The following is a 71,349-nucleotide window of genomic DNA, read 5'->3' on the forward strand; positions in this document are numbered from 1 at the left end:
TAGAGAGAATAAAAAAAGAAAAAAAAGGGAAAAAAGAAAAGAAAAATCTATTCTTAAATTTAGAAAATAAAATTATATATTTATTTAAAATTTTAAAAATTTAGTATATATATTATAATTAAAAATATATATTGGGTATAGTATATTAATAAGTGTATTTCACATATTATGTATAATAATATTTAATATAAAATATTATATTTAAAAGAGTTGATTTTATTATTTAATAATCCAATTTTTTAAATAAAATAACATTTTACAAAATTTTAAAGCAAACGTATTTTCTAATTTTTTATTTTAAAAAATAATTTTCAGAATAACAAAAAGAATAAATTTTTAAAAATCTCAAAATAGACATTCAAAATACAAAATTAAAATTTCAAAACTAAAAATTAAAATATAAAAAGAACACTACCTTAATTTCTAACTATAGATTTGATAAATAACTATACTTAACATCAAGATTTTCAATGAGTTAGATAATTGACTACTTAATCCACATATATTTAAGTATTTTCTTTCGCAAATTGTGATTAAAAATAAAGAGGTTAGATCTTTTAGAATCCCAAAATTTTATGATACATTATTATAACTTTACTAAATCCAAAGACATTTAAAATATTATACAATTCTTAGCAGAAAGAATGGTATTATTAGAAATTTATTATTTAAAATATTCATACGTGATAAAGTTATATTTCAAAATTTCATTAGGATGAATATTTTGTTTCAAATTTAATTGACACTCATATTTTTTAACTTTTTATTAATTTTTATATTTTGTTTCAAATTTAATTGATACTCATATTTTTTAACTTTTTATTAATTAAACATTAATGTTATCTCACATACTAACATAAATTTAACCTTCCCTGAATGCTTGAGTTCACATTTGGTTGTGACTTAGATCCGTTGGGTTGTGGATAAAGTTATGATAATTATATGGGAAATTCTATTTGTAGCCACCTATTTTGTTCTTGATAGTCACTTTTTAATATACCTTAAATATCATTTTTTAAAAACTCATTTTTATTCTCACGCAGCCACTTTCTCTCTCAATAAATGCCAAAGACAATGTGGGGAACACATACACAGATATATTTATACACACGTGTATGCATATACACACACACACACACGTATACATACAGTCACACATAGAATCTTCTCAACCACTTGCCTCTCACACAATCTCTCCATCTTCTCCACCCACTTGCCTTCCCACATACATAGAAATATATATACACACACGGACACTAAAAGGCGACCATGGTGGCAACCATACCTGCTAATGATTGCCGGTGGTGACCCCCTTAATGGCCCCCCTAAACCTTGGGGCTCGGGGGGCCATGAAGGACAATTATCGTGGCTCGACGACTATCTTTTTTTCTCTTCTCCGCTCACAACCGTGATTGCCTTTTGTCTAAAGATTTGTGTGTATATATATATATGTATGTGTGCGTATATATATGTGTATCTGCGTGTATATATATATATATGTGCATGTGTGTATTTGAGTGTATGTATATATATATATATATGTGTGTATTTACCATGATGGTAGCGGCCGCAATGCTGCCTCTAATTTTATAGAGGCAGCCCACACCCACATAGACTGCCGGTGTTGTCGACCGACAATTTGAGTGTGTGGGGATGGTTGTGGCTCTATAGTTATGTGCAATGGTGATAGAATATGGTGCTTTTGAAAAAAAATAACTGTAACGAGTTATTAATGCAGGTATAAAGAGTAAAAGGATAAAAAAAAAAATTAATGGAAGAGCAAAAAGTTGGCTACAAATAAAATTTTCCGAATTATATGATACTTATTAATTTTGTGAGGTTAAGTGGCAAAGCTAAGGATGTTCTTAATTAAAGATAGTTTATATTAACAAAGCATAGAAATAGAATAGATTCTTAAATGAAGCAGTGGCATGGATGTAAAATTCGCTCCAATAATGCATTTGTTTGTTCCGCTTTTAGAATTGGCTTTTTGACTTCACTTGGGAGTTGGAGATGAACGCTACGCTTTCTGTCCTGTGGAAGGCTATGCCACATTTGCGGTAAAATTATATTTTTGATATTTTGTTATATTTAAAATATTAATACTTTGCTTTTTAAATGTATGAATCTAGAAACTTATACCAACACGTGGGAAAGCTTAATTTATAGTCATTTTATTTATACATTATTTATATATATTTTGAGGCACATAATATATATAAATGATTGTGCCTCAACGTCTTTTAAATATTAAAATATCATTATAACGATGTACTAATAGCATTTTTTATTTACCAAAGACAGCCAGCAGACAGTCAATTTGTTGTAAGGGTTGTTGTTGACTTTTCTTGTACTATTATAATATATAAATATATATATGAAATAATGAATGGAAAAGGAAAGCACTCTCTTGCTGGGCCCCTCTCTCTGCAACTTCACCCTCCTTTCTTAGTTATCCAAAAATACCAACCTTTCTTCCCAGTTTCTCTTCCTCCTCTCATCCTTGCGTGCACCTTTCAGGGTTGATGAATCAGCGAGCTCCGAATGGACACTTGATGATCTGCCAAGATCGGTTCTGCTAATTCTCTGCTCTGGCCATATCCTGCTTTCAGCGCCTGTTCAATGACTAGAACAGGACGAGTCCAAGAGAGCGCCTCCTCTTCCGCTCCTCGGAGCCGCTACCACGTCTTCTTGAGCTTTAGAGGCGAGGACACGCGCCTGACGTTCGTCGACCACCTTTACACGGCTCTCGCCAACGCCGGATTTCGCACCTTCCGAGACGACGATGGGATGGAGAGAGGAGAAAGCATCAAGCTGGAGCTGCACAGGGCAATTGAAGAGTCTAAGGTTTCAATTGTCGTCTTCTCCAGGAACTATGCTTCTTCCAGCTGGTGCCTCGATGAGCTCGTGATGATCGTCGGAAAACGGATGAGGGAGAATTCCGGCCACGTGGTTTTGCCTGTGTTTTATGACGTGGATCCATCCGAGGTTAGGAAACAAAGAGGAGATTATGCAGAGGCATTTGCGAGGCATGAAGAGCGATTCCAGGGTGAGTCAAATGACTGGAAGGAGAAACTGAAGGGGTGGAGGGAAGCACTCGAGGAAGCTGCTAATTTAGCAGGCATGGTTCTACAAAATCAAGCCGATGGGTAAGCTTTTTCCTCCCTCCTCTCTCTTTTATCTTAATTATTAATGGTAGCCGTAGATTCTATAAATAGTAAAACGATTAATAAATAGCATAATTGAGTTACTGTAATCAGGAAGCATTATATATCAAATTTGTCTGACAATTGCATGATATTGTTTTTGCTGCAATGGCTTTGCAAGAGCACATATTTTTTTGGAAGTAAAGTCCGTTAACTAGCAAAAAAATTATAAATTCAAGTACAGAACCTTTGGAAGGGGAGTACAGGAAACGAGAGAAACATCATGTGCAAATAATGCATCTTGTTTATTAAAAATTAGATTCCCAAGAGAGTTCTCATTATTTGAAGGCAGCTCTCATGATTTGATTTTCCAAGACCTCAATAGTATATTTGAAGGTATTTTTTTCTTTTTTTGATCCCAACATAGGCACGAGTCAAAGTTTATCCAAAAAATTGTCAAAGTCGTTGAAGACAAGCTAAGGCGAACAATCTTGAATGTTTCCCCATATCCCATTGGACTTCATTCTCGTGCGGAACGCATTCATTTGTGGTTACAAGATGAAGGGAGTGATATTGGAATTGTCGCCATTTGTGGGATGGGTGGGATTGGGAAGACAACCATTGCTAAATCTGTATACAACTTAAACTTCTCAAATTTTGAAGGCAGTAGCTTCTTGGCAGATATAAGAGAAGTTTCTGGACAACAAAATGGTCTAATACGATTGCAAAGACAACTTTTTTTGGATATCGTAAAGGGAAGAAGGGAAAAAATAAACAACGTTGATGAAGGAATTGTTAAGATCAAAGAAGCTGTAAGTTCTAAAAGAGTTCTTATAATTCTTGATGATGTGGATAAACGGGAGCAATTGCATGCAATCCTTGGGATGTTGGACTGGCTTTCTCCGGGTAGTAAAATAATCATAACCACTAGACATGAACGTTTACTAAAAACTCATGAAGGTTGCAAAGTACACAACGTTGAGTTGTTGGATCACGATGAATCCTTAGAGCTTTTCAGTTGGCATGCCTTTGGACAAAACTATCCTAGTGATGATTATTTGGTAGACTCAAAGAAGGCAGTATCATACTGCGGAGGGCTTCCATTAGCCATTAAAACCTTGGGTTCTTCTCTATCTGGGAAAAGCATAGATGTGTGGAAAAGTCAACTGCAAAAATTAAAAGAAATTCCTGACAATGAAATCCTTGAAAAACTCAAACTAAGTTATGACTCTTTACAAGATGACCATGACAAAAATTTATTTCTTGATCTAGCTTGCTTCTTTGTTGGAAAGGACAAAGACTCCATAATCACAATCTTGGATGGATGTGATTACTACGCATTGGTTGGAATCGAAAATCTCATTGACCGAAATCTTTTGATAGTTGATATGCATAACAAGCTCGTGATGCATCAACTAATTCAAGAAATGGGAAGAGAAATTGTTAGGCAAGAATCACCTAAGGTGTTGGGAGAACGCAGCAGACTTTGGAATCACAAGGATTCATTTCATGTATTGACAGAAAAAACTGTAAGAATTAACTATACTCACGTATTTTTGTACTTATTTATGAAAGGATATTGTGTATTTATCAATGTTTCTCCCTCCTTCCACTTTTTTGTCAGGGCTCCAAAAAAATCATAGGCCTTCTTCTTGATATGCATTTCTTGAAAGAAAATAAATATGGAGGGAACAACTTTGTGCATCTGAAAGAAAGCAGTTCCAAAAAGCGCAAGAGATGTCACTTTGAAATCTTCTCCAGTCTTCTCAAGGGCACTACTAACAAAACTTTGAATGAAGTAGTTTTCGAAGTTGATGCATTTGCAGGGATGTCCAACCTACAACTTCTACAAATTAGTGATGTACAACTCTGTGGAAACTATAAAAATTTCCCGAAAGGATTACGATGGTTTTATTGGTCTCACTGTCCTTTACAATCAACGCCTAATGATTTCCCTTTTGACAAGCTAGTTTCTCTTCAGATGCCTTATAGTTCCTTGAAAACTGTTTTCAATGGAGCCAAGGTTTGTTTCTTAATTCATTTCTTTTCCTTTCTTTCTGCTTTAAAGTTGTAACTCCATAAGATTTTTAATTAACTTATTAACATTGGCCCTGTTTCACTGTTTTGCAGTGCCTTGTAGTATTGAAAATCCTTGATCTAAGTCATTCGCATAACCTTTATGAGATTCCTGATTTCTCAATGTTACCCAATCTCGAGAGACTTGTACTTGAAAATTGTACAAGGTTGGTTAGGCTTAATGAATCAATTGGACTCCTGCAAAGACTTGTTTTCTTAAACTTAAGGAACTGTCAGAAGTTGAAGATGCTTCCGAAGACCATTTGTAGGCTCAAATCTCTGGCAACACTTGATATTTCCGGTTGCATAAATATTAAAGAACTTCCAACAGAGCTGGGGACCATGGATTCTTTGACAGTGCTTCTTGCGGATGGAATTGCAATAAATCAATACTCTATCACTCTGGAGGTCCAAGCATGGAATTTCTCTGTATTGACTTGGCCGTTGAATTTAAGACGTGTTCCAAAAATTTCATGGGTTTCTTTTCCCCAGTCGTTGGTATGTTTAAGTCTTGCAAAATGCAATTTATTTGATGACACTTTCCCCACGGAATTTGGCCACTTATCTTCATTGCAGAATCTAGACTTGAGCGAGAATCCAATTTGTAGCCTCCCCAATTGCGTCAAGGATCTTCCTAATCTCCAGGTTCTGCGATTAGCAGGATGCCCATGGCTTCAGTCACTTAATGGGCTCCAGAAAAATTTAAAAGAATTATGTACCATTTGTAATTTATCATTGGTAAAAATAAGTTTTGAATCACTGGACTCCATTCCAAGCTTACGTTATGGTGGTTGTACGAATCTAGTTGAGATTATGGGCATATTCAAGTTAGAACCCTTAGAAAGTGTTGACACAGAGCTAATAAATAATTTGGGCTTATGTGACTTTGAAGCTATGGATAAACCACCTGTGCAACTTGTTTCATTCTTGTCTTTAACAAAGAGGGAGATGCTTCGACTCCAGGTACTCACATTCTCTCTCTCTCTCTCTCTATATATATATATATTATTTATATGTTTGCTTGTGTTTCCACCTTTAACATTTAAATTATACTTTTTGTGGCTTAGGGATTCCACGAACGTCATACATTTTACGCTTATGTGCGAGGAAGCAATGTTCCTATGAAGTTTATTCTTAAGAATATAGGATCCTCAATATCTTTTACCATACCCTCTGATGTTAATTTCAGAATTCAAGGCTTGTCTATATGTTCTGTTTATGCCTTTTCCAGTCCTTGTGCTCCACGTTTTGAGTTGAACTACCGATTTGCACACATAATTATCAGTAATGCAACTAGGCATTTGAAATGGAGCTATTGTCCATGGTTCTTTGCCATTCCAGGAGCTGATGAGGACTTGTTGTGGTTAAGTTATTGGAAGTTTGAGGATCTGTTAGAAGTTGGTGATGAGTTGAATATTTCGATTATTACAAGTCCAGATTTCCATGTGAAGGAGGTTGGCGTCCGTCTTGTGTACGAGGAGGCACAGGAAAATAAGAGCACCCAATGTGCCAGTTTAGAAGTTGCCCAACAAATCCATCCCTATGAAATGGTAGTTCCTGGTTGTTGTAATGGTAATTGCTTGAAGTGCAAGAATTATCCTGTGCCTGCAAATCCTGCGAGCACTAGAGTCATTCGTCTTGGCTTTCACAATGACAATTGCTGGGGTTGCCCTGAAGGTTATTTGGTACGCCACCATGCGGTGAGAATTTCTTAGTTGTGAGTAAGAAATTAATTCACAGAAAATAAATGGAGTGAAGATGTTATTTTAACCTAGAATTTGTTTTGACTCTGCCTTCAATTCCAAACATCTCACTTATAGAGCCCAATAAGCAATCAGAATGCCATTGGTAACACCATTGCTCGAGTGTTGTTGATAATTGTATTGCAATTATATATTTGTTTAGAGTTCTTCTTTATTAATTGTAGCGGCTTACCCTTGTCTTTATTGATTATGACTGATTTTGGATATCTTCTTTCTCTTCATGATCTAAGACTTCCAATGCTTTTCAACCACAGCTCTGGTGCCTATTGCAAAATTCATATGTTCTTCATTCTTAGATTTATGCTTTAATTCTAGCTAGGACCTTGTAATTTTTTTCATCAATAGCTTTTTGTTTATCAGAACTAGTTTATTTTTGCCCTTTCACTCTTTTGTATCTTTTCATTACCTGGATTAGAGTATCTTTAATATGCTTGATTTATCACTTGGATCCAGCTCCAGGAGTATCTCCTATCATTGAAACATTATCTTCTGTATTGACATATCCTATATTGACACGCAATATTTTTGAATTCTTTGAGAGTTGAGACTATATAGATGGCAAATGATGAATCTTAACTCCAATCACAATCTTAAATGAGTGTTATTATTACACATTGATTGGAATTCAAATCCCATTGATAAAAATCTGTTAATAATTGATATATGGACAAATTGGTGATGATCAATTGATTCGGGAAATGAAAAGAGAAATTATAGGAGTTAAAGAGAATGTGGTAGACTTGAGCTTACAATGATTCATTTTATTTCTTGAGAGAAAAAAGTATAAGAATTAATTATATTTATCTACGTTTGCTCCACCCAATTTTTATTAGGACATAAGAAAAATCAAAGGCCTCAATTTAAAAAGAAAAAAAAAAAACTAATCTAAAAAAACTAATAATATTTATTTATTTTTCATTCATATTTGAATATCATTATAATATAATTTACATATATATATGTGTCTTGGATCTATAATTTATACATTGATGATTTAGGATCAATCATGGAATAATTTGACAAGAGAATCAAATTAAATTTTATATAATCACATTGGCAGGAGCAAAATTTTAAAAATCGATTTACTCAAAGTAACCCAAATTGATTAAAATACCAATGTTAACTAAATTTTGAATAGAATTTAAGAGATTTTTAATAAGTACAGTAGGTGTGATAAAAATTAATTTTGGTGATAATTTCCTGCCTAACTTAAAATTTAGTTTTATTTTTATAAAATAACATATATTTTGGTTAATTTGATTAAAAATTAAAATATTAACATTAAAATCAAACTAAAAGCTAAAAATGATTTTTATATCAAAACTAATTCAAATCAAATTTAGTTAATAAAAATGGAACAAAATTAACTAATTCGATTTGAACTTTAAATCAACTTCATTTTCAACTCATGATGCCACCAGCCTTCAAGATTTCCAAGAGTTTCAATTCGATTTGAACTTTCAATCAACTTCATTTTCAACTCAGTGATGCCACCAGCCTTCGAGATTTTCAAGAGTTTCAAGGGTTGGTGTCATCCATTCAAACTCAATAAATTATAAACAATATCATGAAATTCTTACTGGTTGGGCGTCATCTCTTTTAATCACCAACAAACATAAATGGTAAATAATATTTAGCATAAGGATAACGTAAAATTATAATTTAATAATAATATGTCAAGTAATATTTTTATTATCTCAATACATGATAATAGGAAAAAATAAATGAATTTTTATTTTTTCTATAATCGTCATGTATTGAGATCATAAATCGCATAATATGTCATTATTAAGTTACAATATTACTATTATATAAAATATTATGTCCAAAAATAATAGTTACCTGTGAGAGAAAATATTTTGCATTTGTAATTCACTTTATTAGTTGATAAATTCATTATTAAAGAGTTTTCATTTTGATAATGTTATTTGTACATTGTATTTTGATATTATGTTTCACATCCACAAAATTATAAGTACTTTTTTAAGTAATTAACAATATTTCTATATAAAATTATTAATTACTTTTCAAAAATTATAAATAATATAAAAATTAAAAGTGTTTCTAATTTTTGAGAATTATACACTCTTTAAGCATAGCGAAAGTGCTTATAATTTTTAAGGTGTTTATCATTTCTAAAAAGTAGTTAATAATTAATGAAAAATGTTATTAATTTTTTTAAAAATATTTATAATGATGTAAATATAAAAAATAATATATACAAATAATATTAACCAAAAACTAAGGCTGGTTCTCTTTGTTGCTTTTAAATCATTTTTAGTTTTCGATTTTTTAAAATAACGAAAACGCGTTCTCTTTATTGTTTTTAAAAATGTATTTTTGAAAATAAAAAAAAATGTAAAAAAAACTCAAAACAACAAAAAGTTATTTTGAGTGGTTTCATCCAAAAAAACTCTAAATTCAAAACACATTTATTTATTTATTTATTCCTATTTTATTATTGTAATGGAAAAAATATTACAAAATTTATTAAATTTAAAATATATATTTTTTAATAATAAATTAACATTAAATATTTATAATTTACTGAATAATCAAATTTGTTAAATAAAATATCATTAAAAAAAATTATTTTCAAAATTTTTAAAAAAATGCATTTTCTAATTTTATGTTTTAAAAAATAGTTTTTCAGAATGATAAAGAGAACATGTTTTCAATTTTCTAAAAATAGATTATCAAAATAAAAAACTAAAAATGAATTCAAAACTCAAAACTAAAAATTGAAAAGTAAAGAGAACACATTCTAATGGTTTAGATCCTTTTTAGCACAAGGAGCTCAATGCCATATTGTAAAAGTTAATTTGATTGTTTATACACTTAAGCTTAATGATCATCATGTGGGCTCCACTTTCTATAAAGAAAAGAGTGACCAATGTTGTCCCATGGCATGGCGCAATAATAAAGCATAAAAGAAATATCAAATATTTAAATTATTGTAATGTTTTAAAAGTCAGAATTATTATTAGAAGGCAAGTTGTCCACATGAAAGGAGGGTCATGGTGTGCCCTATTGCCCTTTCAGGAGTTTCATCCGCACAACGTAAAGCCGAGATCCACAAAGAGAGTAATTATTTTTTGAAAGTCTACTCCAAGAATATATAGGTTATGATTATATCTGAATTTACTTGAATAGTGAACCAAGAAGAAAAATTATTTTTCTCAAAATTAGTCGGACTAGATTGGGATACCTAAATCATAAAAAAAGAAAAAAAAAAAGTGACCAATCACAATCATGTTGACAAAGTCCTAAGCCACCCAAAATCACTTAACAATAGTCCTTTAAAATTAATGCAATTAACACATTGTTTGGGAAAGACCATGTAATGAAAATAAATAAAAAAAATTGTCCTCGTTGAGCGAGTTTAATAATGAAATGTAATTAAAACAAACTAAAATTAGGGAAAAGGAAACACATGGATATGCTTGATTGATCTAAAAGATAGCGCGCAATTGACTGTAATTTAGCTTGTCGGGTTTAAATATACCGTCAAGTCTCCTTTTCAAATCTACCTTTACAGGAGGTTGGATCCGAATTTTGAAACAATTTCTCTCTCCAAATAATGTCAATTCCATGTGGGCCAATTGAGGTCCAAATCAAAGCAAGATTGTGATTTGTGGGGGCGCAGAAAGAGATTGCAAACTTGACCAACCATAAACATAATTAAATTTCATCCATTACAAATCCTTTGTTTGGTGCATTGGGCTATACACTAACGCAGACAGAGGTGACTTTGTCTAGGTTAACGTCATGGAGAAGAAGAAGATGACTGGGTTGGGAGTTGGCCCGCCTTAGTTGATTATTGACTCCATTTCCATCCGTTCTAGAAGGCGCCAAATTGGCAAAAATGTTGAAAAATTGAAGCTTGATGCTCACATTTAGGTCTATGACTTTGAATTTTTTACAAATGCAGTACCCACTACAATGTTGCTGCCTAGGATGCTTACGATTTGACACAACTAAATGTTTGTTTAATTTGCAAATGATGTACGTATGATGTCTTAGGAGTTTTTGGGTTTTAGGTTCAATTTTTTTATTTGTAAGATTTTTTAAATTCCTATTGTTGTTTGTCTCATTTGATTTGTATTTTGATTCATTCTATTCAATTGAATAATTGATTGATATTTGGAGTGTATATAATTTTAGGGTCCCTAAAAAAAGTTTATTTAATTTTATTGTCAATTTTCATGTATATCTTTTTTTTCGGATTAAAAAATAAAAACTAAACATTGTGTTTGATAATGGTGTTGTTTTTCAAAATTATGACTATTGATAAAAAAAAATATTATGTTTGAAAGAAATATTACGTATTGGTTTTATACTTTTATTAGATTATATGTTGTGTATGGAAAAATTATTTAATTTTGACAAAAATACCCTTTCCTTCAAAAAAAAAAAAAAAGTTAGCAATTGATGGCCCCAAAACTAGGAAAATGAAAGGGGTGTGTGACAAGAATGAGTATTGGGTTACAATAATAGTAGTGCGGGCAATTCCAATTTCTTAAATATTTTTATTTTATCATATAATTTAGTCAATTTGGTGTATACTAATATTAAAACCAAATCTAAAACTGATTTTTCATTTTTATAAACCCAACCCAACCCAACCCAAGTAATTGAATTGGAATGTTGCTGAAAGGCCATGGGCTTTGGGCGGCGGCCCGATAGGTCGTCACTCTCAGAGAATGGCACCGATTCTAGGGAAGGCTTTAGCCCTGCTCCATTCGAATCATGCTCAGGGTTGCCTCCTGTGTTCCCCGCCTCCCTCTCCGAAGGTTCTCTCTCTCTCTCTCTCTCTCTCTCTCTCTATATATATATATATATATCTGCGTGTGTGTTGGTATGCATACAGTAGATATGGATCGTTTTGTTATACCTACGAATTTCTTCTTGATATGACTTGGAGAAAACCTATTGGTATGCAATTTCTTGGCGATGGAATCCTCTAGGGAGTGAGTCTGCATGTGCATTTTCTTTTCCTATTCGTTCGTTTTCTCGGTTTTAACGGACGGTTAGGCCATTTCTGTGTGAGATTAGGTCTTGGAATGACATTACAGTAATATGTGACAGTGCCAAGCACCCAATTTTATTTTTAAATTGATGGGGAATTTGAGTATTCTCCCAAAAGCTGAGAGTTAGAGAGTTGAGAGTTGAGACTTGAGACTTGAGACTACGTAATATTATAAATTTAATGATGATAATTTATTAGTAATGTTATTACTATATTAATATTGTGAATAAGTTAGATTTAATGGTACAAGATTATTAATATTATAAATTTAGTGACAATGATTTATTAGTAATCTATTATTAAAAGATTAATATAACCAACCAATACAATGTTAATTATATTGTTAATATTATGATATCAATGATGACCATTAGTAATATTGTTTGTAACTTTTAATTCTATAGAAAATTTCTTCAAAAAGCAGAGGCTATTTTCCACACCTGACCAGCCCGTCTTGGCTGGTCTCTTCCTTGTAGTGCTCGTGTTTCTTAGACTAATTGTCAGCTTAGCTAAGTACAGGAGCAATTGGGCAAGGTGTTATTTTTTTTTATTTTTTTTCTGGTTTCTACCTTTTCTTGCTGGCTAAACTGCACAAACGTTATGCAATAAAATCTAATGCATCGCTAAATTCTCTGCCAAATACTTGGCCGACAGAAGAAAAGTTATGTTTTCTGCTAAACTAAAGCAGTTATCTTTTACATATGTTGTTTAATGTTTGTAGTAATTGTCAGTCAGAAAGAGACAAACTACATGATCCACGTAGCAACTTCCAAATATTAAAGCTTGAGTGTCAGGCTGAATGTTGGTTTTTGAGATTTGAGTTTCCCAATGAACTGAAAGCACAAGCTTTATTGTCTCCGGCAGAATCTGTTTGAGCAAAATGAGCACAAAGGCAGCACTCATTTGTCCAAAGTTTATTCCCGTGGAACATCATGAAATTACTTCAACAGGTAAGCTGGATGGTATGTGAGCCATTTTGGTTTTTTGTAGTTTATGTGGAGAAAACTCTTGGCCTTCTGTAGCAAAGTTTTTATTGTCGCAATCATGACAATGGTTTCTTGATATTCATGTTTAGTTCTCTTGCATATTTTAACCTTATATTCCTGCATATCAGTTATCTTGTAGCCTTGCATTTTGGTTTTATGTTGGATAATATTTGCTCGATATATGCTTTTATCAAAAAAGTTGTGGAGATGGAGAACAAAATTGTATGCCTAGTAATGAATCATGCATTCTTCTCTCTATGATTGTGTTTTGCCCTTTCCTTTCCTTCCTTTTGGGTTTATGTCATTGTGGACCTGTTGTGCTCAAGTTCCTTCCCCTTGTTTTCTTTAATAATAGCCACTGTTGAAGTTTGCCTCGAGTTTTGTCCTAGAAGATAGCAAAATCGGAAGGAGCATAAAAGAGTAGTTTTGACTGAAGAAATTAGGCAGCTAGGGGTTAAGTGTAATTAGTACATTTTGTTGGGGTTAATATGTAATTTCCCTAAGTTAGTTAGTTGCCTAAGTGTGTCTGCCTCCTCTATAAATAAGAGGGCAAGGCAGCAGTCTAATAACTCCTCTCTCTTGTCAAGTTCTCTGTTTCTATTGTGAGTATTCTTTGTTCTAGAGAAAGTGAGGCATGTGTATTGTGTTCTTGAGTTTTCTTGGAGTGAACAAGGGTTGTACTTGAGCAATAGGGTTGAGAGAGGGCTTGGGCTTTGTACTGATCAGTTTCATCCTAATAAAAGGCTGCTCTTGGTGGGTGTTTGAAGGCTGGATGTAGGATTGCCAAAGGCATTCCGAACCAGGATAAATCTGCGCCTAATGCTGTTTGGTTTGATCTTTTAAATTCAGTTATTTTCTTTTCTGTTGTTCAGTTTTATGTTCCTACATTTACATTGCATCCGAGAGTGTTTAAGAGGGTTTATGTGAGGGTTTTCTCGCCTAAGGGTGTAATCTAAGAGTCCTAAGGTTAACAGCCACCATTTATTTATCAATTTTTCTTTTAAATTTCTGAAAAGGAACATAGTGGGCTGTTCAGTTGTAGAAAATGATTTCCGGTTTTCTATAAAATCTTTGGTTTTCATTTTTCATACAAAATTTGAAAAATGCCTTATGAATACAGAATTAATTTCCAAACTAGAAAATTGAAACATATGCTCAATAAAAAGAGAGCTGTTTTATTTTATTTTATTTCCAAACTAGAAAAATGGCTTAGAAATATGGAATTAATTTCCAAACTAGAAAATTGAAACATATGCTCAATAAAAATAGAGATGTTTTATTTTATTTTATTTTTTGGTGTAACTTGTGTTGGAGAAGGAAATGGAGATGATTTGGGAAAAATTTTTGGAAAGGCGCATTTCCAAATCTCCAAATTAACAAGGAAAACATAGAAAACTCACTTTAGGTATTTTCCAAGTTTAGCTCAATTTTGGAAAACTGAGTTTTCTAAATCTCCATTTTCTATTTAGAAATTTTTTGCATGTGAACAAGTTTTCTAATTTTCCGTTTTATATGGTGTAATTTTCTGGAAAACTGGGGCAATTTTCCACTAGTAAATAGCCCCCTGTATATTTCCATTATTCTTCCTCATGTTAGAGAATTTGGAAAGGGTGACTGATGCATAATTACCTTTAGTCTATGGATGTTATGGTTTGAGTTATGGCTGGTAAGTTTCATATGAGTTACTGTCATTGTTAGCTGATGCTGAAGTATCTTTTTCTTGACCATATGATTCCCTTTCCCAAATAAGCACCTCTATCTCCCTCATTGTTCCTTTCTTCTTTTTCCTTGGAATTGTTTCCCTGCTTGTTTACAATCAATTGGGGCTCTACAGTCCCTTGTGGTCTATTTTGCTTTATGATATGTAAATAGCTACATTGGAGGGACCTTACTTTAATGAACAACTTTTAAGATTCTCTTACATTGTCTAACCATGCTATTGTCCAACTTATTATTTTAGGCTTCAAATTTCGACTTGTTTCTTACAACATTTTGGCGCAGGTATGTAGACTTAGATGCTTCATTCAGTTGTCTAAGATTGATCCACTTTAGTGGTTTCTATATGCCATTTGTCTTCCATTATACTTACACATCAATATAGGGGCGTTATTTGGAATTATTGGTTTCTCTGTTGGTTGCATATTCTTTTGGCTTTGAAGGGTGACATAAACAGTATTTATTGTGCATATTTTGTTGCATATATGCCCTGGTGTTACAATTTTTTGATGACTCTTGAGCTATTCTTATGCATGGTGATGCTTTTTCTCAAATGTAAACAAGTTTATCAATCATTGGACAAAGATAGTTGATTTGTGGCCTATTTGATGTTAGTATAAAATTTATGTTCTTGCAAGAATCACTTTTGAAATAAATACTCAAAAAAAATCATTTTTAGGAAAAATAAAATCAATAACACCTCTTGCCCAGAAAGCCTGATGAGCTTTTCATAGATCTAGAGCCTAAGAAATGGTGGTCCCTAGATTGGAATTATGTTCGACAAAAGAAAATCTTTCGTATTTTCAAAATTGCATTGCGTGACACTTACTCCAATTCTATATCTTGAATAATTGTTTTCACCAAAAATGTTACTGATGAAACATGTGTTGTATTTTTCTTTCTTTTGAAAAATTATGCTCTTAGTATTTAATGAATTTCCTACAGAAATCTTAGCATGCTAAGCTGTTTATTCAGTATTATAGTGGTCTACATTTGAAGCTCTAGTCTTTTTTTTCATCTAACACTCTGTTGAGGTAAAATGTTTTCTTCAAAATATTTTACTTTTTTATGCTGTTGATTGCATATAATTGGCATTGGCTAACACTTTTTAGAAGGTTTACAGTAAGCTTTTGATTGTTGATAGTGTATGATTGATCTGATCTTACTGCTCATGCTTGCCCTCATAGTATTTATGTGCACTCAAACTGATGTTGCCTGCTTTGGGGCTATTCCCTCCAGCAACTGCATCTCTCTGCCTTCACGGGTTTCTTCCCTTCCCTCTTCTCTCCATCCTTTATCATTTCCTCCTTCCTTTTTGCTTACATCAGTTCTAATTGCAGCATCTCCTACTCTGCTGACGAGAATTTATGATCATTTTCTGCAAGTTCTTACCTTAGTCATAATCCAGCTAGATCAAATACCTAGATAGAAATGTACTTCTGTTTTTTGGTCCTTCGAACACAATAACTGCCTTCCCAGCAACATATTCAGTTATCCAGCTGAATCTTGAGCTTGGAATTGGCAACTGAATCTAATTTGTGTGCTTTAAGTCTGTTTTACTTTTAATTTGTTGAATTTTTAGAAGACATTTCTAATAGTGCAGCAACATACTGGAAATAAGAACATATAATTATTTTTGTGATAAAAAAATAGCATTAAAGGCATTGAATTATGCCTTTTTGTTTTAAGAATTAGCGCATATATAGAAATCAGATTTTCATCGTCTGTTTTGATGCTCAAGTGAATTTCTCAGATATGTTCACAAGAAGAGGGCTTCTTTTATGTTCACTATCACTGATGAACTCGCTAATTGATTATTCTTCTAATGCACATTTAGCGTGTTAGCTTATGGCGAACTACTCTGCCAAATAAGTTCTAACGCTTTTTATTATTTAATATCTAGGCATATGCAAAGAGCGAGCAGTTTCCACACTCTCCATCACCCTGTCGCAAGTAAATCTTGACTTTGTGCTTATGCTTTTGAATTCTTTCTTCTTTTTTACATGATTAGGGCTCTTTTTTTGTTTTGACATAAAATAGTTTACCCATCATTCAGTGCTTGGATGACAAGAATTATGTAAAATATTTTTTGGTAAAAATGTTTTACATCAAAAATGGGAAAATGATTTACCAATTGTATTTCAGTAAATCATTTTTGTTCACACGAAAACTAGTTAGTTTTTTTTTTTCCTTCCATGAAGACACCTTTACCATTTCTGTTTGTCAAACAATAATGACCGAAATGTATCTGAATTCTGAAAACTAAAAAGGAAAGAACTTAAGAATAAATATCGTTTGTGGACATTTTAATTTTTATTGAATAAGTTTTGACTTATTAAATATCTTGTAAAAACTCATAGCCGATTGTTAGAAGATATTTTCTTTATGCTAAACAATAAAAAAACGTTTGCAAAATATTTTTACATGCAAACCAAACATTGGAAAGTAAGATGAAAAAAAATAATTTTGCATAAAATATTTTCATTTGAAAATTATTTTTTAATATAAAATATTATAAAAATTATTAATTACCCCTTGTTCAAAACATTCTCATATGCTTCTGTATCTGTTGCATAACATGCTGTGTAATGTATGAAGCCAGTGTGAGAAACTTGGACAGCCTCGTACAAGCAAAAAAGATGGAAGGGGAGATAAATTGTTCAGAGTTCATGAGTTGTTACCTCAGCAGATACTCATCTGTAGACCCTTGGCTTATTTAGATTTCTTGTGCTTACTAATGCTAAATGCACCTAAATATATGCACGAACATTATTACAAGAATAACTTTAACAACCCCCTGGCAACAGATCCATTGTCTAGATTTAATCTTAGTCCAATGGAATAATCCTAATTTAGTAGTTTGTCCTAATTAAGGAAAGAAAAATATGTCAGGGTCAAACCCTATTGCTCAATTTTAACTTGTGATAAGTGGAGAAAGTTGGGAAATATCAAAGCTAGCCTCTTGTGTGAGAAGCATATCACAAGTAGTCTAATGACTGGTATCTGTACCTTAGGCAGTGCCCTTGAATTAGTGGGAGGCTGGGAGCTACACACCACATTATGTAAAGCCTTTATTTTAAGCACTGGTATGGGTTGATCTGTCTCTAACTTTTAAATTTTGCTTATGGAATATTGTTTGTTCAAGTATATTTCCTGCTTTTGTAGAGTTAAGGACTATTTAAAATTGTTTTTACACAAGTTGGTTGGATCAGGCATCAAATTGTGTATATAGCTGTTACTATTCCCAGCAGTTATACTTTTTACACTGGTAGAGATACTTGTCATAGTTTTCTACTGTGGTGGTTATATCTAAGGTTTTCATTACATGCAATTTATCCTTTATAAAAGAGAATTTATTTTGGGATTTAGATTTAAAAGAATAGGAATCCAGTTGAGAGTAAATGAAATCAAGTGTGCTTCTCACACTTATCATTGTGAAAAATGTGTGTGTGAATATTCTGTAACTCTTAAACTAGTTTTCTTTTTTGGCCACATGTTTATGGCAGGTGGAAAACTCGTTCTCAGGCAATTTTGACTCTTCTCAAGAACCTTGGGGCAGATTTCCTTTGCTTGCAGGTTATTACGTTTCTAGTGTTTATTACAGTTTTAGATTCAGTGCAAATCTTTTATGATAACCTTTATGGTGCTGAGCAGTGTGTACTTGTTACTTTCTTTGAGAAGGCATGGGTTATAATCCTCATTCTAATTAATATACGCATACTTCTTCAGGAAGTGGATGAATATGATACATTTTACAAAGTAAATATGGAGACCCTTGGCTATGCAAGTATCTATGTACAGAGGAGCGGCAAGAAGCTTGATGGGTGTGGGATTTTTTATAAGAAAAACAAGTAACACAAAGTCTTCTCTTTTCAACATTTTTATTCAAATTATGCATTATTACATTGTTCTTGACTTAATATTTTTGGGATCTAATGGACTGCCCTATGATATATTGAGTTAATTTCCTGTCTTCACTAGTGGAAAGTCAGCATCCTAACAATACCTCAAGCACAAGGACCTTTGCTTGAATATTGAAAAATAATTCCCAAAGTTATATAGTTTGTGTTAAATTGAAAGAAGTTGGTTGTTGCAATTTTCTGCAACTTTTCATTTCAGATTCTCATATATTCACGATTAATATTATTAAAAAAAAAACTGATGTTTGTTTTAATCTCTCTGTCTCTGTCTCTTTTTCCTTTTGGTGTTTTATCAGCGCAGAGTTGGTCTTAGATGAAAAAATAGAATACAATGATCTTGCAGAGTGTATTGAAGATGAAACAACTTTACATGTGGACAAATATAATGACACACTAGCCAGTGGGAGTAAAGAGATTGAACCAAAAGAAGGTATTGAAGCCCATAAGCGCTAAGTTACTCTTTTGTCTATATCCTTAAGATTTGATACATTCAATTTCTATGAAGAAGAATAATGCTGAATAAATGCAGTGAAAATTTGGATTTTGATTTAAACCCTATTAACCATGGAGTTTCATGTTGTATAACGTTGTCTTTGATTTTTATCATCATTATTTTGCAATTTGAATTCAAGTTATTTTTCTAAAAGCTTGAGTCTTAACTATATTATACATCAAGCTGAATTCTTGTTAATCATTTTACTTTACTGAGCGGTTGTTATATTCTTAAATTTGGTTTGCTTTAATTTCTAATAGCAACAACAACAATGAAATTATCTTTTATCTAAAATTTATGATAAGATCTAATCATTTTTACGCTGGTTGTTGGCTTTCCAAAACAACCTCTTTTGTCTGGGCCTGGGACTGGCTGTGACAGTTAGGGGAGTTGTTTAAAAAATGGTATTGCTTGTGCAGCAAGTCTAATAAATGAACTAACACAGGAGTTCATATGATCTGAGGACTAAATGAAGTGTGCAGAAAAGCATTCTAGTTGTACTGGAAGTGCAATAATTTTATCTTATATATTGTCATTTAAATTCAACAAGATTTTTTTTTAAAATTATAGAAGAGTCAATTAGAATCATTTCACGTTATGGACCTGAGTTTTTGTTTCCTTTTTGAGCTTTGTTTATCCTCTTTTTACCATGCTTTCACTTTATAATTAAGGTTACTATATGTATTCTAATTGCCTATATTATGCCATTCCTGATACTTATTGTTTTTAGCAATCTGTTTTCAGATTTACAGCAGAAAAATGCCGATGGACTTTGTGGAGATCCCAATGATCCTCGTGTAAGATTAAAACGTGATTGTGTTGGTATCATGGCTGCATTTAAACTCAAGGATGCTTCTAGTCATGTTATTATTTTGGCAAACACACATCTTTACTGGTAAACTAGTCAGACTTCTACCAATTTGTCATATCTCCCACTTGGGTTGGGTTTTTTTTTTTTGGGCGGGGGTGTGTGTTTATACATCTCTAGGTGGATGACCTTGGAGTGATTTATACATAAAGCTGTTGGAAGAGACTATAAACTGATGGTTTTGGAATGCTGCTGCTACTGCAGGGATCCAGATTGGGCTGATGTAAAGCTTGCACAGGCTAAATACCTTCTTTCACGCTTAGCACAATTTAAAACACTAGTAGCTGAAAAATTTCAATGCACGCCTTCTGTAATGGTGGCTGGTGACTTCAATTCAACACCTGGAGATAAGGTTCAGCACTTCTCCTGTTTGTACTCTTGGATTTCTACTTGCCTATTGGCTATCTTAGTAGCAATCGTTTAGATGTTTCCTGCATGTCACATCTAGATAGCAGGTGTGGTGGCTTAGTGAGTTTTGAGCATTCCCTCCAATCAAATAATTTATTCCCATTTTTCTTCAGCCGCTTAATTTCTAAATTCAGCATGTGGACTACTGCTATTTGTGGGATGGTGCAACTGAGGTTTAAAGGACGACCTATGGCTACTAAAGGCTGTTTTTTATTGACAGTTTAAATTATAATTTGGGAGGCCACTAGTTGATATTGCCTGATATCATTAGTTTAAAACTTCTTGTGATAGAGAAGCAAGAAACAAACCAGTGAGGTATATATTTGGCTACAACTCTCTATGGCACCATTCCGAGTCTTCCATGTGTTTTAGCTTTCCATATCAGTTCCCATTCTCCCTGAAGAAAAGAAAGAAAACCGATGCCCAATCCACTCTCCATAGCATCTCACATTTTTACTGTCATCCTGAATTAGGATGATCATAATGAAAATCTAAGGGCTTGTTCAGTCGCAGAAAGTATTTTTATAATTTCTCAACTGGATGTACCCTAAAATTTTATGTTTCAAAATGTTAAATCTGTATTTTTATAATGTTCTTTAGGTATTATGGTGGATGAATTGCTTGTTTAGTCAATCTGTATACTGTTGGGTTATCCTCCTCATAGAGAGCTGGAACAGTAGGTATTGGGATTCAGTTTGTAAAACCTGATAGACAAGTGTGGATGTTGTAAAGTAAATTTGGTCTATTGTTAAAATGAGCATCACAAGAAATTATCCTTGTTAAAAACTCTTGACATTTGATATAAAAAACTGATGATTGATTGATTGTTGTACATACTCTTTGGTTTTGTTTGATACCTACTTGTTTTTGTATTCATTTTTATTTTCATAGAATTGATTTGTGCTAATATATGGAAACGTAGACTTTCTGCCACATTTCTGAAATGGTACTCCCCTTGTTTCAGGTATACGAATACATGATTTCGGGAAGCTCTTCAATGGGATCACCTAACTGCGTTGAAGATGTACCCATGGGTCTATGTAGTGTTTATGCTTTTACAAGGGGAGAGCCAGCCTTCACAAACTGCACTCCGGGCTTCACTGGGACTCTAGATTATATCTTCTTCTCTCCCTTAGGCGACGTCAAACCCGTCAGTTACCTTCAACTTCCAGAGCTAGAATCCCCTGATGTAATTGGAGGGTTGCCAAATTACCATCACCCAAGTGATCATCTCCCAATTGGCGTTGAATTTGAAGTCATCTAAAATTACATTTTATTGAAGGCTCTGTCTTTTTTCTCTGAAAATGAATGTTACATTTTAATGTTATAATGGCACTTTATCTACTAGATAGATAGCCCATTCAATTTATATTTATCCAAAGAGATGTAATATAACATTTTTTCAAAGTCAAGGCTAAAAACAAAATCAAATCCAAAGTCAAGGCCAAAAACAAAATCATAGATTAAGGATTGGGTCATGGAACATAGGAACATTAACAGGTAAAGCTATGGAAGTGGTGGATGTGATGATTAGGAGAAAAATTAATATTATGTGCCTTCAAGAGACGAGATGGATAGGGAAAAAAGCAAAAACTTTATCAGAAGCTGGATATAAAATATGGTACACAGGAACTGATCGAGCGAAAAATGGAGTGGGGATTATTATGGATAAAAGCTTAATAGATGAGGTAGTGGATGTAAAGAGAATAGGGGATAGGATTATTATGGTGAAGATTAGTCTAAGAAAAATGACTATGAATATCTTTAGTACATATGCACCACAAGCGGGGTTAGGTGATGAGATAAAAGCAAAATTCTGGGAGGACCTAGAGGGACTCATACAAATGATACCAAGAAGAGAGAGAGTGATTATAGGAGGTGACTTAAATGGGCATGTGGGTAGAGACGGAAACGGATATAGAGAGGTACATGGAGGGTATGGATTTGGGAAAATTAATAATGAGGGTAAATCTATCCTAGATTTTGCTATGGCATATGGGCTCATTATAACCAATACTAGGTTCAAAAAACGGGACGAACACTTAATTACATATAAAAATATCACCTCAAGCACCCAAATAGATTACTTCCTCATGAGACAAGAGGATCGGTTATGTTGTAGGGATTGTAAGGTGATACCGGGAGAGTGTTTGACTACTCAACATAGACTTCTAGTACTTGACGTCCAAGTAAGAAATTGGAAGAGAAAAAATCACATAAAACAAAATCCAAGAATCAGGTGGTGGAATTTAAAAGGGGAGAAACAACTAATCTTCAAAGAAAAATTAAGGGGTAGAAGGGAATGGAATGGAGAAAGACAGACAAACCAAATGTGGAAAGAAATGGCTAATGCTCTGAGAAGCACGGCAAATGTAGTCCTTGGAGAGACAAATGGTAGAGCCCCTAACCTTAAGGAGTCTTGGTGGTGGAATGAAGAGGTACAATTGAAAATTAAAAATAAGAAAACTTGCTATAAGGCGGTATATCAATGCAACAATGAAGAAAATCAAAAAAATTATAAAGAAGCAAAAAAGGCAGCAAAAAGAGCTGTTAGTGAAGCAAGGTCAAAAGCATATGAGAATCTATATAAACGACTTGATACAAAAGATGGAGAAATGGATATATATAAATTAGCTAAAGCAAGAGAAAGAAAAACACGGGATTTAAATCAAGTGAAATGCATAAAAGATGACAATCAAAATGTTTTAGTAAATGAGGGAGCGATTAAGGAGAGATGGAAGGAGTATTTCACAAAATTATTCAATGATGGTGGTGACACAAGAGTTAGGTTGGGACATCTTAGTAACTCCGAAGGGAATGTGAGCTATACATTCTATTGACGCATAAGTTCAAATGAAATAAAGCAAGCATTAAAAAAGATGAAAAATCATAAGGCAGTGGGACCAGATAATATACCAATAGAAGCATGGAAATGCATGGGAGAAGAGGGCATCTCTTGGCTAACGCAACTATTTAACGCCATCCTTAAATAAAAAAAGATGCCAGATGAGTGGAGGAAGAGTACTTTGGTTCCTATATACAAGAACAAAGGAGATGTTCAAAACTGTGAAAATTATAGAGGAATTAAGTTAATGAGTCATACCATGAAACTCTGGGAGAGAGTAATAGAGCAGAGGCTCAGAAAGGAAACAAAGGTGTCAGAAAATCAGTTTGGTTTCATGCCTGGTAGGTCAACAATGGAAGCTATATATTTACTGAGGCGTCTAATGGAAAGGTATCGAGATCATCAGAAGGACCTACATATGGTGTTTATAGACCTAGAAAAGGCCTATGATAGGGTCCCTAGAGAAGTATTATGGAGGGTTTTAGAGAAGAAAGGAGTCAAAATAGCCTATATACAAGCCCTTAAGGACATGTATCATGGTGTAGAGACAAGGGTCAGAACATGCGGAGGGGATACTGAACCATTTACAACTACAATAGGACTGCATCAAGGTTCTGCACTAAGTCCATACTTATTTGCCCTAGTAATGGATGAACTCACTAAAGATATTCAGACAGATGTGCCATGGTGTATGTTATTCGCAGACGACATAGTGTTGGTAGATGAAACAAAAGAAGGAGTGAACACTAAGCTTGAGTTGTGGAGAAACAATTTAGAATCTAAGGGATTTAAATTAAGTAGAAAGAAAACAGAATATATGGAATGCAAATTTAGTAAAAATGCAAGAGTGGATGATATTATAATAAAATTAGAAGACCAAATCTTACAAAGAAAAGACCATTTTCGATATTTGGGATCAGTGATTCAAAAAGATGGAGAAATCCACGAGGATGTCGCACATAGAATTAAGGCAGGTTGGCTAAAATGGAGAAATGCATCGGGGGTGTTATGTGATGGTAAAATCCCATTAAAATTGAAAGGAAAATTTTATAGGACAGCTATAAGACCAGTTTTGCTGTATGGCTCAGAATGTTGGGCAGTCAAATACCAGCATGAGCAACAGACGAGTGTAGCGGAGATGAGGATGTTAAGATGGATGTGCGGACATACAAGAAATGATAAAATTAGAAATGAAGTTATTCGTAATAAGGTATGAGTAGTGCCAATCGATGAGAAGATGAGAGAGACTAGACTAAGATGGTTTGGTCATGTGAGAAGGAGACTAAGAGACGCTCCTGTGAGGAGAGTTGATGAAATGGAACAATTAGTCACAAAAAGAGGTAGAGGTAGACCCAAGAAGACTCTGGGAGAGACATTAAAATTTGATATGAAATATATGGATCTAAATGAGAATATGACAAAAGACAGAAATATATGGAAGTCTAGAATTCATGTAGCCGACCCCACATAGTGGGATAAAGGCTGGATATGTTGTTGTTGTTGTAGATGTAATATAACATTTTGACCAATTTTGATATATGATTCAGACCTCTTCAAGGTATTTGTGATAGTTGTGCATTTTTATCGGGACAAATTCTCTTATTAATTTTCCTCTTTCTCAAGCTATAAAGGTTATCATAGAAGTATGGTCTCTACTTTTGTTTTAATGATATTACAGTAATGATATGTTATTTTTTAGTTTTTCCCTTCTGCTAAGTCTTGTTTGCTTTTGAACACATTATTTAGCTTATGTTATTTATGTTCACACATATGATGAGGCTTAGATAATGTTTTTGAGAACAAATCAACAAAATGTATGTAATTAATTATGTATTTTCTCATTTACATTGGGTTTTATAAATTAATATTAACTAAACACATCAAGGTTAATAAGATGTGGATAAGTTTCAATAAAGCATACTTCAAACAAAGTAACATATTATGTAATCATATTAGTATAAAAAAAAATCACCTACAAGAATCCCCCCATTGTCCGTTGAACTTGAAGATGTTGATTACAGTACATATATTCATCCTTTTAATATTGTGTTGATCCAATCGTGAAATTTGTTGTGATGTCACTAGCTCTTATGGGATATTATACTGATCATGTTAGGATATTGGTTGTTGTCCATCAATTTTATCCCGCAAGTGGACTCGTCACGACAAGTAATATAATGATGAGTTGAGTGTCGTACCCATAAAGATTGACTATTAATTCTTATTTCAATCACGCTTAACTTCAACAAGACACAAAATTATAATATTATTCACAGTTGGTTTTATGCTAACTATAACTAAATCATAAATTACAGATGCACAGAAACAATTCTTTTGATTGCAAAACTCAATAATCTAGGGCATTAGAGTTTATGAATCCACCATCATTTCTTAATATGACTTAATCCATCATTACTTGAGTTTGTTATTTCTTGCCCTGAGTTGAAAATCAATGATCTTATGTCAACCAAAAGTTTCTCTTGATGATCATTCAATTCTATGTATATATATGAGATTAATTATTTATAAATAACCTACGAATATATAAGCATGCATTCACTCTTAATGGTCATCTCAAAATGATTTCACAAGACATAATAGTATCTCTACCTATTATTTGACCTTAAGTTTATTAGTATGTGTTAAATTCATATTGAATCTATTGAAAGCAATATAAATCACAAACATGTTTCAATGGTGATCAAATATCAAAACAAAATCAGAGTAAAATAAACAATCAACTTGGTAAATAAGAATACAACAAAAATGAGTAACTTCAAATTAAACCAACAAAAAACAAGATTTCATCATTCACCCTAGTTGCAAAACACTTAGCCATACATGATTTCAACAAATAAAAGAATAACAAAGATGGAAATCATGATTTGGGATATGAGAAAGAATAGAGAAATACAACCCAACTCTTAAGTTTCTTCAAAAACATCTCCCTCTTCCTTCAGCTTGGTTGTGTCTCCTTCCATCCGTGGTCCCCTTGAGTTGTGAAGAATGAGTCTTTACATAGTGCCTTTTAGGGTTTCAAAGTCGTGCACCAGAAAAATGTCCATCACCAATCAACTCAGAAAAAAAAAGGGACCAAAACTCACTTTAAGACAAAGCTCTATGCCCTAACACATCCTACTGTAGTATGCATTCTGAGTCAAGACCGTGAGCTCCAACAAATATTTCCAATCGCGGTAAGATCATGAGCGTTAGTGAAGAACTCCAATTGCGATCCTACTATGATATTCTTATCATGGTAAGATCGTGAGCTCTAATAACCTTCTCCCACAACAGTCCTACCGCAGTATGCATGTCGTGGTAGGCCACGAGCCATTTTCGCTCAACTCCCAACTTTTCAACTTCTATATTTTGCTTTCGACGCTTTATGAAATCACCAACATCGACCCCCAAAGGTATCCAACCATGCTTTCAACACCTGGTTTAGCTCTAATTGTGTGCTAAAATCATCATTTCTATTCCAAGTTCATTTAACTTAAGATTTGCACTTGCATAATCAAATATTAAACCAAATTATGTAGCAATCATGCCCATTTAATGAGTAAATGATAAGTTTAAATGCCTAAATAAGTGTATAAAAAATACTTCTCAGTTGCGTTGCTATCGATTCTTGAACTTGAGGATCTTGATTATACCACATCATATTCATGTTTTTTGCACTATTATTATATTGCGTCTAGTCTTGAAAAATGCTCGATGTATGAGCATTGTTGTTACCTTCATGGTACTATAACTCATTCTCCAAGCTACTGACAAAATCTTCGAAATCCTCATTTGAATCAAGTTGTGATATTGATTGCGATCCTACCAATTCTTTGTCAAGATTGTGTTGATTCAGTTGTGAAATTTGTTACGACACCACTAGTTCTTAAGGGATATTGTATTGATCATGTTGTGATATTGACTGCGTTGCTATCGATTCTTGAACTTGAGGATCTTAATTCTACCAAATTATATTCATCCTTTCTACACTATTTGTAATACCCGGGAATGGTACGAGGATATAAATGGTATTTAATGAAGGGTATAATTGAAATTTGTAGAAAAATAAGACTTTAAGGTACAATGACGTAGCTTTGGATGACCGAATTAGTCAGAGGGAGTACCCCGGACCCTAGATAGCCAAAGAAAATGGTATAGTATCAACAAGTGATTCGAATTATGATTTTTAGTAATGAAAGAAATTGGATCGGGAACAGTTTTCAGTACAGCTGTCGACCGGGCTGAGAAAACGGAATCGATGTAGGAGACGTCCAAAAAGTCAACGGAGTATGTCAAGGACTAATATTTTATGTATAGAACAACCCTTAAGCAATTTCGGGTTAAAACGAATGGATTTAAGGTCAAAACGATCAACCGGGCCTAAGTGTAATTTTTTAAATTTGCCCGAGGGAGGTCAAAGCGGTAATTTTTTCGAAAGTTTCAAGAATCAAATGAAAAGTACAAGACTTGTGGGCCTTAGTGATGGTGTTGAAAAGATCAGGGGTATCATGGAAAAGGGCCAAAATGAGATTAGATGAAAACATGGAGTTAAAGTGTAATTAATAGAAGTTGCAATATGAACGCACAGTGAAAGATTTCGACCGCCGCAAATCGCCGCATGTGGAGGCCGAATCCGGCGATGGGACGGCCAAGGGCGACCTAGGGGAGGTGGTGTCCGACGCTAGGAGGCTTGGGAACCAAGCCATGGCCGGTGATTGGCCAGAAGAATGTCGATTTTCAGGTATAAAAGGGGCCGAGGGTTTCGATGATTTTGGCCACAAATCGACCGCATTTTTTGATGATTTTTGGAGCTTTGATAGAAGGCTTTTGGTCGCAAGGAATCAAGGATCATTTTGGGTTCATTTTTGGGCATTTTGGTGTTTGTTTGAGGGTTGCTTGAGCTTAGCCGAGGGTTAGAGGCGGTCCGCCATCGCCGGACCTGCAACTCGACTTTCAAGGCCTTTTCAGTGGCCTTTTGGCCTGAAACCGGTGGGGGTTGTGATCGACTTCAAGGGGGCTTCAAGGGGGTACCGGTTTCGGGGTCATCGGAGCAATCGCTGGCGATTGGTTCGAGGAAGAAGACAGTGGCGCGTGCAGCCACGTGCCAGCCTTTACTTGCATCCACGCGCCAAGCGCGTGAGCAAGGGGTTTTTGGTAATTTCGATTCTAGAATTTTTATTCAATTATTTTAGAATTTTCTGTATTGAAATATTTTGGAAAATGGTTGAGGAAATAATTATTTTGGAATTATTGAGGTAAAAATTAGGAGAAAATAGAGGAAATTATGAAAAAAATGAGGAAAATGGATTTTAATGCTTCCTTAATTAAATATGGTGTTTAGGAAGTATTGTGGTTCGAGGTTGACTATAAGTTCGAGTACTTGTGTTTTGGCAAGCAAAACGAGGTCGTGCACAAGGATCGTGACGATCTAAATACATCGAGGTGAGTGTTCGCCCCCAAAACTTGATTTATTGTGCTTGTTCTATCTGAACATGTGGTGATTTCTTGCAAATGGTTTTGTTGCATTGAAATGGTAACTGGTGACGGTTGGTTTTTATGAGGGAGATTCGTCCCTAAATGTTTTGAACTTGTACATTGCATTTTATAAAATGTTGTTTATATGATGCATTGAATTGTGAAATGTGGCATTGTCTTGCATTTTGTGCGTACGTATGGAATGTCAGCCTAAGATGTTGTTTCGATAGTGTAGCCATAATTCTCCAAGGGCGTGATGGAATAGTAGGGGTATCTGATGCTTGGTGTGCATGTTAGGATAACCGCCTTGATTTTCGTGCTATACCGTTTGGTCAGGGAAGTTGCACTAGGACGACTAGGTGGTCCATACTATGTTGTTCATGTGGGATGTCAGCCTAGGATGTTGTCTGGATAGTGTAGCCGTAATTCTCCAAGGGCGTGACTGAATAATAGGGGTATCTGGTGCTGGTGTGCATGTCAGGATAACCGCCTTGGTTTCCGTGCTAGACCGTTTGGCCAGGAAAGTTGCACTAGGATGACTAGGTGGTCCATGTGAAATTTTGGAGTTGTGATTGTATGGTGGTTCCTGGATGCTTAAGGTGGGAACGTAATCTGGTGAGATGTGTTGACAGCCCCATTTAAGCTAGAATCGCGTTGCGTCGTCGTGTCGTCAAGTCGGTATGGTGGCATAGCTTTTGGAGAGATTGCTCTTTTCCCGTGGTAGGGTTAAGCGCTGGGAATTCTCTTGGGCTAGGACTTACCGGGTGTATTGGTTTATTTCATGTCTTGCATTCATTCATAAAAATTGTGTTTTGAACTCTCACTTAGATGATTCAACATCTAATTTGGACTATATCCCTGAAATATTCAAACGTTCCAGGTGAAGGCAGCGATGTGAAGGGAAAAAGAATTGCCAAGGAGTGACGGCGATTAAAGAATATTTTATATTATGTCATTTTAGTTATGTTGTTTATTTTAAGAATGTCATGTAAACGTTGGTACAACTTTATATTATAAATAAAGTAGTTTTGGTTATGACATGTTAAGGTTTCGATCTAATTTTCGCATTTGAGTTGATGAACCTGTCTTAATTTATTGATAGTTCATAATTAATATACTAAGAAGGTATAACGGGATCTTCAGGGAACGATGTTTGTGTTGGGTTTCTATTGTTTATTTGAAAAAAAAATTATATTTCCAAAATCTTACGTTACATTAACGCCCTCGTAGAAATTGGAGTGTTATACTATTATTATATTATATCTGGTCTTGAAACGCGCTTGTTGTAAGAGTATTATTCTTTTTTTATTATATTCTTCATGATACTATAGTTGGTTCTCCAAGCAGCTAACAAAATCTTCAAAATCATCATTTTGATCAAATTGTGATATTGGCTGCGATCCTATTAGTTCTTTTATCAAGATTGTGTTGTTCCCGTTGTGATTTTATTTGAAACGCTACTAATTTTGTAGAAATATTATATTGATCATGTTGTGCTATTGATTGCGTTGCTATTTATTCTTGAGAGACATTTTGTACATCTCCCATCTTCCTCCAGCCCTTATTCTTGATTCCACAAATAGTACATTCTTGAAATTGCAATTAACAGATATAAATTTATTGATACACAAAGATGCAAGCATGCCTTTATCAGATCATTAAATTATTAGGAATTATAAAGATTAAAATTAATTACAGGAAAAGATAAAAATAATATATGAAATCAAAATTCCAATAATACCTCATTACATTTAATATTTTTCAAAATTAAGTTTTAATTCCAATAATAATACCTTATTTACTTTTAATATTTTTCAAAATTAAGTTTTCGATTATTGGTGGACATTTTTTAAAATTAATAACATTTAATACTTATAAAATGGATTGACAGAATTGAATCATCATAAGTAATTTTAATATTCAAAATTAATGAATTAATTTTAATATTCAGTCTTGATACATTCATTATAGTCGGACTTGTCACTTTTATACATACAAAATTTTAATGTCTTCGTATAACCAATAATGTGACATTTTTTTTGTTGAATATCATTTGATCGTTGATGGTAGCCTTCCACCATCCACCCTTAGCATTCCTTAAGCTTTAAGACATAGCTTCCGATTCTTCCCATTAATTGATTTTGATTTTCTCTCTCTTCATAAAATAGTATTTTTCAACTCTCAAATTTAGATTTGACATTTTAAGAAATAACCTTAAATATAAAGGCCATAAAGAGTGACTAAAAAGAAAAGAATATGGTTAAACAATTATTGTATCTTAAAGCAGTCATGGCTCACAAGTATGAACATCTTTTTCTGTGATAGCATTGCATGAAAGTTGAAGATCGTGAATCTTTCAAGCTAAGAAATCATGGAAAAACTCTTTCTCTGTTGGCTCGAATTTAATCCTATAAATTAATAAACTACAGCAACAACAATGAGAAATGAGCCATTACCTTAATTCTTTGCTAATAATGACTTTAAAAAATATGTTTTTAATTGTGACTTTAGCCTCCTTTCATATAAATTGTAATTAAAATCATAGTTGAACTATGATTATTACTTATCCAAAATCTTAGGAACTGTTCTCTTCGTTTTTAGTTTTGATTTTTGAATTTATTTTTAATTTTGTATTTTGAGTATTTATTTTGAGATTGCTGAAAATGTATTCTTTTTGTCTATAACGTTTTTCGCATTTTAAAAATTTTAAGTTTGTTTGTAATAAAAATAGCCAAAATATTTTTTTTGTAGTTTTGAGTTTTCTTTACAAATTTTTTTCTTATTTTCAAAAATATAATTTTGAAAATATGAAAACAAACACATTTTTACTATTTTATAAAATAAAAAATGACCTGAAAATAATAAAAAGAATAAAACCTTAGTTTCTAACCATAGATTTGATAGATAACTACTAATTAATATCAAGATTTCCAATAGTTAGATAATTGAGCACTTAATCCACATATATTTAAATATTTTCTTTTTCAAATTGTGATAAAAAAAAATAAAGATGTTGAATCTTTTAAAACTCCAAAATTTTATGACATATTATTATAACTTTACTAAATCCAAATTAGTTTAAAATATTATAGCATTCTTGGTAGAAAAAATGATTTTATTATAAATTTATTATTTAGAATATTCTTTCGTGATAAAGTTATACATCAAAATTTTATTAGGATAAATATTTTTTTCCAAATTTAATTGACACTCATATTTTTAACTTTGTATTATTAAACATTAATGTTATTTCACATACTTGTCTAAATTTAACCTACCTTGAAGGGTTGAGTTCACATTTGGTCGTGACTTAGATGATCCATTGGTTGTGGATAATGTTATGATAATTATATGATACTTATTAATTTTGTGAGGTTAAGTGGCAAAGCTAATTAAGGATATTAATTAAAGATAGTTTATATTAACAAAGCATAGAAATGGAATAGATTATTAAATGAAGCAGTGGCATGGATGTAAAATTCGCATCATCTTCGTTGCAACTTCCCTCCTAGAATTGGCTTTTGACTTGGGAGTTGGAGGTCAACACCCCCCTTTCTTTCTTCCTAGTTTCTGTTCCTCCTCTCATCCTTGCACACACCTTCAGGGTTGATGAATAAACGAGCTACGATTGAACACTTGATGTTCTCAACTGTTTAATTTCTTAAGTTTAAGACTTCGTTTGGTAATGCAGTTTAACCGCTTATAAACTATTAGTATAGCATTTAAGTTGTAAAACTTCTTTAATTACCTTTTTGAATTTATCAAGAGTTTCAAAACTCCACAACTTAAACGCTTTTATATTAGCGTTTAAAAAAAGCTTTGGGGCAGTAGTTTTTGCAGAAAAGCTTGTGAGAGCTTCTAGAGTTGACCAAGGAAATGACTATTTGCCTTCTTCTAATAATATTTACACTTCTTATCCCCTGACCCTCATTTTCTCCTTCAACAAACCTCTCTTCTCCCACAACATCTGTCTCCTTTATTGCCGAATCTCTTCCCACAATGGTCGCCACCATCGCCCATCGTCGCCCATCGCTGCCATTGCCTCCAGTGCCGCAAGCTTCCATCACCACTTGCAAGCTGCCATCGCTGCCTCTTGGTTGTCGTCGCCCGGGGTCTTTTCTGTCGCATATGCTGCTGTCTCCTCTTACTTCCAAATTGCCCTCTTCCAATTTCAATAATTTTATGTATTGATAAAATTAAAAAATAAATAATTTTATATAATATTTCAACATATATATTGAATATTTTTATGAATTAAATTTAAATTTATACATAAAGTAAAAAATTATATATTTTTAAAATTATTTTATAATTTATTAATATGTAATTGTAAGTATTTTAGCAATTGAACATCAATTACAAAATTTTTTAAAAAAATATATATTTTTTAAATTTTATTTACATTATTCAATATTATATCCATTTTAATCTTTTTGTGAACTGTCAGAAAGGTTGAAAAACTTTCAGAAACCATTTGTAGGCTAAAATCTTTGGCAACACTTGACATTTCCGGTTACATAAATATTGAAGAACTTCCAACAGAGCTGGGGAATATGGAATCTCTGACAGTGCTTCTTGCGGATGGAACAACAATAAATCAATACTCTATTACTCTAGAGGCCAAAACATGGAATTTCTCTGTATGGCCTTGGCCGTTGAACGGAAGATGAGATCCAAAAATTTTGTGGGTTTCTTTTCCTCAGTCTTTGGTATTTTTAAGTCTTGCAAATTGCAATTTATTTGATGACACTTTCCCCAAGAAATTTGGCAACTTATCTTCATTGCAGATACTAAATTTAAGCAAGAATCCAATTTGTAGTCTCCCCAATTGCGTCAAGGATCTTCCTAGTCTCCAGGTTCTGTGGTTAGAATCATGCTCGTGGCTTCAGTCACTTAATGGACTCCAGAAAAATTTAAAAAGACTAAGTACCTTTGGAAGTGAATTGTTGGAAAAAATAAGTTTTGAATCACTAGACTCCATTCCAAGCTTAGGTTACAGTGCTTGTACGGATCTAGTTGAGATTGTGGGCATATTCAAGTTAGAACCCTTAGAAGTATTGATTGGCTAGTCATCAAATGATAGATTGGTGAAAACTCTGTAACTTGCCAATTGTCTAATATTTCAACTCAAAGCAAAAAGACGAACATGAAAAGGCAAACAAGGAAGCACGGACACCCCGGCACCTGAATGCAGCGGCCGTACAGTGTCGGGCACGGTGACCGACAGTTTACACACTTCGTATATGTCCAACGCAGCATGTTAAAAAAAAATCAAAAAATAAAAAATAAAAAATAAAAATAGACACGCGTGTCTTTTTGTTTTGTTGCCAGTCACCGGTCACGGGCTACTGTCTACAGTAGATTTTGATAATTGGAACCAACTATTGGAATGATCTTGCTACTCATGTATCCAAAAATCAACACAATTTGATGACTGGATTTTACTAAATTTAAAAAAAAAAAAAATTAAAAAAGTTATTGCTATCATTAGTCGCCCGCCACCTTCTATGGCAGAATCCGACGATGAGAGCTGACCGCCGGAATCATCTTGATCTTATAACTCACATTCCCAAAAATTAAAATAATCCAACCGTTGAATCTCTCTTTATCCTGAAATCAATTTTTTTCTAGAAAATTTAATTGCCTACTTTAAACCGGCGAACTCTGATCTCCAGCGTATGGGATGGCAATCAGGTGGTTGGAGAAGAGAAAAGGGACTGTCAGACAAGAGGAAGAGAGGGTAAGCCAATGAAAGGTAGTTGTGGGCCAAAGAAGAAAAGGAGATGGAGATGCAGGCGAAAGGGGCAGAGGACTGGGCGAAGGCAACAGCTATTACAACCAGGGTTTCTTCCCTTACCATTTTATTTTATATATATTGTCATGTTCCCATATCCCAGTTTTTTAGATTTTTGTCGTATCATCGTGTTTCTGTCCGTGCAACCTTGATTCCAAGCTATTAGTGCATAAATCAAACATTGATCACTTTTCATTTCTCTAAGCAATAGTGAAGGAGACCTCGAGCCTTTACCTAGCCGGCCCTCTTCTCTTACTGTACATTGCGATAGACGATGTCGAATTGTTGGGCTTCAACGTGTCGAAGAACACTCAACTGTTGGTGAGCGTATGGGCCATCAGAAGAGATCCCAAGCACTAGGACCAACCTCTGTTGTTCTCATCGGAGAGGTTTCTGAACTTTGGGTTAGACTATAAAGGGCAGGACTTTTGAGTACATTCTGGTCAGAGATAGTCGGAGGATTTACCCCGAGACACTGCTGGCTGTTCGAATGGTGCACTTGATGTTGGCTTGGCTTCCATTAGCGGCATCTCAGGGTAAATCCTTCAACCAGCTCTAAACGAAATGTAATCAAAGTCTCACCTTTTACAGTCCAGCCCAGAGTTCAAAAACCTCTCCGACGAGAACAACAGAGGTTGGTCCTAATGCTTGGGATATCTTCCGATAGCCCATGCGTTCACCAGCAGTTTAGTGCTCTTCGGCACGAAGAAGCCCAACAATTTGACGTCGTCTGGCAAGAGAAAAGGATCGGCAGATGAAGGATAATGATCTCTTTCACTATTTGTTGTGACCACTCTTCCGGGGAAAAAGAAATAAGTTTTCGAGGAAGGCATCATATCCAGAAGAATTTATCTTCTTGGGAAAATTCTCTTTAGAGAAAAAGTTCTCTCAAACAATAATGCATCTTCCATCCAAAAGAGCATGGTACCCCCCACACATGGTACCCCCACACGTAAGTGTCATATGTCTCACTTACCAACCATTTATTATAAATAGCTATCGACCTTTATATTTGGGGAACTTTTTATTTTTTCCTCAACTCTCAGATTTCAAGAACATCAATAACACAAGCTCTCTCAAATAAGTTCATTTCTCTCTGATGACTCTCTATTACGTCCTAGTGAACAATTCTGTATAATTTCATTTGCATTCAAATTTCACCACTATTTTTTTTGACTTAAGCATTGAAGAGTTTGTATGGAAGAAATCTCTGTTTGCCTTCTAACTTGAACTTGTTTTTTATATATCTTGCAAGTCTTCTCTAGGCCAAATTCAGTTATCCTAGATAACTTTTTCCTATACAAACCTTGTTCTCTCGCTAGGTTCTATCAACTCTTGAAGCTTTTTCCACAATATAAATTTTAATTATTGTATTTTAAAAAAACAACACTATTGCTTAGAGATATGGAAGGCCATCAATGTTTGATTTTTGCACTAGTAATTGCTTAAGATCAAGGTTACACAGACAACTACCAACGCTATGACAAAAATCTAAAAAACTAAGATATAGGAACATGACAATATATATATACACACACATATTTTGTTATTTTTATTATTTATATATAATATATATTGGAATAATAAAATGGCAAGTAAAAAAACCCTAGCAACTATGGTCGCTACCTTTGCCTATTCCTCTTTCCCTTTCACCTGCATTTTTGTTTTCTCTTCTTCCACGTTGCGTCACTTGATCTGTGTCAACTTTTCTTCTCTGGTGGATAGCTACCTTCCATTAGCTCACACTCTCTTCCTTTCATTTAGCTATCCTTTCTATTTTTTCCAATCACCTAATTATTGTCCCATACACCAACAATCAATGTTCTTCGTTTTAAGGTAAATAATTAAGTTTTTTTTAAAAATATATTTTCCAAATCTAACAAGATTCAAATGTTAGATCGTTTTGATTTTTTTGTAAGTGGATCACAAAATCAAGATGAATTCGATGATCAATTTTGATTGTCTAAATTTGCCATTGATCGTGGCTTGCGACCGACGACAGAAATTCAAATTTAATAAGATTTAGTCATTAAATTATGTTATTTTTTGACATGTGAGTCAGAAGACTAAAGCGATTTCAATTTATTTGTAGAGAAAGCTTCAGAGAAAGCTTTACCGAAATTCTTTTAATTTATTTTTGATTTAATTTTTATCTTTTATCTTTTTGAATCCCGCCCATTTCATTGCCCACTCTTTCTCCCCCCCCCCCCCCCCCCCCCCCCCTCACTCTCTCTCCCACAGTCTCTCAAACCCACCACCACCACCAGAGCGCACTCTCTCTTTCTCCTTCTTTCACTGCTCTCTCTCTCTCCCCCTCTTTCACTATCTCTCCCACTGTCTCTCAAACCCACCACCAGTGCACACACTCTCTCGCTCAAACCCACTGCTGCAAAAAGCACCGGCCGTTGCCCCTCCCTCTGCCGCTCTCACCGTCCGGCCACAGACCGCCTTCGCCCGCCCCCATATCGCCGCGAGCAACGCCATCGCCCCCCCGGCAGCCGCTCTCACCGTCCGGCCTCACCCGCCATCGCCCCTCCCTCCTCCGCGAATAAGAGACAACTAGCCCAGCAGTTAAATAAGAGGCAACACAAATAATATTGTAACTTCATGTGGGAAAACTTACTTTGAGATAGTCAATAATCATCTCAGTTCATAACATGGTTTAGTAAACGGATACAGAGTTGATGGTTGACTTAAACCTCACCCTTCAATTGAATCAAAGCTTATCCTCATGAGAAACATTAAGACAACAATGACCTTGGTTTGTCAACATAAGTGCAGGATCTTTATGTGTCTACGCAGGGGCATTACTCTGCTTATTTAGCTTACTTTGTGATGGCCCTACTTTCCAGTTCTTATTAGGAAATGATGGATAATTGATTTGCACACACTTGAAATAATTTATTTGCTTAAATTCTTATGAACTCATTGTTCATATAGTGACAGTTTCAAGTAATTTTTGAATCAATTTGTAAGGAACTCAATGCAGACAATGTTGATGATCAAATAGCTGTTCATCTACCTGTATCTTATAGGCTCAAGCTTGCATATTCTTACCTTCTGCGTCAAAATTAATTAAGGAGTCAACAACACTTCACCATAATAATTGGCATTTTGCTGGTTTGCTTACTTCATGCTGGCCCGACTATCTATTTCTTATCAGGAACTCAATTTTGGATATTTGATTTGGGACAATTAAGAATTCATTTACTTAATTTTGTATGAACTCATTTTTCATATGCTAGCAGTCGCGCACTCGCTAGAGAGAAAGAGCTGGAGGTGGAGGCACCATGATCTTGTCGCAGTCGCGCACTCGCCACAGAGAGAGAGAGAGAGAGACCTGAAGCCGGAGGTGGAGGACTGGACGGCCGGAGGCTGGGGAGCCATGGTTGCTCGTGGCAGAGGGAGGGGCGACGGCCGATGCTTTTTGAGGCGGTGGGTTTGAGCGAGAACATGTAAGCAGTGAAAGAGGGAGAGAGAGTGTGTGAGCACTGGTGGTGGTTTTGAGAGACAGTGGGAGAGATAGTGAAAGAGGGGGAGAGAGAGAGATAGAGAGCAGTGAAAGAGGGAGAGGGAGAGGGAGATAGAGAGAGAGCGCACTGGTGGTGGTGGTGGGTTTGAGAGACTGTGGGAGAGAGAGTGAAAGAGGGGGGAGAGAGAGAGAGTGTTGCAGTGAAATGGGCGGGATTCAAAAAGATAAAAAATAAAAATTAAAACAAAAATAAATTAAAAAAATTTCGGTAAAGCTTTCTCTACAAGTAGCATTGCCCTTTGTTCCGATCATTAAAATGTGGGATGAATGGTGATGGACCACTGACAACAAAAAGGGACATACGTGTCCATTTATGGGTCACGTAGGCCCTTGTGTCCATGTCAGACCCTGCAGGCAGGGACATTACATTGGGCAAGGTGCCAACTTTTACTGTCCTCCCTTGGATTTGGCGTTTTTATTTTAATAAAAAAAATGAAAAATATGTTAATTTTTAAAATAAATTAAACTTTTAACACTCTTTGAATTTAGTATAAATATGTGGAATGACATCTAATTTTTTGAAATTATACTAATTACTCTAATTGTTCAAAAGTTAGGTATATCACGCCGTAAGATTGGATTTATGTCACATGGGTACCACTAATTTTTTATAAAATTACACAAATGTCTTTAAAATTAGTTGACCAACAGGAAGTTAGTATAATTTCTATAATATGAGAAGAACACACTGTAATTCAATAAAATCTCAAATGTGTAGAATGCAATTTAACACTTCCTAAACAAAAACAGTGCACCAAACGTGATTTTTTGTTTTTCTATTTTTAACAAAAGATGACTTCTAGTATATGACTTTACATGCTTTCGTCAATTTAACACATAATTTTTTTTATTCAATTAAATATATAATGTTAGTTAATTTTATATAAATAAAATTGAGATAAATTACTCTTAAACCCCCATAATTTAAAAAATCTCTAATTGTCCATGTAATTTTATCTTTTTTACCTTAACACTCTATTAACCCCGAAGAGGCCTGGTCTGGGACAAAGTGTCCGCAGCGGCCCTGTAACCACAAGGTCGCCGCCGGTAGCTAGAGAAAGAAGGGTATCTTCCTTCTCATTTTCTATCAGATTTCATAAAAGTACTCTTTTCAGACTATTATTTAAAGGAAAAAAAATAAAAATAATTTCATAAATTTTTAATTTACAAAATCCGCCCATAAACTCTCAATTTTTTTGCTTATTTATATTATTAAATAGGCAAAAAAATTAATTATTTTAATATCTATTTACATTATTAAAAGACTACCAAAATAACTCTTATCTAAAGTTATAAATATTTTTAACCCGGCCTAAGGAAATTTGCGCATAGAATACCTTCTTTCCGATGTACCATGCATAAATTTCCAGCCCATGCACATGTTGTTATGACACTGTACTTCACTTTGCTTCCATCAACATCTCTGCTCGACCAAGGGAAGGTTGCATATGCATCCACCTTAAATATGTCTATATAAACGTGTCATGCGTGTGTATATATATATATATGTGAATTCTTCCACCATGTGAATGAATAAGTGGCATTTATATAAACTGGTAATTAACTAATTAATAATTTGAATGATACGATACTTATAGGTAGCACTGGTGCAGTATTAATAATTATGTTAGAAAGACTATATATATAAACTTATAATAATTTGCAAATTATAAGATACAAGATTTTAAATAATAGTCCAAGTAATTCCCCTACATATTTCTGCTTTAAATGTTTGACCAAGTTAAAATTTACAATTTGAGAGTCTATAATGTTAATTTCTATCACCTGGGCCACCGGCCATACCACGTGGAGTCATGAGTTCCACAAGGGTGTCACGTGGTGGATGTCACTTATTTTAACACATTTGATTTAGGTAAATTATGGTCACGGGAAAGAAAAAGTACACAACCGGCAACACACGTCACGTGCCACCATCTTTCCATCATTTTCTTAACTAAACGTGGAATGTGCACATGCATATATATGCATATCTTTATTTAGATATGTGTGGTTCACGTAAGTCTCATTAGTCTTGGTAGGTATCGTACTATTATGGAAAGGGTCCTATCTCTGTTTTGTACCTGCAAATTAAAATGGAACTTTAGTCCAACCTAATTTTTACTTGGCCTAATTATAATACACAAGTCAGATTAATTTATGTCTCAGAGATCTAATAAGAGCAATATATTATGTAGACAAAAATAAAATAAGAATACGATTCCTGTACCCATAATATTATAATAATATGTTATAGGTGCCTCCGTCTTTGCATCCATAGAATTACAATCCACCGGTCACTTTCGCCGGAAATCACCGTCACTCAGCTGAGGGTCATGGCGGGGTGGGTCCCCGAAGTGTATGATCCTGGTGACCACCATATGGATCCGGGTCTACACGGGCACCAAATTTTAAACCCTACTCGTCTATTCTCGAGCCCGTGATCTGGCATCTCCCAGCTGCACTGCCGCTGCTCAACCACTTCCACAAATTTGGTCCGTCTTCTTCACTTTCCAAATCTGGGGTCTTGTAGGTCTCTTTGGTACTGTTTATCTGTGGTCCTATACAAAAATGGAGATAGATTAGGAAAGGGAAAAGAAAAGACCAAGGTGTACTTATTTTGCAGGAAACTTCTTGCCTCTTTTACTTCCTGACGTGGTCTTGAGGTATCATATTATTGTATATTAAATTAATCAGATACTATCTCTGAACACATGTGATTGATTTAAGATCTAAAGAGGAATCCTTTCCAGTAAATAGGTTGAGCTTCATTGGTTGAAGAAGATACATACGTGTAAGCAATGGCTCTCTGTGACAAAACTGGTCCAATGTAACTTGTGCGATTGCACTAGAAGAACATGCCCAAATATTTATTATATCTTATAAAGAAAGCATTGATTAATTGTGATCATGAAACGTTGGATTAATGAAAAGATCAGTGAGACTGGTCGATCGGTTGCTAAACGTTGAGTTAACCAAGAGAGTTGGTAGTTGGACAAAATGTAAAAGAAAACCAACATGAAAATACTATTTTTTGGTCAAAATATTGGAAAATTTTGTTTTTTTTTCACTGAAGGGACTTCTGTTGGAAAAGAAGAATAAATTTTTCAGGTTAAGGGACAAAGAAAATCGCATCTGCAAGTCAAAGAGGGAGGCTACTCTCCTTCCACACGCCGGCTATCTACCAAGCGCAACTACTGGCCCAATGCTGTGTTGGGCGAAGGCCGTCCAGATATCTGGCAACCTGCTGGAAGGATGGGGAGAAAAGTGAGTGATAAAGAGAAGGCCATACATGGCGGAAGCATAGTGATGGCAAAGGTCAGGCTCGCGCACATGACGCTGTCACACTGCACTTGCTACTGCTTCCACCAAAAGCCAGGCCCACTACCTCCATCTACCACCATACAATCTCAACAACTCTGACCAAGATAATGCAATCCCAAGCCACAGAGAAAATTAAAGATGCATAATGCATTTGTCCTCTTCTCTTTCTCTTTCTCTTTTTCTTTTCTCTCTCTCTCTCTTTCTCTTCTCTTATGCAATCGAGGTTTAAATCTGTTAAGAGCTGACCTCATATGGAGGTTATTTAATTTATATGGGTGAATGGAGTTTATCCACTATTATCTAATGTATTTATGAGTTTATCTGCTACACTCTTAAAAGAGAGTCAAACTTAAATAGTATTGTTATAATTAAAAAGAAATTATAACATACAATATTTTAAATCACATATTAAAACAATGCTCTATACCAAGTAATTCCTCAACATAATTTTATTGTCTCAAATTTTTAACCATTTCATTAGAGTTACAGTTTATAATTGTAAATTTTGTCTATTCATATTGTTCTTAATTGCTTGGGCCATGCCACCTTTAATAATACAAACTATGTCCCGGGCCCTTTAATAATACGAACTATCCCACCATTATCATGTGCCACATTAAAATAAATAAAATATTTTGACATTATGAAGATCTATTAATAAAATGAATTTCCAAAATATCCTTTATATGTTTTAATTTTAAAAATAAAAATTAACACTATTAACAAAATTTAAACTCAAAATAAGCTTAATTTTACTATAGTAAATCTCAATTTTATTTTGTTGTATCATAAACAAAAGTTCATTAAAAGCTCAAAAGTCTAAAATAATTCTTTAGGTTAAAAGGTGTAAATTTTTTCATAAACTAGAGTCACGCATAATGTACAAACTAGATAACTCTAATATTAGAAAATCTCTCAGAAGATTTTACAAAAATGATAGATAATTATCCATAAAAAAATTAATTTTAAAAGAATTTTGAAATATTAAGATAAACATCATCCATATTCCAAAATATAAAGATAGGCGTTATTGTAATAATCCTGATCTTAGCAGGTTTTAAAATGTCAAGATAGACTTTATCTGTAATAATCATAATTTTAAATTACTTAGAATTACTCTATACCCCTCTATAAATAAATAGATACTCACTCTAAAAAATGTAAGTTACTAATATTAGTTTTAACACGACTTTCATCATCTTCAACATTTGATTTAAATATTAAAGTGTTTGCACAAGAATCTTTTAGTGCTTTCTAACTGTTTTTTTTCTTTTCTTTTCTTGCAAATCTAAGTGGTTGGGGGACGACATTTTTTTGCCCCATACAGCAAATTAATAGGTGGGCCCATGGGATGGTGACTCCAAATCAACACCACCATAGAAAAGAAGAAAGAAGTTTAGGTTATCATGAAAATGGCATTACACTCAATTATACAAATAGCACCAAATTTTGCTACACTCAATGATTTGTCAATGCATGATAAAAATGAGTTGATTATGATAGTGCAATGAGTAGATGGTCTCCTTTAACCTATCATTTGAGGGGAATCATGAGATTGAATCAATCTCTTGTTAGACTTTCCTAATAATAATATCATTAAAAACCACACAAGAATTAAGGAAAGCATATGAGCCAAACTCACCTTCAAGTAACGAAATAGATTACCCACCCAGCTATGAGTCAAACTGAAATTTATGTACTGGGAACCTAACTTTATTTTTTTGTTAGATTGCAATTGTACAATTTAGCTGCATTAATTTGTTCATTTGTTGGTTGGGTATTATTGGAAGGGTTCCTATCTTTCCTGACATTTCATTGTCACAAGTTCATGATTTAGCTTTATTTAATTCAGCAGATAGGACGGATCATCTCTCTATTTTTTCTTCCAATTTTCATGAAAATTAACCTAATTTTCACTAATATAAATATAAAAAAAAAACATGCTTTCGTAGACAAAAATAAAATAAGAACACGATTATATATGTTTGAATTTATTGGTTAATAATTGTCTAAGTATTCTCAATTCAATTCACGTATCTAAAGACGTGAAAATTAAGGTCGCGTCATGTATAATTATACAAAAATTTCTAAATAAATAAAAAAATTTACAAAACCCCATAATAATATTATAATCTACCATCAATGATTTTGTGGGGGAGAAATTTGATAAATTTGTAAACAAAAAAAAAAAATTATCTCATGCATCATTTTTATTCCGACAAAATTAGGTCCACTCTAATTCAAATAAGTGATTGAACACCCCCTCTGGAGATACCAATTAGGGGACAACACACAATGTCTTTTTTTTATCAGTAAGTTAATCATATACCCTTTAAATTTTAATTATTTGACTTGAAAATACTTTAAACTTTATAAATGTCCTAATCAATCCTTAATTTTTTTAAAAAAAATTAGCCATCACACCCCTTTCATTACTAATGATGTTAAGTAAACTAATTATACACTCCATGAACTTTGAGTTTTTATCTTAGACATTCCTAAAACTTTTAGGTGTTATTCTCTTTGTCATTTTTGGACAATTTTGTGTTTTCAAAACACTACAAATGTGTTCTTTTTGTTATTTTTAAGAATATATTTTCAAAAATAAGAAAAAAAATTATAAAGGAAATGGAAAATATCAAAAAACTGATTTGGTTGTTTTCAATCAAAACACAGTAAAAATTGAAAATGTAGAAAACGCAAACATTTTCCTTCTCACGCACTCTCTCTTGGCATGGAAGGGTAGTGGCAGGCGTTTTCTCGTTTCTTCCATTTCTTTCCTACCATTTCTTCTGCCTCCATGCCCAAAATATGTATTATGGTTTTTGTTATTAATTTTTTTTTTCAATGATATTTTTAAAATTTTGGATAAATTTTTTCTTTTGCTATTTTATGATTTATAATTTTTTTTAATATTATGTTGTGGATAATTTAAATTTCAAAATTAATGTCAAATTTTAATTTGTAAGTAAAAATAATTTTATTATAAAATCATTAATTAAGTCAAATTAAAAATGACTTTAAAAATACTTTATAATTTTAATACATTATTATATATGATTAAATCATCAATTATTTTTGGTATTATATTTTAAATTCTTTAAATTAAACTTATAATTTATTAATAAATATTTATAATTTACTTTGAATCAAATTTATTGAATAAAATATTATAAAATAAATTTTCTCAAAATCTCAAAATGAATGCGTTTTTCAATTTTCAATTTTGAGAAATATTTTATCAGAATGAAAAAAAAGAACGCGTTTTCATTAATCCCAAAATAAACATTCAAAACATGAAATTAAAAATAAATTCAAAACTCAAAACTTAAACACGAAGAGAACACCACCTTATATTTTATCAACTCAGTTTCTAAATTTTTTTGAAAAGACTAATTCAAAAAAAAAAAAAAAAAAGTTCAAGAGGTATTCAACCTAAAGGTTGAAGTTTATGAGGTGTTTAGATCAAAAACTCCAAATTTAAGAGATATACTATCAATGATAGTGCTTGTTAACTAAGATATAAGTTAAAAAAAAATAAAATATAAAAAGTATTTCAAACAAAAGTATTTTTCATTATGTTTATCAAATTTATTTAATAATCCTTAAAAAATAAGTCATATGACTTATTATTTAAAATTTTTTAGATAAAGTTATCTCTTCTCTTTCAGGTAAATTTATTTAGACCTCACAGATAAAAAATATATATATGTCTCCAATGCATTTTAAAAAAAAATAACAAATAATTTTATAAAAATTTTAAAATATTTTTATTTTTATCTAAATTATTTTATATCTTAATTTAAAAAATACTTTAATCTTATTTTAATACAATTTTATGTCAATTATTTTAACAAACTTAACTAAGTCAAATAGCAATCAAATAGCAACGTTTAGGAATATCAAAGTAACGTCCAGAGACCTTGGGATCTGAAAACTGTGGGACTGCTTATAAAAGAGGCCACGTAGAGACCCTCATATACACAGCTTCTCTCTAGCTCCGTATATCCAAAGAATCAATTTTCGCCGGAAACCACCGTCATCTCAGGCCGCCACCATGGCGGGGCAGTCCCGGAAGTGGATGATCCTGGTGGCCACCATATGGATCCAGGCCTTCACCGGCACTAACTTCGACTTCTCTGCCTACTCGTCGCGGCTGAAGGCGGTGCTCGGCGTCTCCCAGGTGCAGCTCAACTACCTCGCCGTCGCCTCCGACCTCGGCAAGGTCTTGGGCTGGTCCTCCGGCCTCGCCTCCATCTATCTTCCCTTGTGGTCCGTCATGTTCCTCGCCGCCTTCATGGGTCTCTTCGGCTATGGCGTCCAGTGGCTTGTCATAAGGGAAGTCCTCGTCTTGCCCTACTTCCTGGTAAAAAAATTTACACACAGTTCAAAGATTCTGGCTATGGGATTGTGGCGTATACTTTGAATATACATTCACAATAATTGTATTATTTTAAGATGGGCTACTCACAAGCTTGAGTGGCTGAGTTGTCATTTTCTTTTCGATGAACTTAATTTGGATGAAGTGGTAGCTCTGTGAACTTAAATACGGGCATGGCCGGATGGTGTTTCTCCTTCACTTTCCAAAGCTGAGGTCTCTGAGGTACGGTTACCTGTGGCCCTAAAAAGACAAGAGTTGTATTTGAAATGGGTAAAGACCAAAGAGCACTTGGTCTCCAGGAAACTTCCGGGGTCTTTCCAACTCAGAATCCCTAATTAGATCTCATCGGTCCACGCTTGTGATTTGCTGTTCCCTCTGTTTCAAACTAACAGTCCAGAATTAATTAATTTACCAAGAAAAGGTTGCACATTTTCATCTTTGTACCAAACCGAGTGCATCCTCTTGCTGGCAATGCTGTCATTTTCTCTAGAATCCAAGAACAGTACTTCCAATCCCGAAATCCCAGTATGCTCGATCTCACGTATCATTAAGATCTCTACAGTGCTCGTAACTCTCCGCATTCTAAATAATCAGATATCGGAGTTTAGGTCCTGAGAAATTATAGGTTTGAAATTGAGTTGAGTTGAGTATATAACTATGGATAATGCTATTCGGCCCGAAGTGGTGTATATAACTATAGGTTTGAAATTGGATTGGGTATATAACTATTACATGTGTCGTCCATTGAGTTGAGTTTATCGAAATTGAATTCAATTCAATCTTATGACCATCGTCAATTATTTTGACAGGTATTTCTCCTGTGCTTGCTAGCTGGATGCAGCATCTGCTGGTTCAACACAGTCTGCTTCATCCTCTGCAATCGAAATTTTCCGTCCAATCGGCCACTGGCAATCTCCCTTACGGTGAGCTTCAATGGCGTCAGCGCCGCCCTCTACGCCCTGGCCGCCAACGCGATCGACCCATCTTCCCAACCCCTCTACCTCCTTCTCAACGCCGTCGTCCCCCTCATCACCTCCTTCGCCGCCTTGGTCCCCATTATCCGGCAACCGCCGGTGGAGCCCCTCCCCCTGCCCGCCATCCGCCGGGACTCCGTCATCTTCCTCATCCTCAACCTCATCGCCATCGCCACCGGCGTCTACCTCGTCCTCCTCAGCTCCTCTGACAAGGCCTGTGCCCGCCTCCTCTTCGCCGGCGCTGTCTTCCTCCTCGTCCTCCCCTTGGGCATCCCCGGGGTTCTCTACGCCCGGGAGTGGTTCTTTCTCCAGACCCACTCCAGCTTCCGGCTCGAAGGCTCCGGCTTCCTTCTCGTCGACGTCGAAGACCTTGAGCTCCACAAGGCGCTCATCAGCAGGCAGAGTAGTTTGGCCGACGAAGTGAATCGACTCATAGATTCTGACAACTCCATAACCAGGCAGGATACTGGGTCTAATTACAGTGGCTGCTGCGAGACTATAATGGCGAAAGATAGATTGGTGATGCTCGGAGAAGAGCATAGTGCTGAGAAGCTGGTTCGAAGGGTGGATTTTTGGCTCTATTATGTTGCGTATTTCTGTGGAGGCACAATCGGATTGGTTTACAGCAACAATCTGGGGCAGATTGCTCAATCGCTTGGACAAGGCTCGAAGACTTCGACTCTAATCACATTGTATTCGTCCTTCTCCTTCTTCGGCCGGCTGCTATCCGCCGGCCCGGACTTCCTGCGCGTGTAAGTAATCCCATCTTAATTAATTGCTTAGAACCGACCGTAATTTGCCCCTCTTATCATTAATAGAACAGAAATCTTTAAATGCGGGCGCCATATTTGGATGCAGGAAGGTTTATTTTGCGAGAACGGGGTGGTTGACCATTGCGTTGCTGCCGACAACAATCGCTTTCTTCTTGCTGGCTGCGTTCGGCAGTGCGGCAGTGCTGCATCTAGGCACGGCATTGGTGGGCCTGAGCTCCGGTTTCATATTTGCGGCGGCCGTTTCGGTGACGTCGGAGCTGTTCGGCCCCAACAGCGTCGGCGTCAACCACAACATCCTCATCACCAACATCCCGATGGGATCGCTGCTCTACGGCCTGCTCGCCGCCATTGTTTACGATGCCAACATCTCAGGCGTCAGAAACTGGGCGTCGACCGAAACGGTGTGCATCGGGGAAAGATGCTATTTCTTGACGTTTCTGTGCTGGGGATGCATCTCTGTGGTGGGCCTGGCCGCGAGCACGTTGCTGTTCTTGAGAACTCGGCCGGTGTATGACCGGTTTGAGAAGGATCGGAGATCAACGCTATCTTCGTTTAATTAGAGCCCTACAAATGAGTGCTCGAATACGTGAATCATATTGTACAGCTTATTTAATGGAGCTTCCAGTTTTATAGTTTTTTATTTTTTTATATTTTGTTCTAGTGTTTATCAATTAAAATATAAATTAAAAAAAATAAATTTTTATTATTTTTACTATATTTGTTAAATTTATTTGACTACTCTTAAAAAACAAGTCACATAATTTCTTATCTAATTTTTTAGACATAATTATCTTTTTTTCTTTAAAATAAATATATTATGAACTTTATATATAAAAAAAATAACGTATGTATTTTTTAATATATTTAAAAAAAATTAACAAACAATTTGATAAAAAAATTTGTTAAATTTTTTAAAATATTTTATAACCTTATCTTGAATATTTCATATATTGGTCTGAAAAATATTATAACATTATCTTAATACAACATTATCTTATTTATTTTAACATACGTAACCATATTAGATTGCCCATAAAAGTCTAAATTTAAGTTTAAGTTCAGTTATAGATCCCGAACATACTAATTTGTTTATTTTTAGAAATCAAGACTTTGGTAAGATTAAGAAACAAAATAAATTTAGGAAATTAATGTATTCAACCCCTAGTTCGAAGCAAGGACAAATAAGGCAAACTTGGAAACAACTTTGTTACTTTCCAGGTTAAGGCATGAAGAAGAGTGGTCCAAAAGTCTAGTTTAAAAGGCAATAAAAATAAAAATACTTCCACTGGCACCCTAGCTAAATTATTCCATTATTGAAAAAATCATCACAAAAGTGAGTGAGGACAATAACCCTACATGACCCACCACTTCAAAAATTGATTTCATAGCCCTCAAGACACATTATGATTAAACCACAAAAACAATGAACTCGTCTTTGTTGAGACTCTAAATAAAAGGAATTGATATTTAGTTATTGATACTCTCGCCTTTAATACCACAATATATAATATAAAAGGACAAAGTTTTCAACATGTGACATTCTATATATATATATATATATTTTTTTTTTCTGTTATTTGACAGGCTCCAGGGCTGCAATCTGGCCCATCAAACAGGCCATTATGGCAAGTTCAAATCAAACCCATCCCTTATGGGCTTAATTATTATGATGAGCCAAGGACCCAATTATAAGCCTCTCGGCCTACCAAATGAACCCAGTACGATTTGGATTGAACTTGACATCTCATGGACAACTGACTGAAAATATTAAGGGAAACTGTTGAGCGTTAGAAGAGCTTATCGAACGAGAATTAAAAGATCAAAATACTCTCGTTTACTTTATAAATTTATAAAGTGAGTTATTGTGATGTTTTCTCTTCTTTTCCTTTCCATAGCTACGATACGACCGCCAATTGCCCGTCGTCTCGCCACCTCATTACCATCATCTCATCGCCTCGTTTCCATTGCCTTACTGCCTTGTCGACTGTCGAAGGATGCATCGATAGTCGGTGAGGTGAAGGACAGTTAACGATCGATGGTAGCATCGTGGCCATGGAAAAGGAGAGAAGAGAGAGTATGATAGTGGCCCACTTTGTAATTTTTCAAAATGAACGAGAGTATTTTGATCTTTTAACCCTTATTCGATAAATCTCCTTATCAATTTGTCTAGTCATGTAAAAAAATTCGTAAATTTTTAAAATAAATAAAAATATTTTGATCTTTTAACCTTTGTTCGACAAATTTTCCTATCAATTTGCCTGGTGATAAAAAAAATTCAACACTTAAATGGTTTGTGATTGGTGATATAAGTGTTAGGGATACAGAGAGTATAGATGCGTACGTAATACAAAAATAACTTGCTTGATACAAGAAAGTAGTTCTAACCGGCTACGATACAAGAAACATATATTATATACTTGACCACTATTATAACAACTGATATTCACGGTAACAAAAGTTTATAATTAAATGAACAACAACAGAGGTTATCAGACTAAAACAGTAAATCAGATAAAATGGTTGAACAGCACTGCTCCCAGCTGGAACGACAAGGAATCAGGAACAAACTTCTGGATCGTGAAAGAGGCAGGAACAAAAGTAGGTCGAGTCGCGCTTTGCGCTGTCCTGAAGATAGTTAGCGTCCTGCACCGGCGGCAAGCAGACTACGGTGACTATCTCAGCAGGATGAAACGATCTCTCCGGTGAACGGCAGCTACGAACAACCGGAACTAGCAGAACTCAAGACGGGCTCACTCTCAATGATGAAAAACTTGAGAATACCAAACTCTTCCAAAGCTCAAAGAAAAGAACTCGATATGAGAGATAAAACTTGAGAAGATATAATAATGTGAGAGCTTGTGAATAATGGAAAACTTCACACCAATATATATAGGCACCCACCAAACTTGGAGACCAAGCCAATCAAGAAGTGTTTGGAGACCAAGTATTTCTAGAAGAATTGGGGGCCAAGTTGTTCTAGAACATCTTGGGGACCAAAAAAAAATAAAAATAAAAATAAAACCACACACACAATCCAATAATAAGGGGTGGCCTAAACCTAAATAAAATAAAACTGAAGGAGAGAAAGCATCGGCGTCAAATCAAAAGTCTCTTGTGCGGACCAATCAGACGAGAAAGCAGAAATGGCACCCCAAAACAGACAAATTTCTAAAGAAATTTCACTAATGAATGGAGAGAAAAAAGAAAATGACCAAACTCATTTGAAATCTTCATTATCATGTTCTGCAAAATAAAATTAGCCACAGCCAAGATAAAAAGTAGGAACATATGTATAAGTATTCTCAGACTAATATATTTTTTTAATTAAAGAAGCATACCTAATTGTTTAATTTATTAGCATATATGACTTCAAACTCTTAAATATTTATTGTCGAGTTTTATCACACAAAAGGGAAGAGAAGGGAAGAGGAGGATGATAATTTTTTTTATTTGGACAAATGTTTCATAGAAAGAGAGGGAGATAATTTTTTCCCTTTAGATAGAAGTTTTATATTAAAATAAAAAAAATGAGAGAATATATGATTCACTTTTACCCATGGTAACATTCTTTAGACATTGTCAAATAACATTATAAAATCATAAAATTAATTCTAATTGTATTAAAATAAGATACAATAAAAACATTTAAAGTCTAAATAGTATTCTATTCTCAATTCTAATTACATATAATCATTATTGAGTAAATGTCAAATTTTTATTATTTAGACTTTAAGAAGTAATCGGATGAATTGGGTTCAATCATAAAGTTTACCCCAACCTATCAATACCCTATAAACTACATTCGATTATAAACTACATTCGATAATGTTGCAACTGTCCACATCGTTCATGTTTTTGTGCTTGAAACGACGTAGTATGGATGGCAGCAGGGGCAGAACTGGAAAAGCGTGAGGATTGAAGCCATCTCAATTCCCACGTAGATGACATGTAATATGTGATATGTGATATATATATATATATAATATATCTCCGGTAGGTTTATCGCCAGTATTATTCCAATTGCTTTCTTCCCAGTCTCTCCGCTCTGTTCCTCGACTCCGCGGCTTAGATCCGAGGAGTTTGGGAAAACCCTAGCCCCAAGCACAAATCCAATCGATCGTTGTTGCGCCCTCTCTTTCCCTCTTCTTCAGCTCCGCTTTCACTGTCATCGGGTATCGTTGCTATCGTGTTTCAACTTTCCCTTTTTCGCCTGTTCCTGCTGATATCGTGTAGTTCGATTCTTTTTGTTGCTCTCTGTCTCTGTCTCTCTATGTTCTGTTTGCGCTACGATCGTTGATGATACTCGCCAGTTTGAGCTCCCTGATTCGGTTATCGTTTCGATTGGAGATCTGATTTGTTCTGCTATCTGACTGTTCATTTTCTTTCCCTTTACTGCCTCGCTTCGGTCTAAATTTTCTGATTTTTCGTTCTGTGAAAGTTGTGCTTTGTGTGCTTGTAATCAGTTTCTAGATTTGTGTGAAGACTGCAAATCTCCTAGATAATAATGTTCTAGGTCTTCGTATGGTGAAAGGGTTTGGTGTAGGGGAGGAGGGCTCTGCGTGCTCCAGTAGGCTAGTTGTGTTAGATTTAAGGGAATGATTTTTCTTTCCAGGGGGGTGGGGGGTTGTTAAGTAAGATAATGCATTAGATAGATGTCTTAACGAGTTACGAGGTGAGATATAGTAAAAGTCACTGGTTATTCTGATATACGTCAGTATACGACGTGATTTGCAGGATAGGTACATTGTCTTAGTGGGCTATTTTGCCTCCCATGTGCCTAGACTTTGTTGGTCACCGGCTAAATATGCCTAATTGTCTAAATCTAACTCTGTTGTTTGTTCTAAGTATATTGAAGCTTTAAGATGAGTTGGTGAGCAATAATTTAACAAATGTATAGAGTTTTAATCCTTTAGCTTGTTAATATAGGTACCCTTTTAGCGTATTCTAAATTATTATTTTGCCTTTTAGGAAGCTAAGTTTGTTGGGTTGGCACTTTTATGTGGTAAATTTGGATTGCAAGTTCTATTATATGTTTATGTTATGGTCCCAATCCATCTATAAATGTGAAAATTATGGTTTCCAATTGTTTTGTCTTCAAACTCTTGTCACTTAAATTGATTAATGGATGTAGCTTTACATTGGATATGCCTTTGGTGCTTGGGGATAAAAATACAAGGAAGTCCCTGATGCTTCATTTAGGTTGCAGAGGCCTATTTTGGATTTCTATCATAATTATCATATGAATATCGTCTCAGTTAATTTCCATGGTGGTTCAACCTATCCTTGAGCAAAGAGATTGATTTGGATTCTCTTATAAATAGCAAGTTTCTTATTATTGCAGGCATGGCTGGCTTGGCTCCTGAAGGTTCTCAATTTGATGCTCGTCAATATGATGCCAAAATGAATGAATTGTGAGTTTCTTTCATTTGATTCATGAATATTCATGGTGGCTTCACTGGCAATTAGATGATTTTGCTTCTTGTTCCTCTATTCTAGTTATCATAATATGTTAACTTCTTCTCTTTGTCCTTCTTTTGGATCACTAATACTCATCTTTGGTTTCTTCAATTGGTGGCCAGACTTGGTACTACTGATGGAGAAGAATTCTTCACTTCATATGATGAAGTCTACGATAGCTTTGATGCAATGGGCCTACAAGAAAATCTCCTGAGGGGCATATATGCCTATGGTATTCTTCTTTTATTTTTCCTTTTCTTTTTCTCCCTTCTTCACGCGAAGAAGGAACTTGAAATAAGGTTTTATATGTTTCATGGAATGCTTTAGGGCCCATGTCCAGGGGTTAGGGACTGTGTCCAGGGCAAACATTGATACTGTCCTGTCAGATCTTAAGAACCTAATTGGGTCTTTTCTACTTCCTGCAATTTATAGCCTGCCTGCTCTATCTAGGGCATTAGCTATTAATTTGGTACTTGTACTCATCCACTTATCAGTTATCACAAATCAAAAAGTAAAACAGACTAACATGGGTTTAGTCATATAGGTCAAAAATTGGTAGGCTGTCTATTTGTAGATTTAGGCAACCTAGCATCACGATACACTGCAGTGTAATTCTTGCTTGGGATTTGGTTATCCATTCTGGCATCATGAAGAGCTGAAAGTTGTATTTTGTTTTTCCCCCAAAAGGTTTTGAGAAGCCCTCCGCAATTCAGCAAAGGGGGATTGTTCCTTTCTGCAAAGGACTTGATGTTATTCAACAAGCACAGTCTGGAACTGGCAAAACTGCTACTTTCTGCTCCGGTATTCTACAGCAGCTTGATTATAGCTTAGTCGAATGCCAAGCATTAGTTCTGGCACCTACTCGTGAACTTGCTCAACAAATTGAAAAGGTCATGCGGGCACTGGGAGATTATCTCGGCGTGAAGGTCCATGCTTGTGTTGGAGGGACCAGTGTTCGTGAAGATCAGCGCATTCTTTCAAGTGGTGTTCATGTTGTTGTTGGTACTCCTGGTCGAGTATTTGACATGTTGCGGAGACAGTCACTTCGTCCTGACTACATCAAAATGTTTGTGCTTGACGAAGCAGATGAAATGCTTTCACGAGGTTTTAAAGATCAGGTTCTTAATTTTTGTTGTTTTGCAAGTTTTATTGTTGGTTTGTGGTCATTTTTGTCTGTTTGGGCATGCTGTAATTTTACTGGGTGACCTAGTTTGCCTTTTCAGTTAATGTATTGGCAGCTTTGTAGATAAAGAACAATCTCTCATCAATTATGTGCCTGTTGTAGGTTGGAGACAGTTTGGAACAGTGTTTAAAAAAGCGCACTTCAGCACGTTTTAAGTGCAAAGCGCGAAGCTCAGCATGCTTGGGGTTTTTTTTTGTGTGAAGCTCAGCGTCTTTAGGTGTGCTTAAGTTGCGCTTTTACCTGAGCTCCGAATCACAATAAAGCGCGCTTCCAAAATACACTTTTTTTAATCAAACAATATGAATGATTTGATTTGTTTAATTTTTGGCAATAGTGTGGCTGCTTGTATGGAATCCTTACCCAAAAGAAGCTATTATCAGATCTTAGAAAGACCTAAGTAAAATCATATATACATTTGTTTAAAAAAAAAGAAGACTCAGTTGTATTGACCAAGGAAAAAATATTCAAGGAAATATGCAATTAGGTGTAAATATGGGATTGCTAATTTATTTCTAATTGCTGTAGATTAGGGATTGATGATTGATTCCAAATTACCTGTAAATTAGGGGGTTGATGATTGATTGCTGATTGTTGTCAGTTAGGGATTGTTGCAAATAAGGGGTTGATTAATTGGGGAATGTTGTAAATTAGGGATGATTTTTTTTTCCTTATTCTTCAATCCAATCCTTTGTATAAATTGTGTTAATGAAATAAAATGGGTTTTTTTGCCAAACTTAAGAAAAAAAAAAAAACAAAAAGAGACTCCAAAAAAAAAAAAAATTAAAAAAAAGCCTTAGCATATTCAGATCCTTTCAACTGAGTACAGACTAGTTTGTCTTTCAAGTAACATCAGGACCAGCAGATGGTTGCTTGAACTTGGGAACTGGTATAAAATATTAGTGAAAAATGGTATCTCATCTTTTGTTAAATTGGTAGCCCTCATTTTTATTTAGTTTTTTTTTTTTAATGATTGCTTTTTAATAGTTTGTACTTTTTATGCTTATTAAAGTTTATGCGCATCACTTTGCTTAAGTGTGCGCTTTGTGCTTAAGCTCCACAGGCTTTCTGCGATTAGCACTATATGCATCACTTTGCTTAAGCACGCGCTTCGTGATTAAGCCCACAGGCTTTCTGCGATTAGCACTTTTCAAAACACTGGTTTGGAACTTTTAGGTTCATATTTGATTTATTATGTGTGGTCTTGGTTTGAGCTGATGTTACACCTAAATTGTGCTCGTATGGTCATTTAAGTTTCAGTTGAAGCCTTTGGCACTGAAATGTCTGTCTAATTTCAAAATGTTTGTTCGTGTCAGATCTATGATATTTTCCAGTTGCTGCCTCCAAAAATCCAGGTAGGGGTGTTCTCTGCCACAATGCCGCCTGAGGCCCTTGAGATAACTAGGAAATTCATGAATAAACCTGTGAGGATTCTGGTGAAACGTGATGAACTTACCCTTGAGGGTATCAAGCAATTTTATGTGAATGTTGAAAAGGAAGAATGGAAGCTTGAGACACTTTGTGATCTTTATGAAACATTGGCCATAACCCAAAGTGTAATCTTTGTTAACACTCGTCGCAAGGTTGACTGGCTCACTGACAAAATGCGCAGCCGTGATCATACAGTCTCTGCAACCCATGGAGACATGGACCAGAACACGAGAGATATTATCATGCGGGAGTTCAGGTCTGGCTCTTCACGTGTGCTTATCACCACTGATCTTTTGGCTCGTGGTATTGATGTGCAGCAAGTTTCTTTGGTGATCAATTATGATCTTCCCACCCAGCCAGAGAACTACCTGCACAGAATTGGACGTAGTGGTCGGTTTGGGAGGAAGGGTGTCGCCATCAACTTTGTGACCAGGGATGATGAGAGGATGCTGTTTGACATCCAAAGGTTCTATAATGTTGTAATTGAGGAGCTCCCTGCAAATGTTGCTGATCTCCTTTGAGGGCTTTTCCCTTGTTGAGGTAAATTGTTTTTTTATTTGCAAGTTATGGTCATATTGTTCCTTAAGGTTATCACCTTAAACATGTACGAGACTTATACTTGGGAGTTAAGGGCCCTATGGTTTTCATAGGAAACTGGTTGTTCCCAATTTGTGTGCGCTAGTCAGAAATTTTGTTGGTTTGCTTTTTTGTTGTAAGTTCCTAAAATAACTCCTAAATGTGGATGTTGTTCGATCTGACATTATTGACTTGTATCTCCTTTTAAGCTTGTGTATGAGAATGGATGTTAAATTTTGCATCTGTTCTTCATTTCAGGAGGTTGGAGTTGCACTGTTCTCACCATTCTTGGCCCTTAATAAGTTTTATTTCATCTTGATTTTTGCACTGTTCTCACCATTTTTGGCCACCTTTTATTTGTTGTTTCTAGTTCAGTCTGGCATTCAAACTTATTTTGACCACGACTGAGCTAATCAACTTGTACATCAAGGATTCTTGTTTAAAAGTTTCAATTGTAGTTGGTGGTGTGTTGAGGTGATGGGTGCAGGTTGCATTTCTATTGATGCCTGATTGTTGTTTTATGAGCTTCATAAATTTGGTATGGCCAAGAAATCCAGCCGGGAATAGGCATATGAAATAAGAAACTGCTTTTTCTATGCAATGATATCTCCCTGTCCCTCCACCCAGCTCCTGAATTTGATGGGCTAACAAAGGGTTTCTTGTTTTATGTTAGTAGAAATTTGTATGATAAAATGCAGAAAATGACTAGTCATGACTTGTCAGCAGGGGTAAGTAACAAGTAGTAGTTGGACAGTATAAGTATTCAGTACATACTGAATGACTGGTTTTGATCAGTTTAGTCCTTTGTTTAGGAATTCTACTTGCTTAATCATATTCTTACTTGTCAATTAGTTTTGTGATATAGTTGAGTGTATTCTTGTTGATAATTTTTATTCACGTTATAGTTGAGTGTATGTAGACTTAATGTTTGAGCATCTAAATCCTTCAAATCTTTTACTCTGCGGTTGATGATGAGGTTTTGGTTACAGCTTCCCCTTGGGGATCTCTTGTATAGTTCATACATCCAATTTAGATTTTATATTTTTGGATCATCCTAGCATAAATGAACCGGTAAAGGTGGTGTGCGACATTATAATATCATCATATCCCATGTAGGAACCCTCACTGCATAAAATGCTTTTGAATTTCCATTTTTATATGTTTCTCAATCTCTGTGAGGCTTGTTTCTTGATTTTGGTTGGAGTTTGTTGACATTGTCTCTGTGCTGCTTAAAATAGCACGGGAGAAAACTCCATTACTTTGTTGTTCCACTGATTTGTGGGCGCATTGGTTTTGTTGCCAAAATGGTTTGTTCTGCATCAAATGTATTGAAACATTTCCTGGTCTAAGCACAAGGCGTCGGCTAGGATGGAATCTTGTTTCATTTTCTCAACCCAATTGGACCTACTGACAACCAAGTTCATGATGCACATCTTGGTCAATCCCTAGGACTCCATTCTATCAGGGAAATGCATTATGATGACTCCGGAAAGTCGAAGATGTGGGGGCACTGGCTTTTCTCTTTTTTCCCCAATGATAAGAATTCATAGCCACTACATCTTTGGCTGTATATTGAATAAGTTTAGATGTGTGTAATAGTTTACAAATCATTTGCATTAGATAAGCATATAGAAATTTGTGTAGGCTTGTCCTTGGAGATTTGAATCATGCGTCTTTGGTTGTAAAAAATTTTCTTATCTTGGGTGTGTATTAAATAAGCTCATTGGAAGCGTGCTCGATGTTAACTAACATGATAGGTTAGGTTTATGAATCAAACGAGCCAAACACAAATTAAAAAATATGACTTGTTTAATAGCTAAGTCGAACTCACTCAATACATGATATATTTGTAACGTTTGCTTCATGAACCAACTTGATTAAAATTATAAATAAATATATATTATATGTATATATATATTTTTGCTTTTCATAGTATATATTACATATAACAATTATATATACTATATATTATGTTAGAACAAATTAACCAGCCATTTTGTGTTCACCATCAGGGTTTTGCTGTTTTGGAGAATGGAAGGTGTTTTTCAGTTTTGAATTTTGAATTTATTTTTAATTTTATATTTTGAGTATTTGTTTTAAAATTTTAAAAAATTTATTTATTTTTTATCATTTTAAAAAATTATTTTTTATTTAAATTAAAAAACGCATTTATTTTAAAATTTTAAAGATTATTTTTTAATATATTTTATTTAATAAATTTAATTATTAAATAATAAAATTAAATTTTTTTAATAAAATTTTACTATTGAAATAAAACAATAAATTTGATCAATAAATTATTAGTATACATTTAATAATATACTATATATTATCTTATATTTTTAATTTTAATATAGATATATTATATTTTTTAAATTTTAAATAAATATATAATTTTATTTTTAAAATTTAATAATATTTTTTTTTTCTTTTTTTCTCTTTTCTTCTTCTTCTTTGACGCCTTGCGTCTTCTCCGTCGTCGGCGACTATTGTCTGTTGGAAATTCACACAATTAAAGCATATCATTTGAAACTTCAAGTCAAGGGGTATATATAAAAATAGACCAAATTTAACATTTGAATTTTTGTAGATCTAATTTTTAATTTTTGACTACAAGTGAAAAATGTTTTGTCATGGCCGATGATTTTTGTTCATCAAAGACAACCACTCGACATCCAAGGGCCTATCAACTAACATATTCAAAAACCAACAAGATCCAACGGTCAAATCTTTTTAGATCTAAACGTTCGACCTACCCGTTTATATACGCATTGTCAATTGCCATCGGCTACCATGGTCGATGGTTTCTGATGATCAGAGGCAATAACTCGACACCTAAAGGTCTATTTACCAATATACTCAAAAATTAACAAAAGAAGGAAAGAGAAAAGATGAGACAAAACCAGTAAGAGAGCGACAGGACACGATCGATAGTGGTGACAGTAGTGATCGATGGCAGAAGGGAGAAATGAGATAAGAGAGGAGAGATGCAAGTTTGTGCGAGATGGTGAGGGGAGGGGGGACTCGTTAGGTGTTTCCTGCATTTTGAGTGTTTTGGCTGAAATCACTTTTGGGTTTTTATAAATATATATATATATATTATTTTTATTTTTAAAAATAATAAAATAAACACGTTTTAAAAAATTAAAAATTCAAAATCAATTAAAAATAATAAAGATAACGCAGCCAAAGATTGTGGGTTCTCTCTCTGTCTCAGTATTATCTCTTTCCTGCATCCTGAGATTTTGAAATCTCAGTTGAGTCAGGTCGAGGCTTGTGATTTTTGTTTTGTTGGTCGGCTATGTTGTGTTCGATATTGACATTGTTGTTACTTCCAGGTATGTTTGCGATTGAGGATTTGATTTTTACGTTGCTTTCGGTTTTGAGATGTTAGGGGGTCTTGTTCTCTGATTTGGTTCATTCCCACCATCTTTAATCTTCTGAGTTAAACTTCGTGGCTCTTGGTGATTCCACTTCCAGCGTATCTCCTCCTTGGGGGCTTTGTCATTTTTCTTCTTTGATGTTATTGGTCTTGATCTCAATGGTGCCACTGTTCATTGCGCTGGTTATCTTCTTTATTGTATAAACCCTCATTTCTCTTTTCGTTTTTGTGCAAAATCAAAGTCTCTTGTGACCAAAACCCTCCCTCGCCCAAAGCCCTTACAGCCGCAGACCACTACTGCTATTGTTTGTCGGGCGCCCCCGTGGATGTGGCCGATATTCCACGCGTTACCAAGCGCGAAGCTGCCTTGCTCAAGTTGGGTCGAACGGCTCGCGAGTCACAAACCTAAATGGTGCCCAATTTTGATCCCTCGGCCTCGGGGACTTTTTACCATTCGGCTATATGATTATTAAATGAATGTGGAAAGTTTTGGGTATGAAATTATTGACTCCAATTTTGGAAAATCATAGCTTATAAGATTGATGGGGGAATCATAGTTATAGGTTGCAAGCGAATTTTAGTTTCAAAGAAAGAAATCATGAAAATGATGTGTGGACAGGATGGCTTGGATGTGGACGTGGACGTGGATGTGGATGTGGATGTGGATGTGGATGTGGTGGCTCTAAACGTGTGTGTAATGTGTTCCGTGAATTCTCTCACCATTACGATATTTTTCAATGTTGATACTGACTTCAAATTATGATGAGAATAATACATGGTTTTCTAGTAGCTTTTTTTTGGGTTTAATTTTATAATAATTCAGTTCAAAATACTCGTATTGGTTGCGCATATGCCATGAGCATGAGGAGAGGAGCAATGGGACAAAAAGTGGCTTTCAATCCAAATCCCATTGTCCCTCGGCGTGCTTGAAGGGTGCCCCATTGCCCCATAATTGCACATGAATGAAATTTCATAATTTGCATATATATATATATATATATATAGTGGTAGTGGTTGTTCAACCACATTCTGTATGTCTTAAATAAGAAATTGTAATTTTTAGTTTTGAGTATGGTATTTTACATAAAATTTTAATTATCTTTTTATTTTGTTTAAAGTGTAGTTTAAAAGTGAATTGAGGTAATAATAGATCAAAGTTTATTTATTTACAATATTTTAACCTAACTTTTGCATATAATATAAATAAATGATGGAGTGTTAAACTAACGTCTACAAAACTTAACCACAAGAAGAGAATAAGAGTAAGGTTAGACTCATATTATAGGATTAGATCTTATGAATATGAAGCAGATTATGATCTATAACATTAATGTTAATGTTGATCAAGTCTTCAACAGATTGAGATTTCTTTGTTAATACCACTTCTTCTATGTCTTTCCATCAATGAGGGAAGGCAAGAAAGGAACCAAAAGACACGATAAAAGGAAAGTAAAGGAGAGAAATTGACATTTGATGGACAATTCATAGAGAGCAATCGAGATGGAGAAGCGAGGCAATGTTAACTTGTCAAATGGGGTGGTGATGATTTGATAGAGTTGAAAATTAAAAGTCTACAAGACAAGTGCAAACAAGTGGACTTAGAGGTTGTTTGGCTTAACGTTTTTTAGTAGAGCTTTTAAGTGGGGTAGTTGTTAGTATAAAAGTTGTCTAGTGTTTAAATTGATAATGTGTTTGGAAAAATATGCTTGTAAGTTGTCAGTTAATAGTTATATGTTTGGTTTGTAAAAGCTGATAAGTTGTTTAAATTTGACAAAAAGACTAAAATAGACATGATGTTAAATAATACAAATAAAATTTATAAAAATTTTATTTTTTACAAAAAAATTATAAATTAATTTCTAACTGTTAGATGAATTATACATATTTATTAAAAAATATATTACTACAATATATATTACATCTTTTATTTTTTTCTTAAAAAATATTACCATCAATATATATATACAATATATATGTATATATAATATATATATACTCACCAGTTGCATCGATTGGGGAGGAGGCGGCCGCAGCGATGGAGGGTCGACGGCGCTGGGCGACGGATCAACTGGTGACGGATCAGCTGGCGACGGCAGCAGCTGCAGATCTGAGCAGAAGAGAGGGAACTTGAAGATGATGATGGGAGGAGAGTTTCTGAGAGTAGAATGGTAGTTTTCTCGATCAACTTAGCAGCTTTTTTTTTGCCAAAGATGGGGATACCAACTTCTCCAAAACGTTGTTATAACAGCGTTTCAGCCATGTAGCGTTTAAGCAATTATTCAAGCCAAACGTTTAAGGATTAAACGCTGCATAGCTTATACACTGCTTGTATAGCGTATAAGCAGTCAAACCGGTAAGCCAAACAGCCTCTTAGTCTACTTAAAAATTCAGAGGACAAGTGCAAATAAGTCTAATAGAAATTTGTAAACCTATTAAGCCGACCCATATTCAATCCACTTAAAAATCAGATTTGGACCAAATGGACTTAGTCTGTGTTCAAACTTAAGTTAGAAATTTAGAGGACAAGTGCAAATAAGTCTAATACATATTCAATGCATATCCAATTCACTTAAAAATTAAATTTAGACCAAATAGACTTAGTCTGGGTCCAAAATTAAATGGATTGACCTTAGAGGTTATGGATGGAGCAAGACTTATGTTATGTCAACTTCAACCCCTTGACAATATCCTTGTAAGTGTGCCTTAGATAAATTTATCAATATACTCAATAACTAATAAATTATGTACACTAAATAAAGGTTAAAATCCACTAACCCCTCTCTCAAAGTTTATAATTTGGGACACTTAACCCTAATGTAGTTTTTTTTTTTTTTTTTAAATTGAGAATCTCCTTTGACATCATTTTTTTGGCCAAAAAAACTATATTTGCATGTCGAAAAAAGAAAATGACCACAATGTGTCAATTAATCTTAAATAATTATACATAATTCTATTATTATAAATTAATTAAAATTAAAAATATTAAAATTTCTCTTAAGTGGAAGAAAGTGATCATAATTGATGATTTGAGAAAAAAAAATAAAGAAAAAAGTGAGAAAATGTAACCACTAAATTTAAACAAAATCTCAATTTATTTCCAAAAAAGTGCAAAAGCTAATTACTCTATAACCTAAGCAAAATCCAATTTTATTTTTAAATAATATAAACAAATTAGTCTCCAATTTATCATTAAATCATGGAAGCAAATAAACCTCCAAAGAATTGATTTTTTTCTCAGTAAATATGATTTTTGATTGAATTTTCAAATACACCATTCTTTGATTATTATTTTTTTTTGTTTTCTTCTCAATAAATATAGTTTTTAATTAAATTTTCAAACACTATATTTACTTCTAATTTTAAAAATTATTTTTTATTTCTTAAATAACTATAATTAAAGAATTACTAAACTCTTGTGGGGTCGTTTGAACCTTTTGAAGAAAGGCTAAAATACAGTTTAGCAAGTAATACTTTGCCTCCTTCTCAATCTTGGTCAGTTGGTCTTCTTTACTAAATCAAATCCAACGGTACCTCTACAAATGCTCATTCCCATTGCTAACAAAGTACAATATTTATATATATTTTATTAGGACAATTTATATAAATAAAAAATCCCCAAGAGCTGTAAAAGAGCTCACAATAATCGTTTGTGCTTATAGAAGCATTATTACAAGAAATAATTACTTTGACTTTTTTATGTAATAAAAAGTATCTAAGAACAAAGCTGTTTTCATTTTATTATTTTCATAGCCTGGCCGAAGTCAATGAAACATATCCTGGCGTGTGATTTAATTCCCACAAGCAAAGTCATGGCATCCATTTTCAAAAGTGGAATCAAATTTACACCAAAACTTTAGAATTTTCTTTTTATTTTGTGGGTAAATATCAGGAAATAAGTTCTTGGTTTTAGATGAGTTTTAAATTTATTTTAATAATACTTTACTTGTATAAAATTACTATATAAATTTTTAAACAAAAAAATGACTAAGAATATATAAAGTTAAACCAAATCAAAACCAACCCAGCTACTGGATTCGGTTTGATTTAACGATGTGAAACAAAATACCCACATTCTAAAAGATGACATTGTTTGATTGGGATGTTGCTTATGTTTTTGTTTGAATATGGCAATTGGGGTGAAACTGAAAGCACAAGTGCCATGCCATGGCAGGCAATTCATTCTAGAATCCCAAGTTGTTGTGACTTTTGAAGCGGAGGGTGGCTGCTTAACGTAGGCCCTGAAGTAAAAAATTGTGGGGTTGACTAGTCAAGCCTTGAATGCCACTGAAAATTGGCTCCAGACAAGATGATTCCCAATTTTTGCTGAGCCAACATCATCTGGAAACCAATTTTCTATTCAAGAAAAACTAATATCAATGGTAATAAATTGGAGTACAGCTCTTATTCTCTCTGGTTCCCCACCTTGTAGACCACCATTCTTGAAAGACCCAAGGCCTCATCTTCATCCTCTCTCCCATTGAATCCATGGGAGATTACAGATCAAATTCTTATGCAGATGGCAGGATGCAGATGGAGAGCTACTATGGATACAGACCCAGTTCAAACCCTTATGGGCTCAGGTCTTACAGTGCTTCATATGCTGCTTCTTCCTATGCACCAGAGCATATGGGTGGTGCCAAAGATTTGAAGCTAAAGAAATCCAAAACCAAGAGTGGGTCTTTTTCCTGGGGAATCAGTGATCCAGAGTTTCAGAGGAAGAAGAGGGTGGCCAGCTATAAGGTTTATTCTGTTGAAGGCAAGGTCAAAGGGTCCCTGAGGAAGAGCTTCAGGTGGCTTAAGAACAGGTACACCCAGGTGGTGTATGGATGATGATGCTTGCTAACTGTTTGATAAAATGCCAAACTGTGTAATGGGTTGTCATCAGAAATTCATGATTTGGATTTTCCAGGAAATTAACTGGTTTCCTTTTGGTAAATTCTGTTTCTGATACTTGTTTTAGGTTCTTTATGGGTCTAAATATTGTCATGGTATTGTTGTTTCTTGATGTTGGTGAATATGAATGTGCTACGAGAACATATATGAAGTGCCTAAATGATGGTCTTTCATTATAAATTCTTTTTTGCAGATTTTCTGAGTGATGAACCGTTGTGTTTCTCTCAATTGAATAGTTGAAACTTTAAATATATAGGTTCATTTGCATTTGCTTTTGAATTTGTGAGTCTCAACAAATTCTATTCAGATGTGTATTTGCTTGTTTTGAGACTGCCAGTTGGAAGGATATACCAGAGTGATTCTATGAAGGATACGCCATGGTGTTATTTCTTGCATTCTGAGCTAAATCCAAAAATTGTGGATTGTTTCCATAAATTCAAGATTTGTGCAATCAAATTTGAATCAATCTTGTTTATAAGCATAGCCACAATAATTCACCAACTCTTTTACTTTATGAGGATATTGATCCTATAAAAGAGTGTTTGATTGCCTCTACATTTCAAGTATGGTTGGTTTTTGAAGTAGATCACGACAATCAGTCTCCTTTAAAATTATAACTCCTGCAAGCGCAGTAAAAGCTTCTACTTTTCTTGAGGTTTGCTTGAGGGTTGGTATCCAATTCTGTTGATCATAGACTTCCAATATTGTGTTCGTGCTTGTGGGTTTGTATGAATGAATGGCATACTTTAAAAGGTTTGATGTGCTTAGAGTGCAATTATTAACTTGACTTGTAATGCCTTTTTACCGTAGTACCATAGTTCTTGAAATTGTTCAGCCCTTTAAAGTTCCCCAACCAAGTTTATGCACAATGCTCATCCTAGTCTTTGTTATATGCTTGCGATGTTTGCTCCGTTTATCTCTTAATTAGCTTTACTTTCATACAAATGCAACAAGAACACAATTTTTTTTGTTTTTGTGCCCTAGTACATAGACTAATCTGTAATGAAATTGATTCAGACACATGGTTTCCATATTCTACCACTACAGTCTACAGAAGTAGAAATAGGGGAAGCTGGGGCACCTCTCAGATCTCCCTTTCTTTTCATGGTTTAAGAAGATAGGTGACATACAAACTGGGGGCTTTCCAGCCTGCCACCTTCATCCTTGCTGACGCCATTTATATTCTCAGATACATGTTGATTTGTTTGATTCATAATTGACTTACCATTTTAAGTATTCCACCAGTATGCAATTCTGTCCCCAGTTTCACAATATTTTTGGTTCATTGACAGCTCTCAGATGATTGAGATTGAACCTCAGCCACTTTCCTTTGTTAACAAGTTCTTGACCAAATCTTGTGAATATTGAACCCTATCCCCAGACTTGGTTACTATTGGGTATTTGAATTTGAAACACTTTTTGGCATGGATGTTTGTATTGAAATTTTGGTCTTGGAAGCAAGTTCATATATACATGCCATTTTGAAGATCAATGGTTACAGCTATTTCTTCCTTCCCGGAAGCTAGTGACAGTGATAGTTCCCGGCTTCTGAGGCAGAGCTGGTTTTGTGTTCTATGATTTGGCTCTAGGGTTCTAGATGCGCTTCTTCGAGTTCTTGGCATTGTTAAGAAAGTAAAAACAGGAAAATTAGAGAACATGAAATTGTTTCTGATTCTTCATAACCATTCATGTCCTCGATCTATAGAGACAAATACAATGGTGTATATCCATGCAGAGTCTCAACCTGGCAGACTTCTAATATCTACCTCTCCCTTTGTCAGCAATCACATTGAAATCACTGGTTATGTTGCTTGGCTGATCTTCAGGAATGTCTCTGATGACAGTAGTTTTCTCATAATTTTATCGATAACCCTTTTCATTTACCACCTCCTTCAACTCCCCTTCATTTCTAGGCATGCACGGAAGCAAGACTGCTCTAAGTTGAGGCCAAATTCTGCTTGGATTAGCTTCTGTATTGCTATTTCTCTCTATTGGTTTCTGGCAAACCATTCATTGCTCTGCTGTCTTGTGTGAACTTAGATAACAAAGGATGAGATCATTAAAGGAGCCTCTTCTAACTGCGTATTGAAAATAAACATGACAATCAAAGTGTTAGGATCGACGGTCAGTCTTAGCAAACTTACATCCTTGATCTTAAAATAATCGGAAGAACCCACTCAACAACCAGTGATAGTACTGCCTCCACACAGGCAAAACTGTAAATTACTTCCTAATCTTCACAACTTTAAATATAAACAGCCCTCACAATAAATTACTGAAAGCCTTGCATGTTTGCCATATTGAATTCTTTAGATGATTTGATTTAAATTTGAGGAGTTGTTTAATCACAAGTCAAATGTCACACTTTGGGCAAGTTGTTGGTGTTTAAAATAAAAAGAATGAGGGAATCAATGTCCTGCTTCATGGAATATTCGCCATGAGCAGCCATGGGAGGTTGCTTCAACCACATGGTAATGGCTGCCTGAGGGCTGCTCATTGGACAGATGAAATGGGAATAATCATTTTTCAAGAGATGAATAAAAAGTAATTTAAAGTATTTTTTCTTGTTTGATATAGTAATAGAATAAATGGAATGAAATAATATTAAATAACATAGGAGAATTAATACCCTTTTCATTGAAAATGAATGAAGTTTTGTTATTACCACTTCTTATATTAAATAAGAGATATAATAACTCTAAGTAATATTTTTACATGCTAAACGAAATATAACATTACATAATTTATCGTTATTTTATTCCATCATTAACTCTATTCGTCATTAATTTATCCTACTTATCAAAAGACTTGTCTATTTGCTTTGATCATTGTGAAAAAAATAATATTTATACGAGAGGGGTATAAAATTTAAATAAATTGATATAATGGTGATTTTTGATAATTATGAATTATTTTAACATAATACTAATGATCTACCTTATTCTATTTGTATGTTACTATGCTAATACTTTTTTACTATTTTTATGTATGAAAAAGGAAATCGAAACAAGAACGACATTGCATTCGTATTCTTTTTATAAAAAGGGATTTGGTTGTGATTAGGGTGTTTTAATTTTTTATGTTTGTCTTTGATATAGCTAAAGGGAGACACTAATGGTGAGTAGTTGCATGGATAAAAGAGACAAGCTAATTAAATTAATTTAGTGTCTTAGTCACACACTAAAATGGTCCCTCGTTTAGTGATGGTCATTGATGAAACTTAATCAAGAATTACTTGACGAGTGATTGTTTATATTACTCCTCCATAGCATGAATATTTTGAAAAGAGAAATTGATGAGCATATGGTTTGTGTATATAACGATGACTCCAACACAAAATTTGTTCATTACATCAAAAAAATAGGAAGTTAAATCTAGATTTTTAGATCCAACGGAGCTCACCATAGCCAATTTATCTTGTCAAAAAATTGGCAAAATTGAAAATGCTCCACATGTAGTGATCGAAATTTCCCCAGCCATCCTCGCCATCTCTCCCCCTCCCAATGGCCATCAACATCGAAAAGGTCGACCAATCGCGATGAATATGAAATCAATTGGAAAAGAGACGTTGAAGAGGCAGCAAGCAACAAATCCGAAAAAAATAGTTGAAGAAGATGAGTTGCAGGCGTGGCGAAAGACTAAATCAGGCTAACAACCACCAGATTTGACAACAAAGAGCAAAACGACCGACGATGAACCTATTATTGGCTTGTTGTTCATTGTCTATTCCAAATTGGTTTGTGTTTTTTTTTTTTTCTAAATTTTTTATTTATTTATGTATTGAATGAGTGATATTGTGTATTTGTGTATTGAATGAGTGGTATTGTATATTTGTGTATTTTGATTATTTTGTATATTTTATTATTAATTTTCTATATGTTTGTATTTGATTATTGATTATGTGTGTATCTTATTATTTTGTGTATGCATGTATTTGATTATTTTGTGTATTAAGTGTGTGTAAAAATAATAATAAATTTTGATAGTAATAAGAATTATATATAAGGTAAAATAAATAGAATTAAAATTTATTAATAAATAAATAAAATAGAGAGAAAAATAGAGAGTGTTGTTAGAGTAACACAATTTTTAAGGTAAAATCAGAATAAGAAGCAAATTATTTATAATATAATAAGGCCATCTCCAATCCATCTCCCTATCCCACTATTTACAATATTATAAATAAATCACTTATATTTTTAATTTGCCTTGAAAAATGCATGTGCTCCAACTCACACTCCCTGTTCTATTCTTTATTTTACTTTTTATTTTATTTATTTATTTTTATAAACTTCAATTCTATTTATTTTACTTTATTTATAATTTTAACACATACACAAAATTAATAATTAATTAAATACACAAAATAATCAAATATACACATATACAAAATCAATAATTAAATACATAAATTAATAAATATACACAAAAAAAATCCTCAAACAATTTCACATAAATTCCCCAAACAATTCCATAAAAATTCCTTGATTTGGTCCTCGTTTAGCTCAAAGAAAACGACCTGCTCCTCGTTGCCAACACCAGATCCGACCACTGTTCTGCTCGTCGTTGTTGTTGGTCGTCGCTGTTGATAGCTACTATTGCTTCTCATCGCTAGTGTCTTCTTTAAATTATAAATCTTTAATAAAAAATCGTTGGAGAAATATAATTGAGAAGTAAATTTTCACCCATTAACTCTAGCGAGCTATTTGAAACTCAATAAAAATTTGGAGAAGGAGAAGGCAGATAGAGAGACTCATTAGAGATAATTTCCAACAATTTTCTTCTCGAATTTTGGCTTAGCAAAGATTTGTCCCATGCATTGGAGATGACTTAAGAAACAGGATAGAGATTCTAGTTGGATTCAACCTAACAAACAAAGGACAGGCAGATAACTTGGGATGAAGCTAAGAATTTGTATAATCTGTGATTTAACAATCATTGTTTCAAAAATTGTACCCATAATCCCAAATTGTTAGAAAATTTCTGTTAGCTTTGACTAATAGTCTCTAGGTCAACATGGGATTTCCATTAGTTGTTACAATGGCCATCAATTTTTTTTTTCCTTCAAGAAAATTAAATATTAAAAATTATTGCTTTTTAAAAATAAATGAAATTAATTTTTCATAAATGTAAATGTGTGTGTGTGTGTCTAGGAGTAGCCATAAAGGGTAAGAATGCTTCATTTGGGCGGCGTTTGCATCTCTTCATTTTCTCGGGAAACGAACGGAAACATAATAAATAAATTTGGAGGGAGGGAGGGTCGGGTCGGTGGGTGTCGGAGAGAGGGCGAAGAAGCAATCAAAGGCGGAGGTGGGAGAGAAGTGGAGATCGCTCGGGGGTTCGGTTGGCTATCAAAGCAGATCAAAGATGTGGGAATCGATATGCCTCACCATCGCAGCGACAGCCGGCAATAACATCGGCAAAGTCCTCCAGAAAAAAGGCACCGTCATTCTCCCTCCGCTCTCCTTCAAGCTCAAGGCTCGTCTCTCTCTCTCTCTCTCTCTCTATATATATATATATACACATATATTCTTCGTTATATTTACTGATTTCTTGAAAGAATTCGTTTTTTATTCATCCATATGGAATATTGAGCGAGTTCTGTACGCATTGTTTGATTCGAGAGCCCTTGTCGAATCGTTTGATGTGATGAGCAATTTTATGATCTCGAATTTTTATTTCATGTTCTATTTTGATTGGATGTCATACGGTTTGTTTATCCATTGGAATTTGGGGCTCGTTGGGTATTGGATTTAAGTTTCCTAAAATTTGCAGTAAATAATTTGCTCTGGCCCTTATGCTTTGCCCTAACAACGGTAATGGTCTGTATTTTACAGTTATGGTTATGCGTATCTGATTTTCATTACGGCTGCCAAAGCGGTCCGTAATGGAACTGCCGAAACAGCTATGTAACAGCGGCCATTTATAGAATATGGCATTTTCTGAATGATTTACCTTCAAATGCTTTCTTTTCCTTGGTATTTTTAAAAGGTGTTGAGTTGCAAATGTTTCTTGACACAAATGATGAAAATGCTGATCAAATTGAGGTCATTTTAGGGTTTAATTTGTCTTTCCTAACTTTTTACTGATAATTTATGGCTGAAGGTCTCGTATATATGTACTTCCTCCTTGCAATTTTGCATCTCTTTCCCAAACAATCTCTCATTGGATAACTGATAACCTAAATTTTATTTTACATAGCATAATCGAATGAGTTGTCATTGTTGCTCATTTGCAGGTGATAAGAGCGTATGCATTTAATAAAGCATGGGTAATAGGTTTCCTAATGGATATATTTGGAGCTGTATTGATGTTGCAGGCATTGTCTCAAGCTCCTGTAAGTGCAACATCAGAAAGCATATGTATTCAATTGATTTCTGAATGTTCTCCTTAAGTTGCACCTTAATTATTGCTGTTATTGACCTTTATTTGTTGAGAGATACTTTCATTGCCATTATAGGAGTTTGAAGTGAGAAGGAGAATGAATTAGAATTCTTGGTGTTTGAGTTTCTTTTTTCCCTGAAAACTCCTGTATATCTGTACAAACAAGATTTTAAAAATTGTTTATCAAGAATGATTTGGAAAGGTTTATAAAGTTATTGTGCTACTGCATATTAAGCTGAATTCTTCACAATTACCTGGGCCTTGTTAGGTGCTTTTTAGCATTGTCTCATCTCATGCTGCATGTTTGAAATTTTAGAGCCCTTATTTAAAATTTAGCCTGACTGACCCTTTTTCAAATGCATCGGGTTAAGGAATTTGAATATTGATAGGAAGATATATTATACCCCAAAATTATAGAGGTCATATTGAGATGCAACTTTTGCAATCATTTTTAAAAACAAATGGAAAGCAGTAGCAGCAATTGAATGCCATATGAAGGATTGGGGAACTTGCAACATTGAAAATGTTCTTACATTAGCATCCATG

The 71,349-nt window shown here is 34.3% G+C and overlaps 6 protein-coding genes across 13 annotated transcripts in view; all 6 read left to right on the plus strand.

The window, feature by feature from the left end:
* Positions 1–2,426: 2,426 nt before the first annotated feature.
* LOC127813508 (disease resistance protein RPV1-like) lies at positions 2,427–7,175 on the plus strand. Its single transcript, XM_052354508.1, has 5 exons — positions 2,427–3,149; positions 3,574–4,675; positions 4,771–5,169; positions 5,277–6,185; positions 6,290–7,175. Exons 1-5 carry the CDS (start codon positions 2,623–2,625, stop codon positions 6,935–6,937), a joined length of 3,585 nt encoding a protein of 1,194 aa, XP_052210468.1. The 5' UTR covers positions 2,427–2,622; the 3' UTR covers positions 6,938–7,175.
* A 4,456-nt stretch (positions 7,176–11,631) lies between these two features.
* Positions 11,632–21,752, plus strand: LOC127813040 (carbon catabolite repressor protein 4 homolog 4). Of its 5 annotated transcripts, none has more exons than XM_052353732.1 (10): positions 11,632–11,778; positions 12,879–12,964; positions 14,961–15,001; positions 16,620–16,669; positions 18,223–18,292; positions 18,446–18,567; positions 18,933–19,066; positions 19,860–19,926; positions 20,202–20,349; positions 21,370–21,752. In XM_052353732.1, the coding sequence occupies exons 1-10, from the start codon at positions 11,735–11,737 to the stop codon at positions 21,667–21,669; spliced, it is 1,062 nt and encodes a 353-aa protein (XP_052209692.1). In that variant the 5' UTR covers positions 11,632–11,734; the 3' UTR covers positions 21,670–21,752. The 5 variants fall into 5 exon arrangements, with proteins under 5 accessions (XP_052209692.1, XP_052209690.1, XP_052209694.1 ...); XM_052353730.1 differs by having other exon boundaries at positions 19,874–20,024; XM_052353731.1 differs by having other exon boundaries at positions 11,637–11,778; positions 12,736–12,964; positions 19,874–20,024.
* Positions 21,753–45,310: 23,558 nt separating this feature from the next.
* On the plus strand, positions 45,311–48,140 carry LOC127813481 (protein NUCLEAR FUSION DEFECTIVE 4-like). 2 transcript variants are annotated; one of them, XM_052354450.1, is made up of 3 exons: positions 45,311–45,738; positions 46,563–47,479; positions 47,586–48,140. In XM_052354450.1, exons 1-3 carry the CDS (start codon positions 45,430–45,432, stop codon positions 48,058–48,060), a joined length of 1,701 nt encoding a protein of 566 aa, XP_052210410.1. In that variant the 5' UTR covers positions 45,311–45,429; the 3' UTR covers positions 48,061–48,140. The 2 variants fall into 2 exon arrangements, with proteins under 2 accessions (XP_052210410.1, XP_052210412.1); XM_052354452.1 differs by lacking the exon at positions 45,311–45,738 and adding an exon at positions 45,745–46,470.
* Positions 48,141–51,498: 3,358 nt separating this feature from the next.
* Positions 51,499–56,643, plus strand: LOC127813307 (eukaryotic initiation factor 4A-14). 2 transcript variants are annotated; one of them, XM_052354226.1, is made up of 6 exons: positions 51,499–51,672; positions 52,842–52,911; positions 53,080–53,189; positions 53,645–54,075; positions 55,454–56,108; positions 56,403–56,643. In XM_052354226.1, exons 2-5 carry the CDS (start codon positions 52,844–52,846, stop codon positions 56,087–56,089), a joined length of 1,245 nt encoding a protein of 414 aa, XP_052210186.1. In that variant the 5' UTR covers positions 51,499–51,672; positions 52,842–52,843; the 3' UTR covers positions 56,090–56,108; positions 56,403–56,643. The 2 variants fall into 2 exon arrangements, with proteins under 2 accessions (XP_052210186.1, XP_052210185.1); XM_052354225.1 differs by lacking the exon at positions 56,403–56,643 and having other exon boundaries at positions 55,454–56,401.
* A 7,139-nt stretch (positions 56,644–63,782) lies between these two features.
* LOC127812615 (uncharacterized) lies at positions 63,783–64,599 on the plus strand. The gene has a single exon (XM_052353053.1). It carries the CDS (start codon positions 64,012–64,014, stop codon positions 64,354–64,356), a length of 345 nt encoding a protein of 114 aa, XP_052209013.1. The 5' UTR covers positions 63,783–64,011; the 3' UTR covers positions 64,357–64,599.
* Positions 64,600–69,614: 5,015 nt separating this feature from the next.
* Positions 69,615–71,349, plus strand: part of LOC127812435 (probable magnesium transporter NIPA9) — a 6,736-nt gene continuing 5,001 nt past the window's right edge. The window contains exons 1-2 of one of the 2 annotated variants that reach the window (XM_052352811.1): positions 69,615–69,897; positions 70,658–70,756. In XM_052352811.1, the coding sequence (XP_052208771.1) occupies positions 70,687–70,756 (70 nt within the window). In that variant the 5' untranslated portion in view covers positions 69,615–69,897; positions 70,658–70,686. The remainder of the gene's footprint in view (positions 69,898–70,657; positions 70,757–71,349) is intronic. The other variant, XM_052352810.1, reaches the window with a different exon arrangement.

The sequence above is a fragment of the Diospyros lotus genome, chromosome 11 (genome assembly GCF_014633365.1).
Source record: "Diospyros lotus cultivar Yz01 chromosome 11, ASM1463336v1, whole genome shotgun sequence".
Lineage (NCBI taxonomy): Eukaryota > Viridiplantae > Streptophyta > Magnoliopsida > Ericales > Ebenaceae > Diospyros > Diospyros lotus.

Coding starts and splice junctions, on each gene's coding strand:
- LOC127813508 (XM_052354508.1), top strand. CDS start 2,623: ATGACTAGAACAGGACGAGTCCAAGAGAGCGCCTCCTCTTCCGCTCCT. Junction 3,150..3,573: donor CTACAAAATCAAGCCGATGG/GTAAGCTTTTTC, acceptor ATCCCAACATAG/GCACGAGTCAAAGTTTATCC. Junction 5,170..5,276: donor CTGTTTTCAATGGAGCCAAG/GTTTGTTTCTTA, acceptor ACTGTTTTGCAG/TGCCTTGTAGTATTGAAAAT.
- LOC127813040 (XM_052353730.1), top strand. CDS start 11,735: ATGCTCAGGGTTGCCTCCTGTGTTCCCCGCCTCCCTCTCCGAAG. Junction 15,002..16,619: donor CTTACAACATTTTGGCGCAG/GTATGTAGACTT, acceptor TTTAATATCTAG/GCATATGCAAAGAGCGAGCA. Junction 20,350..21,369: donor ATTCAACACCTGGAGATAAG/GTTCAGCACTTC, acceptor CCCTTGTTTCAG/GTATACGAATACATGATTTC.
- LOC127813481 (XM_052354450.1), top strand. CDS start 45,430: ATGGCGGGGCAGTCCCGGAAGTGGATGATCCTGGTGGCCACCATATGG. Junction 45,739..46,562: donor TCGTCTTGCCCTACTTCCTG/GTAAAAAAATTT, acceptor TTATTTTGACAG/GTATTTCTCCTGTGCTTGCT. Junction 47,480..47,585: donor GGCCCGGACTTCCTGCGCGT/GTAAGTAATCCC, acceptor ATTTGGATGCAG/GAAGGTTTATTTTGCGAGAA.
- LOC127813307 (XM_052354226.1), top strand. CDS start 52,844: ATGGCTGGCTTGGCTCCTGAAGGTTCTCAATTTGATGCTCGTCAATAT. Junction 52,912..53,079: donor GATGCCAAAATGAATGAATT/GTGAGTTTCTTT, acceptor ATTGGTGGCCAG/ACTTGGTACTACTGATGGAG. Junction 53,190..53,644: donor GAGGGGCATATATGCCTATG/GTATTCTTCTTT, acceptor TTCCCCCAAAAG/GTTTTGAGAAGCCCTCCGCA.
- LOC127812615 (XM_052353053.1), top strand. CDS start 64,012: ATGGGAGATTACAGATCAAATTCTTATGCAGATGGCAGGATGCAGATG.